Source organism: Mya arenaria, chromosome 17 (genome assembly GCF_026914265.1).
Source record: "Mya arenaria isolate MELC-2E11 chromosome 17, ASM2691426v1".
Lineage (NCBI taxonomy): Eukaryota > Metazoa > Mollusca > Bivalvia > Myida > Myidae > Mya > Mya arenaria.
In genome coordinates this window covers 20291312-20363400 of record NC_069138.1, presented here as the reverse complement: position 1 = coordinate 20363400, position 72089 = coordinate 20291312, and the positions used below count along the sequence as shown (strand labels likewise).

Here is a 72089-nt window from a genome sequence, read left to right as displayed (position 1 = left end):
CTGTTGCTGTGGTAGTTGGTAAGCTAGCTAGACTAAAAACCACAGTGCCATTACCAGACCACAGCGTTTCATGCCCGTAAAATTGCGTCCCGAGATCACAAGCCCCTGTGTGAGTATGGTATGCAAAGGCATGGCAGTCGGTATTAATTTCGCATCGACTCGAGCATGACAGTAAACTGGGAGAGGTGAGTTTTTCAAACAGAGTCGTATTAACTGATTCAATTAAAATGTAACTTCCGCCGAAACATGTTCCTAAAAGTGCAATGAAAACGCTGACAACGTATCTGTAGAAGCCCATGTCTGCAAATTAAACAACAATATGAAACTAAGACCTCAGACAGGTTCATCGAGCTTTTATGTGCGGTTTACTCCCCCCCCCCCCCCCTCATTTCAAGATCAGACGCTTTCGAAATTCAAAAACAAAGTGTGTTTGAATGGAACAAATATTAAACCCAATATCTTCCGGTTTGCGTCCAATAGGTGTCGAAAATATGATCGGTTATTAACAAAGCACATTCATGTGATGAACAAAAGGCTTAATGACCTTTAACTATTCGTTAACGTTTGTTTGAAGTTTCATAAATATAACTATTATTGTGAATATGAGAGACCACATTTGTAAAAGATACTTTAATCGTGTATGGATTGATACTTTAAATAATAGTCGCCATTAAAACTAATGTATCCGGATTTTGTTTTTGATACAAATGCACTCCAGTCAAATCGTCAATAAAATCACCAAACACTTCAAAAAATAGAAAAAGCATCACAATTGGCATACATGTGAGAAAAGACTAGGAAACATTCTAAGACCAAGAACCGTTTTGTAACTTTCATTATGGTTGACTTATAGTTATTGAATTATCAATTATTCAAATTTAAACTTTTATTGAAGCATATATTGACCCAATTTGTTTTATTTAGTTAACGGCATTTAACAAATTGATGCAGAAAAAGAGAACAATATACGTAATGTAAAAATATTGTTTCCATAGAAACGATAAGAAGGTCAAACCGGATCTAATTGGTGATAACATGGCAAAATTTCATCATGTGTTACAGCAGTATGATATAAACTAAATAATTGATATAAGTTTCTAAGAATTAACATTAACTTATACATTTACATTAAATTCTGTAAAAAGATTATGTAATAAGTATGCATTTATGTTTAGATACTATCTATAGTGATGGTGTTCAAAATGTGAATATGGAATGACTAAAAGTATGGCCGAACCCACAATCTATGTCGTAGGTGCCACCATACCGACAAAGAATAGTGCATAGAATTTCAGCCTGTAAAAGTCATGGTCAGAACGTTTCTCATTTAGAATTCTTTCAGTCCCATTCTAATGGAAAGTAAATCTGGGCACAACTTCAAAATTGAACAATTGCTTGTTGGTATGCTCCAGCAATGCTTCAGAAGAGGTTGGAATAGAATTAATTGATTAACCCTTTTGTGTGCAAAGTTAAAATCGAGCATCATATACCCCTGCTGCTGCTAAGTTGTTTGCATTTTTTGTAGAACTGAATCTAAAGATTGGGATGCAGGATTGAAGTTGCGGTGTGGCATCATCGAATATTCTAAATTTCCAAAGCATTTTTCTTACCTCTGCAATATGCAGATATCTTACTCACCTTAAAGGGACTATACACCAGATTGGCACCCAAAAGTTTTTTTCTGTAACGAATCTTAGGACAATTATTTAGTAAAATGATTTACTCTTTGATATCAAAATTATAAAAAAAATACCAAAATGAAAAAAATAAGACTATTTAAGCTATATACCTAACTTGGTAATATCACATGATAATATCGACGTATTATTACGCATAAGGAATGAATTCTACTGGGTAGACATACCTAGTAATCTTGTTTAATGGAAATATACGAAACAACTGCGAAAAATAAATTAATTGTAACCTATGTGGTACTTCAGTTAGTAAGTTTCAATGCATCGATACCAAGTTAATGTCAGATTTCGGCAAAAAAATTCGCGATTTCATCAAACGGAGTGCAGCCCCTTTAGGATTGGACAATACAATGAATATCTATATATCTTAGGTATTCACCATCACGAAAGGCTGCCCACAGTTCATCAACTCCAAAAATGAACATTGACATTTTGATCAGTCAAGCTATTGAATTGTACTGTTTTATCTCAACTCTCAAACATTAATCCCATTTACCTTGGATGTTCGGGTCTGGAAGGACCCTTCGTCTGACGCCTGACCCTCTATGCATCCGTACTGCAGATTTCAGATTATATGGATCATTAACATTCCAAACCACATCCACACCTTAGAGTTAAAAGCTTACGAGTTATATATAGGTTGACATTTCTGGAGTAATTTTGGAATGTTTGACCAACTTTGTCGGTTTGAACATGTTTACTATTAATGATTCGTCCATAACTATGGTGTTAACTGGAGGTTGTTCAAGGGTGACTTTTGAATGGATTTCTAGACAATGCACAAGGATAACCTTTTAACCAAATATGAGACAAAAAACTGTATAAGGTTGCAACGACCTTAGCATGTAACATACAGCTTTCAAAAGAGGAGAAAAACAGTATTTAAGAATTATTCTGCTGACTTCCATTCGATATGTATTTTGGAGTTTGTCTACTTTAAGACGGGACTTTTTTTGCTAAATGGTACCTCTAAGAGGTTTCAGTTTCCTTTCTAAACACTCAGCTAACGCAAACATTGTGTATTGATCCTTGCCCGCCTGCTCTATGATCTTCACATTTTCAATAATACTTGAATCTACGACAGTTCTACTATCTAAGACTAGAAGATCTCCCAAGGGGTTACTAAATGGGTTCCCAATGACCTCAATGACCTCAATCGTTCAATGCAAGAACATGAATCTTAATTCTTGTGTGCAAAGCTTTGTTGTTCACAGTGGCGAATATCAGGACCCTTTCTTTGCTCATGTTTCAACAAATTCGAGTAAGCATGAAATACATGCAAAGATCTGGCTACTCCAGGTCGTGTGGCGTTGTTGACTTTTGCGTACAACAAACTGATCTTATAAGTACGGACGAACACCGTCTTGGGTTCTATATACACCAAGATCCACTGGAATTCAATGAGCATACTGTGGATTGCCAAGAACGAAAATAACCAATGAACACCAGGCACAAAAGCTCCCTTATACAAAGCAAAAACATTTTTACAAGCAACATGGCAGTATTTTCAAGTCTCATCGTGATCGATCGAAACAGAAAAGAAACAAAATTTATTTTGAGATTGCCTGTTTTCAAATGTTCTATTACAAATATGTGGTTCATCTCTGGCAAGGAGTGTCCTATACATCAGACAGTACACGGCACATGATGTTACCTGATATGGTTGAACGAGTTGCCAACATATGATGGCTTAAGAAAGGAATTTGTATTACCAGCCTGTTCTAAAACGTATGTCAAACCATTGTGTTGCAACCAATTAACAAGGGTTATTAGGCCTGCAATTTCAATATGCAACCCACCAAACATTACAACAAAGCAGTGTTCTCTTTACATATAAGTCCAAGTCGACTGAATGTGTTATGCAATTGCATATTACAAATTCTCCATAATAGTATCAATTTATGTAGGGGAATATTTGTAAGGAAAACAATTGATTTGGTCATAAAAATAACAAACAAGGGGATTCTTATCAAGTTTTGTCATTCACGTGCTTGGTGGCCATTTCGGATTTTTCCTAATCAGTATAATTTGACTTAATGTCTTTTAACTATTACTTAAGTGTTATTTTCGTTGTGGGGACGGGTTGAGGCTATATGTGTTTTGGGTGGATATTATATTAGTCTTTTCGCTTTTTATCAAATATATTATTTCCTATCTTTGATACATTATTACACATTGTATTCATATTCATTCTGAAACTGTAATGACTTTCGACACAAAAAGCCATGATTCATGCACCTGTTTGTATGATTCTTGTACACTTGAACCAAGCGGTGGCCATCTTGGACACCGTCTTGGATAAAGAAAACACGGTCACATCAATTATGTCATAAGAGTGCCTAGACGTCCAAAAGTTTCTATTCAACGTCATACAGGGTGTCGACTTCGGCTGCCAGACTTTAATGATTTCGAAAGAACATGAAATATTCTATTCAAAGGAATGCAGATAAGCTTCAAATTAAACTGATAATTCTCCATTCCATTCGCTAATACATAAAACGTCGTTAGATCTATATCGTATAACCCGCCAAATTTAATGTCAATAAAGTGTGCTTCAAGGATTTTAAACAATAGTCTACAAAATCAATATAATTGTCTATATAAACATAGTTACTGGCATTGCGATTTTGCTCATATCTCTAAGAAAGGAGCTTTTTTGTTGGTCAATGGCAAATTAAAAAATCTAAATCGATGTTTTTTGTTTTTAAAACTACCATATGTTAAACACAGTCCAGAAAACTTGATAACATTTCAAATCCTTTATCGAAAATATATGAAACACACAATGAGTGTTGTTGTAGTTTTTTTTAAATCAAACAAAGGAAGGACAACTCGGTGCTAGACGACGTACGTCCCCAGGCGTAGTTTGACTTACTGTCCAAAATTTGTTTACACCCCGCCCTTAAACTGGGAGGCATTCCTATGTTCCAGTTGGTCCATGAGAAGGTCTCATTTGTCCCGTCTTGGAAAGGTTAATAAAGAATTTAAACAGAAGTATGTTTTAAAAAAATAAATAAAAAACTTCTTTATTTCAATATAATTTTGAAACATTTGCCACAATTCTACTAAACTTGTTCTAGAATTTGAAGAAAGATCAAGTTTGAAACATTTTAGCCAAATGTAATATCAATCTGGAGCTATTTAATAATGGACGATATTCGTATTTTAAGCGATAGTATACATATATATATATATATATATCAGGTTACATGGAGGGTGATAGCAGATAATCGTTACCCGAGAACTTTGATGTAATCCGAGGTGTAAGCCAATTATATCAAAGAACATAATTTTCAGCTATGATAATGAAGTGATAAAAAATTTCCGGCGTTATTATTAAGTCATATTATGATTTTTCCGATTTATTGAAATTTCTATTTTTAGTTTCTTAGCATGTATATGAGAGTTTAACATGGGCAGGTCACGTGAGGTATAATAATAACAGTTAGTTTCTAATAAAAACAATATTCATATAACATGTTATATTGCAATTGTAGACATTTAACAGTACCAGACAGAAATGCTACAGCGTCAGCAAATAAAATCATAATTTGTTTTATCATATCAGGTGAAAGCTGTGATCCGTGACTTGGTTATTAAAAAAACAACCCTTTTCGGAATTTGACGGCAATATTTCAATTCTTCAAATATTTCTAGTTTTTTCATCGGCTGATTTTGATGTTTATTTCAATATATGAGCACAATAGTAGCAGTATAAAGGGATCTGGACTTGAATGACCCTTGCCATTTCGCTGGATTATTAAAATTTCTCAGCAGAAAAAAACCAAAAACTTTTAAACAAAACACGTCCTTGTCTCACTGCTTCTTGACCTTTGTTTAACTCGTTAACAAAATTGATAAAAACACTTTAATGTTCGTTGTTTTTTAAAGATCATGCATGTGGTATCATATGAACGGGATATAAACACGGATTTTGTGTGTGCATTTATGTATTTCTATCCTGTATACAATACAATATTAAAGAACGACAAAGTTCTATGCAGAGTGGATAATTTTTATTCTAACATAAGACAAAAACAAAGCAACCTTAGTATTTCTAGTATAGGCATATGTTTTGTTTAGGACATGGTAAGTTCAAGAAAATGTTGGTTATATCAATAATTCACGTAGATACGTCTTATACACACAGTTGCGGTTAATTTACAGGTGAAGTGAAAACACTTCTTGTTTCTTTCTTAACGGAAGTCAACACTTTTTACAAAATCAATACTCTTCTCTATGAAACCACGGTAACTGCCATCTAGAAGTTGATTATATCTCTAAGAAAAGAGATATTTTATTTTGGTGTTTCACTAGTTATTCCAAATCGATGTCTTTATTTTAAAAAAGCAACATGTGAATAAGGTTTAACAAATAATAGCATATTTAATAATATTTGAAAGAAAACAAACATTGGTTGAAGAAAAAATGAACAAACAATGTAAAGTTCATTTTAAATCGAACAAAGAAAGAAGAGTGCGGTGCTACACGATATATTTCCCCAAGCGTAGTCACTTGTGCCGTCTAATATTTGCATACACCACATACTACCATAAGGCGGTTCACCCGTGTTCCAGTTGCTCCACTGGATTTCTTCATACGACCCATCTTAAAAAAGGAAAATTATATTTTAAATACAAATATGTAATGATCAATAACAAAAACATAAACACTAGGGATGTTCGATTTTCCTTCTATTCAAAAACGTTTAATGCAAATTGCAGGACATATTATTTAGTTTTTTTAGGATCTCGCAATTGCCAACATAACAAAATTATTTCTAAGCGTAAATACTGTATTGTCAATCAAATCTCCATGCAAAATGTTACAAAAATCTGAATGATTTATCCGACCATTTAAAATGCCAAATGAAATTCTCTACCAAAATAAACTTTGCAACATTTTTTAACATTCACGTTTTACTCAAACTTGTGCTATAATATAAAGCGAGATCAGGTTTAACACATTTTAGCCAATGATGACCTTTTTAAATGAAAACCTTCATTGATATTGCAAAATACCTTGGTCCCTAAATTTGTATTTAAATAGGCTAAATAGCCATGCTTTGTCAGTTTGGAATATTCGGCCAAACATCGCAATAATCATCAGACATCTCTCAAAGGCTATATTTTAGAAGCTCAACCGAGGCTCGCATACTTACACATTTTATTAATTCGTTGGATAAAACTGTGTATTAAATGACTACCCGATACAGATCCCATATATATGCAATATCTTTTTTTGTACAAAATGACAGTTTATAGTTGTCCAGTCGCGCTTTTTTTAACATTGACCTACAACACAATTACCGAGAACTGGATGTTTTAGGGAAATAAATAATCATTCAATTCTAAATTATCATAAAATCAAAGTCAACAGAACGATCCATTCGAATCCAGATTTCTGAAACCAATATTCTGTGGTAATCAAAATATGTGAATCACTCAACCTTTAAATTTCCAATACCATACTCCGCGCTCCCACACCTTCCCAGCGCTCCAGAACGGTCCTGAGAAACCAGACGCTTCAATTGCCTGTTTCAGTACCTCGTTTACAGTCGCATTTAGAATCACCGCGAGTCCATTAAAGTTGGTATTACAATATGCCTCTGCATCGTACCAGTTCATAAGTTGATTAACAACGATTAACGATACCTGCATAAAAAAAAAATCATATTAGCGGCTAAATAAATTAGATACCAAAACAAAGCAATCATGTTACAATAGTATAGTGTTTGTCATCGGTGGTGCAGCTTATGTGCGCTATTGGTGGTGCAACAAATGATTCCTGAAACAATAGTATATCGTTTGACATCGGTGATGCAGCAAAGGTTTGTTATCGTTGGTGCAGCAAAGAATTCTTACAACTGTAGTATAAAGTTTGACATCGGTGGTGCAGAATAGGACTTCTACAACAATATCATAACTTTTGATATCGATAATGCAGCAAACGATTTCTGCAGGAATAGTATTACGTCCGACATCGGTGATGCAGTAAAGTATTTCTGCAACAATATAATAAAATTTGACATCTGGGAGAGGTGAGTTTTTCAAACGAAGTCGTATTAACTGATTCAATTAAAAGGTAATTTTCTCCAAAGCAAGTTCCTAAAACAGCAATGTAAACGCTGACAACATAGCTGTAGAAGCACATGTTCGCAAATAAAACATGACAGGTTAATCGAGATTTTAAGTACGGTTTGGCCTTCCCCACTTTACCCAGTACAGGAATTAAGATCAAACGCGTTTAAAATAAAAAAGTGCTGTTTTAACGGAAACAATATTAAACACAATCTCTTCTGGTTGGCCTACAATAAGTGTCGTTAGATGATCGATAATAAACAAAGCGCATTCATGTGATGAACAAAAGGATAAAGGACCTTTAAACTGTTTTAAACGTTTGTTTGAAGTGTCATAACTTTGTTTTTATTCTTGTTCCTATGAGAAAAAACTTTTGTAGAAAATATTTCAATCGTGTATGGATTGATACTTCTTAAAATGGCACCCTTAAGACTAATGTATCCGGACTCTGTTTTCGATACAAATGAAGTCATGTCAAATCGACAATGAAGTCACCAAAACACTTGAAAAATGGGAAAAGCACCGAACTTGGCCCACATGAGAAAAAGGACATTGAAACATTTTAAGACCGAGATCCGTTTTGTAACTTTCATTATGACCGCCAAATATTTACGAACATTCCTATAAGTGTCATTATTTGAATTTTAACAATGTTTTAAATATATAATGACACAATTTGTTTTATACACTTAACGATTTTTAGCATATCGAATCAGAAAAATAAAAAAAGAGAACATTACAAGTTATTTAACGATATTGCTTCCATTGAAACGATAAAATAGTCAAACCCGATGAAATTGTTGACAACATGGCATAAGTATATCATGTCTTACAGCAGTAGGATATAAATATAATCATATATTGATTCTGGGAACCGGTTAATAATTACATTGTTTACACTGTCAACAATATAATTGATGAGAGTTTCCAAGAATTAATTAAAGAATTTCAAAATTTAATATTTTAACTTGTACACATACATTAAATTCTGTAAAGACATGTATGCATTATGCACTTATGTTTAGATTATCGACATTGATGTCCTACAAAATGCGAATAGGGAATGACTCAATTTTTGGCCCAACCGTCAATCCCGTTCGCAAGTGCCACAACACCGACAAAGAACAGTGCATAGTTTTTCAGCTTGATATATTTACATCTTCCATGGCAACCCTTTTCTGGGTAACATCTGCATTGAAGAAGTTTCATTTTGTCTGAAACATCTCATATTTGCTTTATGTGTCATCACTCTCGTTGTTTATAATTGAGTGTATGCATATGTGTGTATGGGCTGGAGGTCTTCATGCAATACATGCTAGATCTTGAACTTGGATAAGTTGCAGCTGCATGTCAAAGTGAAGATCAGAAACTTGCGTCGAGCAGAAAAAACGTTAAAATATTAGTTGATGACCACCTTAAAGCCGTACGCGTACGCCTTAAGATTGAAAAACTGATTTGTGTCAAGGCATTCGTTAATGACCTTTTAAGGCCGTAAGCGTACGCCTTAAGAATAAACAACTGATTTGGGTCAGGGCATTCGTTGATGACCACTTTAAGGCCGTAAGCGTACGCCTTAAAACTGAACAACTGATTTGTGTTAGGGCTAACAGTAAACAAAGGTTTCAGGAAAATTCGTTCTCGTGCGACAGACACCGAAAGAAATATATTCGAGTGAAATGTGAACAAAAGGCTTGTTTTTATATGTATCTTTTTCAAAAGCTAAACTGAGATTTTACTCGTAGTAATTAATTTAAAGTGTTTTGACAAATGTTCTATTTTGTCAAAGTGTTAGTTACGCTACTGAAAATTGATTTATTCTAGGCGTGTATTTACAAAATACTGTTCAAACGAATATCAGCAAGGCGTGTGGTCATATAAAAATAAAAAAGTAAAATTACTTAATCAAGTTTAACAAGGTTTTAAAAAAGCTCGTTGCCAAGCCAATTTGTGAGTGAGCAAAAACACTTATCATTTAACGCTGAGAGTTCACTTTAACTCCTTAACAAATAGATTAAAGTTGATATTTTGAATGTTTTGAACAATCGGGCCTGCAATATACTTTAGCGGCGATTAAACGTTACATTTAAAATCTTTCCTTTAAATTTACTGCTTTGGAAATAATTTTTTATGGAAATTATGAATACAACTTCCTCTCTTGAATCGTTATCTTAGTTCATCCTTTAACATCATTTCGGATGTTTCTTTACCTTCGTTATAATCGATGTCATAAATTGCAAAGCCATTATTGCACAGCAAACATTTATATTGACGTCTTTGGCAGATACAACAAAACTATCTGACGCTGATGGGATAAATGTTTGAGTTTAATGGTTTGTTTTGTCTGTGAAGTGTTCCTGCTCAAACAACGTTTCTTTCTGTAAAATAAAGTATCGATTCTGTTTCAATTTGTTATTCAACTCTCCCCTGGTTTAAATTTTAAATCGCCAACTAATTTTCCTTTATTTAGCGGCATTTATTTTTGACAACTTTGACTGAATGATAAGAAGTGTCAATGTCCTAATGTAAAATAACAACAATGAAATTTAAGATGATCAGTTATAATTCGATGTTTTTTATGATTATTTGAGTTGATCAAGGTCTGCCCGAGCCTAATGGTTTAATTATGGCTTGACCCCGCCTTGACGCCATCACACCTTCACTATAAGGCACAGTCAAATCCAGACACCAAAAGACTTGAAGAGTGTGTGTGTGTAAGCTTATTTATACTCGCATTCGGGCCTTGCCCATTCGGCGAGTGCTCCGTTAAGAGTGTTAGTCATTTTAGTTTTCTGGAGCATAGTGCACAGGCAGAATGTAATCCTGGTTGGAGCTACCCTGGTTCTTTAACGTGCACCAGTGTATACCACTGTCACACAAGACACCCATTTAACGTCCCTCCCACACGAGTTGTGGAACACGCGTCTACTGAGGCACGGCTGCCAATCACGTGACTTTTGTTGTGATAAAGTAGAAAACCGACTATCTGCAAAGTTGATGAACGCCGGTAAGTTTTCATGAGGGCTTAAGCTAGTTTGTATAGCCATAACCTCACACTAGTTCGAACATTTATGTAATAGATTCAGCTTCGCCTCGGACAAAATTGTTGTTCGTCCTAGCGAAACGGCTTCTTACGTATGTAAGGAAAGAAAGTGGGTGGGTGGATGGATGGATGGATGGATGGATGGATGGATGGATGGATGGCATAAATAAATACAGATATTTATAGATAAATAGAAATATTTTTCAGAAAGATAAACATTAGATTATTGTCATGGCCTTTATAAATACAATGTATCGGCTAGTGGGATTACTCGAAATTCTCGTGCACGGTCCGCTTACAACCGTAAGAAGACACATTTTCAATAGCCCTGCTGGGGGTATAGTCATATAACAATAATTATTAAAATATTAGCTACGTCGGACTAGTAAAAACAATCAAAGTGGGGCACAACTAACGCATTTAATGGTATAGCTCCTTTTTAAGTGACTTATTAACAAGAGGTGTCATATATTGACTGTAAAAGTATATTAAACAAACATCTCAAACTGCACTGCATACAAATTTAATTATGAAATAAAAGTGTTAGATTTTGATTGCAGATTTTTATGGGACACAGCCCACGTATTTAATGTTATAAATCCTTTATTGTGACTTATTTACAAGAGGTCTCATACGTAGATTGCAAAGGTTTATTTAATAAACATCTAAAACTGCACTCTAAGCAAATACTATAATAAATAGAATTTTTAGATTTTGATTACATATTTTTATTTTGAACATTTATTTGGGGCACAATCCGCAAGTTTTTTGACACTGGTCCTTCATGTCTTCAGAAGCACAGACGAATGAGGCAAAATCAGCGCACCCTACCATTGTATCCTCACACTTCGTCGGCTTTGGCTCTGTAAAAACATGAAAATAAAATCAAATGCAGATCATAGTTGGTAACATCTTTATGATTACGTAATACTAAGTCATTTAGATTTTGCTTAATGTCTTAGATTTTAACTTAAATTCAATTGATGGATAATCTAAAAATGACGTCGAGTCAGTAAACTTGGTAATCAACAATTCTTAGCGTTGAACCGTGGTTTGTATTGAATATGGATCTCATTGGCTGAATATAAGTGTTGCACTATTAACCTTAACTATAGATGGTGTCGTTATAAACTGTAACTGATACGTCAAAAATCTGCATTCAAACATGCCTTAATGCAGTGTTTTTAATCAACCTAAAGCTACCCTACAGCCTTAATTTTATGCTCTTATTACAAAATAATTTAACAAAAAAAAAGATAAAGCAAGATATAATAAGATTCGGTGTTATTGTTTTTAGGAAAACAAGAACATAGTTCACAGTGAGCAATATGCCCGACAATAAACACCTCACAAACCAATAACGTAAACACAGCAAGCAATATGCCCGGCAATAAACACCTCACAAACCAATAACCTTAACAGAGTGAGCAATATGTCCGACAATAAACACCTCACAAACCAATAACGTTGACAAAGTGAGCAATAAGCCCGACAATAAACATCACACAAACAAAACACCTTGACACAGTGAGAAATATGCAGGACAATGAACACCTCACAAACCAATAACATTGACACAGTAAGCAATATGCCGGACAATGAACACCTCAAAAACCAATAACCTTGACACAGTAAGCAATATGCCCGACAATGAACACCTCACAAACCAATAACCTTGACACAGGGAGCAATAAGCTCGACAATGAACACCTCTCAAACCAATAACCGTGACACAGTGAGCAATATGCCCGACAATGAACACCTCACAAACCAATAACCTTGACACAGTCAGCAATATGCCCGAAAATGAACACCTCACAAACCAATAACCTTGACACAGTGAGCAATATGCACGACAATGAACACCTCACAAACCAATAACCTTGACACAGGGAGCAATATGCCAGACAATGAACACCCCACAAACCAATAACCTTGACACAGTGAGCAACATGCCCGACAATAAACACCATACAAATCAAAAACCTTGACACAGTGAGCAATATGCCCGACAAATAACACCACACAAAGCAATAACCTTGACACAGTAAGCAATATGCCCGACAATAAACACCACAAACATCAATAACCTTGACACAGTGAGCAATATACCCGACATTAAACACCACACAAATCAATAACATTGACACAGTAAGCAATATGCCCGACAATGAACACCTCACAAACCAATAACCTTGACACAGTAAGGAATATGCACGACAATGAACACCTCACAAACCAATAACCTTGACACAGTAAGCAATTTGCCCCACAATGAACACCTCACAAACCAATAACCTTGACACAGGAATCAATATGCCGACAATGAACACCTCACAAAAAATAATATTGACACAGTAAGCAATATGCCCGAAAATGAACACCTCACAAATCATTAACCTTGACACAGTAAGCAATATGCCCGACAATGAACCACTCACAATCCAATAACCTTGACACAGGGAATAATATGCACGGCAATGAACACCTCACAAACCAATAACCTTGACACAGTGAGCAATATGCCCGACAATGAACACTTCACAAACCAATAACATTGACACAGTGAGCAATATGCCCGACAATGAACACCTCACAAACCAATAACCTTGACACAGGGAGCAATATGCACGACAATGAACACCTCACAAACCAATAACCTTGACACAGTGAGCAATATGCCCGACAATGAACACCTCACAAACCAATAACGTTGTACAGTAAGCAATATGCCCGACAATAAACACTTCACAAATCAATAATGTTGACACGGTATGCAATATGTCCGACAATAAACACCACACTAATCAATAACGTGACACAGTGAGCAATATCTCCGACAAAAAAAACACCACACAAACCAATAACATGGACACAGTGTGCAATTATCCAAACAATGAATACTACACAAAACAGTAACCTTGACACAGTGATCAATCTGTCCGACAAAAACATCACAAAACCAGTAACCTTGACAAAGTGAGCAATATGTCCGACAAGAAACACCACACAAACCAGAACCTTGACACAGGCAGCAATTTGCCCAACAATAAACAATACACAAACCAGTACCTTGACACAAGCAGCAATTTGCCCGACAAAAAACAGGACACAGACTAATTATCTAGACGAGGTTAGCAATATGCCCGACAATAAACACCACACAAACCAGAAATCTTGACACAGTTAGCAATATGCCCGACAATAAACACCACACTAACCAGTACCTTGACACAGGGAGCAATATGCCCGACAATAAACACCACACAATGCAGTAACCTTGACACAGTGAATAATATGCCCGATAATAAACACCACACAAACCAAAAACCTTGACACAGTGAGCAATATGCCCGACATTAAACACCACACAAACCAGTATCCTTGAAAGAGTAAGCAATATGTACAACAACAAATATCACGCAAACCCGTAACCTTCACAGTGTGAGCAATATGTACGACAACAAACATCACAAAAATCAGGAAACTTAGCACATTGAGCAATATGCCCGACAATAAACACCACAAAAACCCGAAAATTTGACACGGTGTGCAATATGTCCGAAAATAAACACCACACAAACCAGTTACCTTGATATAGTGAGCAATATGCCCGACAATAAACACCACACACACCAATAAACTTGACACAGTGAGCAATATACCCGACAATAAACAACACAAATCAATAACCTAAAAACAGTGAGTAATATATCCGACAATAAACAACATACAAACCAAATACCTTGACACAGGGAGCAGTATGTCTGACAATAAACACCACAGAAATCAATAACCTTGACACAGAAAACAATTTGTCCGACAAAAATACAAAACAAACCAGTAACCTTGACACAGTAAGCAGTATGTATGACAATTAACACCACACAAACCAATAAACTTGACATAGTGAACAATATGTCCCACTAAAAACACCACAAAAACCAATAAACTTGGCACAGTGAGCAATATGCCCGACAATAAAAAAACACACAACTCAATAACCTAGACACAGTAAGCAATATGCCCGACAATAAACACCACACTAACCAGTACCTTGACACAGGGAGCAATATGCCCGACAATAAACACCACACAATGCAGTAACCTTGACACATTGAATAATATGCCCGACAATAAACACCACACAAACCAAAAACCTTGACACAGTGAGCAATATGCCCGACATTAAACACCACACAAACCAGTAACCTTGAAAGAGTGAGCAATATGTACAACAACAAACATCACACAAACCCGTAACCTTCACAGTGTGAGCAATATGTACGACAACAAACATCACAAAAATCAGGAACCTTGACACATTGAGCAATATGCCCGACAATAAACACCACAAAAACCCGAAAACTTGACACGGTGTGCAATATGTCCGAAAATAAACACCACACCAACCAGTTACCTTGACATAGTGAGCAATATGCCCGACAATAAACACCACATACACCAATAAACTTGACACAGTGAGAAATATGCCCGACAATAAACAACACACAAACCAATAAACTTGACACAGGGAGCAATAAAAAACACAAATCAATAACCTAAAAACAGTGAGCAATCTATCCGACAATAAACACCATACAAACCAATTACCTTGACACAGGGAGCAGTATGTCTGACAATAAACACCACAGAAATCAATAACCTTGACACAGAAAGCAATTTGCCCGACAAAAAATACAAAACAAACCAGTAACCTTGACACAGTAAGCAGTATGTATGACAATTAACACCACACAAACCAATAAACTTGACATAGTGAACAATATGCCCCACTATAAACACCACACAAACCAATAAACTTGGCACAGTGAGCAATATGCTCGACAATAAAAAAAAAACACAACTCAAAAACCTAGACACAGTAAGCAATATGCCCGACAATAAACATCACACAAACCAATTACCTTGACACAGAGAGCAGTGTGTCTGACAATAAACACCACACAAACCAATAACCTTGAACGAGTGAACAGTATGCCCGATAATGAACACCACACAAACCAATAACCTTGACACAGTAAGCAATATGCCCGACAATAAACACCTCACAAACCAATAACCTTGACACAGTGAGCAACATGTCCGACAATAAACACCACACAAATCAATAACCTTGACATAGTGAGCAATATGCCCGACAAATAACACCACATAAAGCAATAACCTTGACACAGTGAGCAATATGCCCGACAATAAACACCACACGAATCAATAACCTTGACACAGTGAGCAATATGCCCGACAATAAACACCACACAAATCAATAACCTTGACACAGTGAGCAATATGCCCGACAAATAACACCACACAAATCAATAACCTTGACACAGTGAGCAATATGCCCGACAATAAACACCACACAATCAATAACCTTGACACAGTGAGCAATATGCCCGACAATAAACACCACACGAATCAATAACCTTGACACAGTGAGCAATATGCCCGACAGTCCGTCCACATGTTCTCCGCTTTATCTGGGTCTTTACAGTCATCAAGTGGGAAAAACTCGCAACTGGCGTAACTATTTCCGCACGATGTCTCTGAAAAATAATTATCATACAAATTATTTTATTTTTAATAAATTAGGAGTAAACACGGTATGTGTTTAAATGCAAATTATGCTTGAGTCCGTTTCCTACGTTACAGTACTTTAGTTTCCGAATTGAAACAAACTTCCATCTACATCAGTCTGACATTCTCCTTTTTTTGAAAACGGACGGTGGAGGCAGTGAAAAGTTTTACTGATCTGCGTCCTAAATCATCACTTGAGAAATTATCGAGTAATGCTTAAAACGAGCTTAATTCTTGTGAAATATTTATAATTGTTTTCGGAAAAGTTTTTTGTAGCTCAATAAATGTAATATCGCGTGATATAGACTGGTACTAATATTTTGACAAAAATTTCCGTTAGCAAATTCACTGCAATCAATGCAGATCGAGTAAGTTGAGCCGTAGAGCCTTCGGGCGACACACGTATGTACAGTTCTAAACAATGTTATGTACATAAATTGAGGAACATTTACGATGCCTTGGTTATCACCATTACCATCATCGAACAAGCTCCGAGTTGGGATCGAGCCCAGGAGCCTCTTATTGAATGTGCGATACCCTAACCACTCGGCCATCGCCACCGAAACTACTTATCAATAGTTAAAAACAAAATAAAGAAAACTTTACTTGGATCCTCTGTGACCGTAGCAACAGTAGTCGTTGTTGGCGTTGTTGGTGTTGTTGGTCTTGGTTCTGAAATATATAAAATACATTTATCAATAGTTAATGGAAACTACAGGAACTATCCCAGTAGACGAAACAAAAGAAGAAAACCCTGTTTAAAGCCTTAAGTGTACCGAACGAGGGACAAACAATGCACAAATAGAGCACACATTCTCAAATATCACACAAAAATACCAACATAACAAGAACGAAAATAAAAATATTGTCCTGGTATTTGGTGTACGTAAATCATTTGGCGAGGATAAAACACAATAATCTTATTGTATTAAATATCAAAAAGCTTGAAATCTTCACACCAGGGTAGTTTAATTACCTTTATTCTGGTTTTAAAAACCTGTTATAAACCTGTTTTTACAAACAATCTGGAACTAACTTTAAAAATTTGTTGACATATCTGATGAATACTACATTTAAGTTATCTATATCTGATCAATCGTCACAATGAGGGTTATTAGTGCATTTATACGTGTATGGCATACCCCAGTTCAAGTGTTTCACCTCACCTAAGCACAGATTACAATATCCTTTACAATTGTCCCACATGTCACCCATAGTATCCGGTTTGTGGCAGTCTTCTAATGGATATAGCGAGCAATCCGAGTAACTGTTTCCGCAAGAGGATCCTATGAAAGAAAGCGCTTGTACGGTTTCTGTATTTTATACATTTTGCAAAGCAACGTAATTGTTTATCAAATCTCAACAAGATGGCTTCATTGATATATTCGGACATAAATAGTTTCACTAATGGAATGATATTGTCAAAATCTAGACTATCATTATTCCGATACAACCAATTCACCATTATTATGCACCAGTCAACTGTAACCACGTCCCCCCCCCCCCCCCTCCAGGCTCGGGGAGGAGCGGGGACTTTGACTGTCGGTCCAGCCCATCCAAGGTAAAATCTCAGTCCTACGGGGACAAACTGCTGGTAAAATCCCCGTCAAATGCTCCCGTACCCCGAAAGCAAAACCACCGCATTCATTCGGCACTGCGGGCCATTTGGGAGGTAATACCTGGTTGGGGGCGTGGTTACAATTGACTGATGCATTAGCATAAGATGAACGTATTGTTTAAGCGTTTTTCACATACTAGGGTCGGTAGTCGTAGTTGTAGTGGTTGTGGTTGTGGTTGTCGTTAGCGTAGGATGCGGTTCTGAAAAAAATAAGCAGAAAACAAATAAATTTACTGTTCGTATTACAATCAGAGAAACAATGAGCATTTATTTTCATCCGCGCAAGGTACGACAGATGCTATGGAAAATCATATTTTGCTTTATGCTTTATTGGATAGCATAGTATTTTAAGTATAATGACTTATTTAAGGAAATTCAGCTATATCATTTGACTAATAAAGTATTTGTAGCATATAAAATGTTAATTTAGGAGAGGCAAAACACGTTTGTTCTCATCGGATTACCTAGGCACAGGAAGCAGTGACCTCGGCAGTTCTCCCACATTAAGATTTCAGTTTGATAGTGGTGACAATCCTCTTGAGTGTAGAGCGAACAGTTCGTGAACACGTTGATGCATGCTGCTCCTAGTAACAGAAGAAAAACAATGTTAAATATATAAAAGTATTTAGAATACAACCTGCGGTTACCAGAGGCAAATCAAGGAATTGACGTTAGAGGGGACGTAACTAAAGGGCGCAACCTTTTGACAGCCGCCCCTCCATCAGAACCGAACGTATATGGCATAAATTGTTTGCAAAGGGATTCGCGGGTACTCCCTTAAGACAAGTTTAACGATTTGTAGTCGGAAAAGGTATATTATGAGTGCATTCAATAACTTTTTCTCTCCTACATTGATATAAAAGTGAATTTGGACGATATTAGAGGGGGCGCGCGCTGGGTGAGCCCCCTTCTAAAACCGCTAGTGTTTACAGCCAAGACTTAAGTACAAGGCTTAAGCATTACGAATTCTAACGTTTGTGGCATTTTAAAGGTCTGCCAACTCCCACTTATCCGAGACATAATCCCTGCGTCAGATTTCGCGATGACAATGTAGCGCGAAATGAACCGCGACTTGCACAAATATGCGTATGTCGTGGGTATGTATTTCAAGAATTTCAATTTCCAGATATACGATGTGGATGTTAATAACGCACAATAGACGCATTTTCTGTGGCAATAATACGTGAACATTAGAAAAGTGATCAATGTTCAAAACAAAATAATCCAGACATAATTGAGAAGGACGCTTTGAGGCCAAGTTATCTCGCCTTCGACGTGTGTATAGGGTTTATACTTAACGCTCCTGTTTTATGAAAAGCATATCTGAGATGATCCAAAACCTGATGATTCCAACAATTACTGTAAGACACACGTTTGGTTGAAGGGGCGAACCAAGGCATACTCCGGTACACCAAGGCGTACAATTATATTATCTTATTTCTTGGATTTTTTCTTGGATATTTTCAAATCTTTAGTTTAAATTCTGTGTAAGTTCTCTTTAAAATTCAATACATTTTTTTCACTATGTTTAAAAAATGTTTACTTAGATGCTTATGAACAAGGCCCCTGGTTATCGGACTTTTGTTTGATACTTAGAACCGAGCAAAGAAGCGATAAAAGTAAAAATGCGTTTTGTTGTCATTTAATAATAATTTCATAACGTAAACTTATGTGTTTTGAACCGTGACAATTTCACATATTTAGAGTCAATTAAAGGTGTGTGTGAAGTTGGCTCAGCCATCGGCAATCGACAATCGACATTCGATATTATATAGCAAATCTTCAATGTCGAGCTGCAATGTCAAGCTGGACAGAATTCTAGCTCGACATTCGATATTATATAGCAAATCTCAAATGTCAAGTTGCAATGTCGAGCTGGACGGAATTCTAGCTCGATATTCGATATTATATAGCAAATCTTCAATGTCGAGCTGCAATGTCGAGCTGGACAGAATTCTAGCTCGACATTCGATATTATATAGCAAATCTTCAATGTCGAGCTGCAATGTCGAGCTGGAGAGAATTCTAGCTCGACATTCGATATTATATAGGAAATATTCAATATCGTGATGAATTGTCGAGCTGGACGGAATTCTAGCTCGACATTCGATATTATATAGCACATCTTCAATGTCGACCTGGAACGTCGAGCTGGACGGAATTCTAGCTCGACATTCGATATTATATAGCAGATATTTAATGTCGACCTGGAACGTCGAGCTGGACGGAATTCTAGCTCGACATTCAATATAATATAGCAAATCTTCAATGTCGAGCTGCAATGTCGAGCTGGACGGAATTCTAGCTCGACATCCGATATTATATAGCAAATATTCAATGTCGAGCTGCAATGTCGAGCAGGACAGAATTCTAGCTCGACATTCGATATTATATAGCAAATATTCAATGTCGAGCTGCAATGTCGAGCTGGAGAGAATGCTCATGTTCCATAGCAACTGAATGGTAATGGTGCCCGGCACATGCATAAATTTATCCGTGCAACTTAAGTCCCATAGATCCAACAAACTAGCCTTATTAACATAGTATGTTGGCGTTATCTATGCTATGATAAGCAGATTGTGAAACTGCATCACATTGACATTGCCTGTGTGGTAATCTATTTTTGGTAAAAAGGCACGGACTCACACCTTTACACTCATTGCCTCTTAGTATTCAACTATATGTCACGAGCTCTAGAAGTTATATGTAAGGAGTTCTGTAGTTGAAGTTTAATCAAACTACCAAGGCACCTGAATTACACAATATATGTTCACATATATTTAAATGTAATGCCTATTAACAATATGTTATCTTATGTTTATTGCAGACTAAAGAGATACTTTTCTTTTACATTTCTACTAAATGCCATCATGAGTATTTTATTCACACTTACATTTACAATCCTGTTTACACGCCGTTTTCGAGGCAAATTTGTTCCAAGGAAAGTAAATCTGCGCTATTAAGCATGGCATTTTACCTATCCTTATTTAACTTATCATACAGAGAGGAAGACGATTCTTTCAGTGGATATAGTTTTTTAGAATTTGCTTGATTAAAATGTGTAAGTGTTTTAATCATGTGTTTAAAGACTGAATCACTAAAAAGATGATTGCCAAGAACAATAAATAGTGAATTAACATATTTAGTTCTAGGTACGCGCGCAGAGATATAATTTTAAAATCGCTGCGATAAATCCGATGTCTACGGCATTAGTTTGGTGTGGTGTTAGAACAGTTTGAAGACGGGTGCATGTAAGAACATGTGTCATCAAGATACGGCTATTGATCACACTAACATTCCCCTTAAGATGCACTCTCACTCCCTAATAAAATTAACCACAATTAATACATTTTTAATATACCAAAGAGGATGAATACATGTTGAAAACAATGGTTCTCATGAAGGATACCGTGTTTAATTTGAAAGAAAGTTGCAGAAATCACGTTATTTCTATCTTATAAGACAATAGAAGATCGAAGTCAATCTTTTAGCATTCACCAATCATTTAATATTTTGACGTTTTCAGCTATTAAATACACTGTCACAATCTTGTTATCATTAATTTAAAGTTTCAATAAATGCATTGTTTAGTAAGTAGTAAAAGGTTTATCTCTCAAAATCTATGTTTGTTATGCATTCGTATGTATTGATTTCGAATTAGAGTGTGACTTTAACATACCTGCATAGTTTATGGCATTGTACCTTAATAAAGGCATCCTTGGCCACATATTATGAAACACAGTTTTCTTTGAGATTATAGTATGATAAAATGGTTATTATACATACTTGGATCAACAGTAGTGGTAGTGGTAGGTTCGGTTGTCGTTGTCGTAGTAGGCATTGTTGTAGTCGTTGTTGTCGGTGTAGTTGTAGTGGTGGAGGTAGTGGTGGTTGTAGTAGTAGGAATGGTTGTTCTTGTTGTAGTTGTTGTCGGTGTAGTCCTAGTTGTTGAGGAAGCTGTGGTTGTGGTTGTAGGAATGTTTTTTGTCGTTGTTGGTTGAGTTGTAGTTGTTGTTGGAACACTCGTGGTTTTGGTTGGTGTTGGTGTTGTTGTTGCTTTAGTTGTGGTTGTTGTTGGAACTGTCGTGGTTTTCGTTGTTGTCGGTGCTGTTGTTGTAGTAGTAGCGTTTGTGGTAGAAGTCGTTGCTGGGGCTGGTGAACTTGTTATTGTCTGAGTAGTTGTGCTTGTTGCCGCGATTGTTGTAGTAGCTACAAAAACGATTATGATAAAGACAATTAACGTATCATCACATATCGATTCATTGACAATACACAGTTTTTAACCAGAGTTATAATTTTTGCAGGGCGCAAAACTTCACTTTGCTATCTATATATGTACCAAGTTTCAACCAATTGCTTCAAGTCGTTTTTATTTTGACGAAGCGGTGACATAGTTTAAATTATAGCACAAGAACAAGGGAAGATGACTTTGCAATCAAGTAACCCAGTGTTATGATGTTTTGCAAGACGCACACATTCACATCAGTATATTAAATGTACCAAGTTTCAATCAATTCCTTCGAGTAGTTCTGCTCCTAACAAAATCTGGCTAAATAAAAGAAGAACAAGGTAAAAAAAGGTAAATACAGTTTGTCTCCCTTTCAATCTGTCGAAAAGGAGAAATAATGAGGAGTTCTTCGTGTAAACTATATCCTCGAAAGATGACTCTTCGGAAACACAAATTATATCCAAGTTTAAAAACAAAGGATTCAATTTAATCCTAACATATGAGGTGCATTCATTACATAGTGCAATTTTAGTTAAAGTTCAGAAAATATAATATTATTTTTATTTGATCCTAACATACGAGATGCATTATACAGTAGAGTGCAATTTTGGTTATAGTTCAGAAAATAGATCGATTTTTATTTGATCCTAACATACGAGATGCATTATACAGTAGAATGCAATTTTGGTTATAGTTCAGAAAATAGATCGATTTTTATTTGATCCTAACATATGAGATGCATTATACAGTAGAATGCAATTTTGGTTATAGTTCAGAGAATAGATCAATTTTTATTTGATCCTAACATATGAGATGCAGTATACAGTAGAATGCAATTTTGGTTATAGTTCAGAAAATAGATCGATTTTATTTTATCCTAACATACGAGATGCATTTTACAGTAGAATGCAATTTTGGTTATAGTTCAGAAAATAGATCAATTTTTATTTGATCCTAACATACGAGATGCAGTATACAGTAGAATGCAATTTTGGTTATAGTTCAGAAAATATAATAATATTTTTATTTGATCCTCACATACGAGATGCATTATACAGTAGAATGCAATTTTGGTTATAGTTCAGAAAATATAATAATATTTTTATTTGATCCTAACATACGAGATGCATTATACAGTAGAATGCAATTTTGGTTATAGTTCAGAAAATAGATCGATTTTTATTTTATCCTAAACTACGAAGGTCGTTCATTATAAGAATGCAAATTTGGTAATAGTAAAAATATATCAACGTTTGGGTATATTCAAGCAGATAAAGATACATAACGCACTCCTCTAAATATACTCTTATATTTTTTGTATTGTACCAGAACGTGATTTATGGAACACTATTAAAGATTCTGTTAGATCCTAAAACACCAGAACAGGTGGAATTGGGTATTTTTGAATAGGAATTCGTAGAATTTAAGTAGACATATATATATTGAAATGCTTATGACAGTTGCATTGTATTTTGAACGCCCCTCGTGTGATAAAGTGTAAGGGTCAATTATTCGGCATTTTTAGGACAGGTGGAATTATGTATGCTTGCAGCACATGACATGGTAGCGTTGATTTGTGGATTTAGATATCAAACTGGTATTTAACTCCTAAATGAACAAACACTAGTTAAAGAATAAAGCTGCTTGTATGAAAACGAGTTTTCTATGCAAAATTGTTGTTTATCGAGTAAACCTTATTTAAAAACAACAACAACATTAAACAACATGCTTACCATTTGTTCATATAGATCATTTATACCAAAATTTTAATTCGTGTGTAACATAATGCTATATAAAACATGGCATTTAGGTTTTAAACATATATCTATTATATAATATTGAATACATGTCAATGCCTAATCTAAAACGTGTACATACACAAACTAAATATACACGTGCAAGTACCAAAAGCAAAGTTTCCGTTTACGTACATTTGATTATATTTCTTATACTAGCACTATAGTTGTTCTGCTATAAATAATACTTATGTCCTTGAAGAACCGCTAGCCTTCCAAAACATGTTGAGAAGTTTAAAATAATATAAAGCCAGGTTATTTACATACAAGTATCATTCACGCCAAATATTTCTTTAATTAATTTTCTAAAAAACACAACGACTAATATAAGGTTTCTAATATGAGCTGCATGTGTTTATTAATCATGATTCATTAAGTTATATTTAATTTTCTCCTACCCCAGATAAGTAGACCCCAGCATTTGTCCGTTCTTGAAATCCTTATCTTGACAACAGGCAAAGATAAAAAGTAGCCGAATGGAACTATTGTTTTTCAATACATACAAAATAGTTACAGCGAAAAAATTCATTTTTACTTGAATTTTGTTTATGTGAGGTGGGACAAAAGGCATCTAACATGGCTGCTCGGGTAAGATAGATTCATTTCAACCCTCGATAAGGATGTTTTGCAAAGACTCGGTAAAACTCGCCTCCGAGAAAAAAAAAACTACGCTCGGGTTGAACCTATCTTACACCCGCACCCATGGAAGATAATTATAATCCCGAAGGACTAGAAACACATACCATTAACATCGCACAAGTCACAAAACTCTGCACAATGTATGGAGGACCATTCCTTGAACTCCTCGTTGCAAATGTACTCCCTGCCGTACGTGTCACAGTCTGGGTCCACGTTTTCGCAAATAGGGTCTGTGTATTTGAAGTATCAGTAGTCAGTATTATGCAACATCAATAACATAACATTAGTGAAGTAGGTACAACGGGCCGGTGTTCTCGAAAAAAAACACCTTTTTTTATTTAAAATATTGATGAAGTGATTTCTTAAGTTTTATTTTTAAATTCAAGATGGCAGCCAATATGGCCGCCAAAAAGTGAAAATTACCCGATTTTTTAAAAGATGCACCTCACTTAAAATTACAAGCATCATTGGAAATGATATTTTTCTGGGTCCAAAAATATGAAACTTCAGATATCATTTATTAACAAATATTATTTAAATTCATGCAGAAAACAAAATGGTGTTCTTCAGTGGGGGCACGGGACCCCCTTGCCCAGTCGTTGAATTAAATTGAAAATAATCATCTTGACAAACGATGTTAAGTTGGTCCTATTTAAACTTGATTAAGTTAATCATTTTAAACGAAAAAGATACCTCGTTTTGGTTTACTTATAATCCCGAAAATGATGAAACATAACTCACAGTGAATGTCAAAATTACCTTTGCAAAATCCACAGTATTTGCGACAGTGTATCATTGACCATGGACTAAACTCTTCAACACAAATGTAATTGTGGCCATAGGTATAACAGTCATTGTCTATGTCTTCACATACTTCTTCTGTTGTTGCTGTTGTTGATGATGTTGCTACTTTTGTTGTTGTTGTTGTTGTTATTGTTGTTGTTTCTGTAAATTTCAGTGTAGGGTTACATATATAATTAATACAGAACTTTCATAATGTTTAACAAAATGTTTCATTCTACAGTAACCGAAGATGCGAATCTGCTTATCCACTCACCCCTCAAACATTTAATTGTCCGTATGTTTACTAATTTGTTTTTAACGTAAACATATATTGGGCACGGCACCGTGATAAATGGCTTTCACAAACAATAAAACAATCAATGTCTGCTGTCCTTTGTCCTGTTCTGTGTGCTGTCCTGTATGTTTACTTGTTAAGAAAACGGCTGGTAAGCATAATACACGGGTTTATTGAAATGATAAATGAAGAATTGTGTAAGTGTTTTATAGGAATCGATTATTCCAAACACACTATCAACAGTCAAATGACGAGAAATGAAGAATCAGTCAACCGGACATAGCTGTCTCTCAGGGTTCTACATTGGGCCGATTGTTCAGAACTTTGTTAAAATTAATAACGTTGTCAACGTTATCGTTGTTAACTTTCAAATATGTTCTGCTCTGGAATCAATGGATACATTTTAGTCTGCTGTATTTCTAAAAGGATTTGATAAAACTGGTCCTGCTGTACTTATAAAATTTTAGTTATCCCCAAGTTTTCGTTTAAAAGTTAACAGCGATGTCGTTAATCAGGTTGTTAACTTTAAAAAAGTACAGAAAAACGGCTCGTTTTCAACACCGCCTTGCTAGGGCCTACTAAGCGATACGTATCATTTAACTAAGTAATGAATATCATTTAGAATATTATCGGATAGCCAATGTTTAAAGAATAACAATATTGATGCACTACGGAAGACGGCAATCCCATCTAAAACACTTTAACAAAAAACATAACCAAGAGTTGACTCTTTCAGTGGAAGAGTGTGAAGTTTCTAGGTAATGACAAAAATATCATGTTAGGCGACTATAAATAATTTGCTAGATTTTCATTCCCGCCCACCCATTCTTTTTCCGCTGCCCTTAAATTGTATTGGACTCGAATAAAAATGTTGAAGTGGGGTCTCTATTTCAAATAAAAATGTTGAAGTGGGGTCTCTATTTCAAATAAAAATGTTGAAGTGGGGTCTCTATTTCAAATAAAAATGTTGAAGTGGGGTCTGTATTTCAAATAAAAATGTTGAAGTGGGGTCTGTATTTGCGTATCAGTCCGGTAGTGTCCGAGCACGGCTTTTATTCATACCTATGGTGTCGTTGTATAACATTCACCTATGAAACAGCAGACTTATTACGAGCATGTTCGTGGTACGTCTAGAAACACATGTATATCTTCGCTTGGTTTCCAGACTGTTCTAAGTGTGTTTTGGGTTCAAAGAGAGAAATTTATCTCTCTGCATGGTATTGTCTTTTCAAGCTCTATCGTCTAGTTTGACTTAGAACAGTCAGGTGGTCAAATTAAAAGAATTATTCAATATTACATTATATTCCAACTCAAAATCTCTCGCTCTCATAACTTGTCATTTCTTTAGCAAATCCAAAATGCTTATAACCTAAACCAGGTTGGAACACTTGACAGACACAGCTAAAAACATAAATGTATGTACGATATCACATACATATACCGTTCTATCTCAATTATAACAGTATGAAAGCATTGATCTTAACAATAAAGTTACATTTTTGGTCATTTTCGTTTATTTTTAAAAGAAAATATTTAAAAAAAATCAATAAATGCATCATCGACATATTGCATTTTAAAGGCTCTGTAAAGATTTGGTGAGTTTACAAACAAAAAAGTTATAACAACTTTAAACTTTAAACTCAATTTTCTGAAAACACTAACAGATGCTGTTAGAACAGAATGAACCCAACGTAGTTACGTAAGCAATAAGAAAGAACATGAACTCATACTCAACGGTGTGATAGTCATATAAGAAAAAAATGAAAATAAATGTCATCCTGCACCAATTTAATAGTAATTTCTATTAATGAACGTATTCACCTTCGCACACGCCACAAAACTTGCGACAGTGAATTTTGGCCCAATCTTTGTAGTCTCCGGTACAGAGAAATGCGAAATTGTACGTTTCACAATCACCGTCAGTGTTTTCACATTTAGCAGCTGGTGTAGTAGAGAGTTCAGCTAAGGATACGAACATTATTAGGACATGTATATACAGTCAAAACTAGTTGGCTCGAACACGCTTGGCTCGAAATCTTCAATGGCTCGAAATAGATGTAAAGGACCGATTTCTATATACTGAAGTTAAGCACTCCCGCTTGGCTCGAATTTTCCGAGGCTCGAGGTGTTTTACGCCGATCCCTTGGAGTTCCAGCCAACGGGGTTCGACACTACGTCAAAATGATGGAAATGATTAATACAGCTGATGGCAGTATAGAGTTACTTACTGATACACATATCTCAAAGCCATCTTAATAGTACGAGCAAGCATGGAATATACTCAGGAGCATGTATGTCCAGTTTAATGACAAAACACATTATAGTATGTTGACCTTAAAACCACTTCAAAAGTGTTATGTACAGTAGAACCCCGTTCGCTCGAAATGAAAGGGACCGGCGAAAATACCTCATTTATGAGCATGTCACATTTAATCAACTTATAAGTACTAAATTTTAACTAATTATCCATACCTTCAGATCATTAACAAACCACAAAGATATAACATTTGGAAACAAATTAAAATCATGTACAAAATTAACCCTAATTTTAAAAAACATTTTACATTCGGTAAACTTATACAAACTTAATCAAAAATGTATGTACAATTTATATCAATGTGGTTTATTAATAAACCAGCACTATATACATAAATACAGTGGCAACATTTGGAAGCCTTGATAAATGCACAGTTCCAGACTGCTGTCGAACGAAGCTATGAGCAAAATTGTGTAAAGCAATCAAACAATGACCCTGTGCCATCCCACGTTAGTTTCTGGATACTTATAATATGAATGTAAATATAAGAACTGGCCATACCTGGGGGAGCTGACACTGTAGAAGTAATAGCTGGTGTGGTCATTCTTGTTGTTTGTGTTTCTGAAAAGCAAACACCAAACTATCACATTTTTGTTAAGCATTTCGAGGACATTTCACTGGTGGTCTTTCCATTGGCTTATTTCTGTGTTAATTTTAACGTGATTCAACATTCATCATATCAACAGATACAGACTTAAAGACTGGACGTATTTATTACTTCATTTCGATAACAAATGTGTAAAACCTGGCATTCATTGCACTAAACACTCTTACTAAATAATAATTAAGGGCAATTTTCATACGAACTATGGATTATCATGAAAAAAGAAATACTGCAATCGCATCCTTGAACCGACTGAATGTGTATATAATGGTCGGGAATACCTATAACATATTGTCAAGAATCACCATGTCATTTTGTAAAGAATCCCTATGTAATATTGTCAAGAATCCTTATGACATATTGTTAATAATCCCTATGACATTTTGACAAGAATCCCTGTGTCATATTGTGAAGAATCCCTATGTCAAATTGTCCAGAATCCCTATGACATATTGTGAAGAACCCCTATGTCATATGGTCAAGAATCCCTATGTCATATTGTGAGGAATCCCTTTGTCATTTTGTCAAGAATCCCTATGTCATATTGTGAGAAATCCCTATGTCATATTGTCAGGAATACCTATGTCATATTTTAAAGAATCCCTTTGGCATATTGTAAAGAATCCCTATGTAATATTGTAAAGAATCCCTATGTAATATTGTAAAGAACCTCTAATACATATTGTTAATAATCCCTATGACGTATTGTGAAGAATCCCTTTGTCATATTGTCAAGAATCCGTTTGACATATTGTGAGAAATCCCTATGTTATATTGTCCAGAATCCCTATGTCATATTGTGAGGAATCCCTTTGTCATATTGTCAGGAATACCTATGACATATTGTGAAGAATCCCTATGTCATATTGACAAGAAAACCTATGTCATATTGTCAGTAATCTCTATGAAATATTCTCAGGAATCTCTATGACATATTGTCAAGAATCCTTATGCCACATTGAGAAGAATCCCTATGAGATATTGTCAAGAATACCTATGAAGTATTGTCTTAAATCTCTATGACTTATTGTTAAGATACCCTATCTAATATTGTCAAGAATCCCTATGTCATATTGTCAAGAATCCCTATGTCGAATTGTCAAGAACCCCTATAATATATTGTCAAGAATACCTTGTCACATTGTGAAGACTCCCTATGTCTCATAGTCAATAACCCCTATGTCACATGTGAAGAATCCCTATGTCATACTGTCAAGAATCTCTATGACATATTTTAATTCCTATGACTTTGGCAAAAATCCCAACGTCATATTGTCTAGAATCGCTATGACACGTTCTCATGAATCTTTATGACATATTGTCAAGAATCCCTATGTCATATTGTCAATCATCCCTATGTCATAATGTGAAGAATCCCTACGACATATTGTAATTCCTATGTCATATTGTCAACACTACCTATGACATATTTCTAGGAATACCTATGACATATTGTCAAGAATTTCTATGTCATATTGTTAGGAATCTCTATAACATATTGTCAAGAATTTCTATGTCATATTGTCAATTATTCCTATGTCATATTTTCACTTATCTATATGACATATTGTAATAACTCTGTCATATTGTCAAGAATACCTGTGATACATTGTCAGGAATACCTATGTCAAAGTGTCAAGAACCAATATGTCATATTGTCAAGAATCCTTTTGACATATTGTCAAGAATCTCTAAGACATTTTGTTATTCCTATGTCATATTGTCAAGAATCCCTGTGTCATAGTGTCACTAATCTATATGACATATTGTAATAACTCTGTCATATTGTCAAGAATACCTATGTCATGGTGTCACTAATCTATATGACATATTGTAATTACTCTGTCATATTGTCAAGAATCCCTGTGTCATAGTGTCACTAATCTATATGACATATTGTAATTACTCTGTCATATTGTCAAGAATCCCTGTGTCATAGTGTCACTAATCTATATGACATATTGTAATTACTCTGTCATATTGTCAAGAATACCTATGTCATGGTGTCACTAATCTATTTGACATATTGTAATTACTCTGTCATATTGTCAAGAATCCCTGTGTCATAGTGTCACTAATCTATATGACATATTGTAATTACTCTGTCATATTGTCAAGAATCCCTGTGTCATAGTGTCACTAATCTATATGACATATTGTAATAACTCTGTCATATTGTCAAGAATCCCTGTGTCATAGTGTCACTAATCTATATGACATATTGTAATTACTCTGTCATATTGTCAAGAATCCCTGTGTCATAGTGTCACTAATCTATATGACATACTGTAATTACTCTGTCATATTGTCAAGAATACCTATGTCATGGTGTCACTAATCTATATGACATATTGTAATTACTCTGTCATATTGTCAAGAATCCCAGTGTCATAGTGTCACTAATCTATATGACATACTGTAATTACTCTGTCATATTGTCAAGCATCCCTGTGTCATAGTGTCACTAACTTATATGACATACTGTAATTACTCTGTCATATTGTCAAGAATACCTGTGTCATAGTGTCACTAATATATATGACATATTGTAATTACTCTGTCATATTGTCAAGAATCCCTGTGTCATAGTGTCACTAATCTATATGACATACTGTAATTACTTTGTCATATTGTCAAGAATCCCTGTGTCATAGTGTCACTATTCTATATGACATATTGTAATTACTCTGTCATATTGTCAAAAATACCTATGTCATGATGTCACTAATCTATATGACATATTGTAATTACTCTGTCATATTGTCAAGAATACCTATGTCATATTGTCAAGAATACCTGTGTCATATTGTCACTAATCTATATGACATATTGTAATTACTCTGTCATATTGTCAAGAATCCCTGTGTCATAGTGTCACTAATCTATATGACATATTGTAAGTACTCTGTCATATTGTCAAGAATCCCTGTGTCATAGTGTCACTAATCTATATGACATACTGTAATAACTCTGTCATATTGTCAAGAATACCTGTGATATTTTGTCAGGAATACCTATGTCACAGTGTCAAGAACCACTATGTCATATTGTCAAGAATCCTTTTGTCATATTGTCAAGAATCTCTAATACATATTGTAATTCCTATGTCATATTGTCAAGAACCCCTGTGTCATATTTTAAAGAATCCCTATGTCATTTTGTAAAGAATCCCTATGACATTTTGTGAAGAATCCCTTTGACATATTGTCAAGAATCCTTCATGAAGTCAAAAGTAAATGTCAAAATATGAAGCAAATTGAGCTTTACCTGCGGTTGGGCAAAAGTTACAATACTTCGCACAATGTATGGACGACCAGGGTCTATATTCCTCAGTACAGATGTACTCAAATGGATAATCAGCACAGTCGGTATCCTTGTTTTCACACGGTTGTACACCTTAGGGGTTGAACAAAAAACACATATATTATTAGAATTAAACTATTCCGCTTATTTAGAATAAACTCTAGCTTCATATTAACATTAATAAATGTTTGAGGGGTGTAAGTTATTTCAAGGGGTTTGGGCTTATAATACACTGTATAGACATCGAGTGAAGCGATGTCCAAATCATAATTTATTGATCTTATATTTATTTCATTCTCTGGCCCTAATTTCTCCAATGTCATTAAGCCTAACGAACTTACTTCATTATGTCAATTTTCTACTTAATCTTGACTTTACTAAATAAAAAATAGTTTATCGTGATAATCCATGGAGATGTTTCGAGAAATTGGGGTCTGTTTAATCTTTGATGGAAAAATATCTTCAAATCAGATTAACGATTTATTTGTTGTCACTCCACAGCAGGCAAAACAGTGTCTTAAGCTCATTTGTAAGGCAAGCATTTTTTCTCTAAACAAAATGGTAACGAATTCCATGCTATATGATAATAAATAAATTATTTGATATTGACCCTGTTATTTGACGATACGACTGTCCTGTGGACAAATAACAGGGCCAATGTCAAATCACTTATTTATTGACAATTTCATTAAATAACTTCATGCACTTAAAGGATTCAAAGTTTAAACACTAAATTTATTATAAAAATGTTAACGTTTTAATACTGACTTTAAAATAAAATGGCTGCCGTTTTCGAATTTCCAGCTGCGAATCTATATCATTTTTGGCCTTGTTTAATTATAAGCCAATCAAATTCTTTAAAATGCGGGCTTTACATCTATATCAATTTTCGACACGGGCCGCTAACTAATATAGATATTGGCACTGTTATAGAGGAGGCCTTTGCGTTATTGGTCTAGGCAAATGCTGTGTTAAAGGGCTAACAATTAATAGGTTTTTAATAAAACAAAGTAAAATCCTCTGGAAAGATATATGGAAATGGTAATATATACTGAACAAGAACAAGCATCGGCCCATGTTTAGACGTACTGAAAAAGAACATGCAGCCATCGTACAAATACAAACCAGTTGAACGTACCTGTACAGAATCCGCAATATTTCCTACAGTGTATCTTCGACCAAAGTGCGTATCCTCCTTGACAGATATAATCAAACCCATAATCCGCGCAGTCACTGTCTTTGTCCTCGCATACTTCCGAATTGGCTGACATTTGTTGGCGAAAATACTTATATATAATATATTAACTATTTCTTCAAAGGAATATTACCTCGTCTGGTATTCAATATTGGTCTTAATTGGATCTAAGAACGATGTAGCTAATCGGATTACTGGTTATTTAGAACCGGTCAAATAGAGTGAATGAAGTCATTGATGTTTGACCATAAGTTTAAATTAAGTTATATATTGAATATAATCCCTCATCTTTTTTCGATTTGGCTTTGAATCTATGTAAATCTACAATATTTCACTATCTAATTATTGAAATATCTTAATATAACATAATATATAAATATATCAATATCTTGATTTAAAAGTGAAACAATATTTTAATATCAATTTATAGAATTATATGTTAATTTAACAAGCTGATAGGTTTATCATATTAAGTAAAATAAATATCTATTTATTTCATAATGTACTTATAGACTCCATATGTTATAACTTGACGCTAGGTTTTACATTTGACACCTTTAAACACGAAAAAACACTAGATATGATTAATTGGAACATTAACATTTATTGCAAAAAACATATATTATCTTTTTTTTCTAAGTAATTTGCAAACGAAAACTATACACCACGGTTTCTAGCAATCAACCCCTATCTCTGGTGTTCCGGTTACATGTAAAATGACAAAATGTTAGGCACCATTTGACCATACAAATTCCTGTTGCTATGATTTAAGCTCGTGGATTCGTATGTTGTGAGAACTAATGTAATAACTTTCCATCTTATATCACGTATATTCTTAAATTGGTGATTTAAAGAAACAACAGTTGGATATGCAAATATGCCTAGCATTTTCTCAGAATTAACAATATACTTGCTTGCTTATATTCTTTAGAATTGTAAAAACCGCATTAAGCTTACAAGTAGTCGCTGATGGCGTTGTTGTTTTCACTGAGGTTGTTACTGTTGTAGGTGTTGTTGCTGTTGTCGACGATTGCGTTGTAGTAGACGTAACTGTTCAGACAAAACAAACAATATGGTTTGCATATACACTGTGTTAACGGGTGACAAGATTAGATACTTAAAAAAAACTCAAAACCATGGTATAATGGTATAACCAAATATGTCGAGAGTAAAGTTGTTTAACAATGTAGATTTAGCTTTTTATATTTATTACACATGAATGTCCGGGGCCGTGGCAATAAAGAATTTTAATCGTAAATTCAATTATCCCTAATCTCTATTAACATCACAAATGGCAAAACATCGATTTTTCAATAAATCGATTTTTCAATACATCGATTTTTCAATAAATCGATTTTTCAATACATCGATTTTTCAATAATTATTTATTAAATAATTAAATAATTATTCGATTTATGTATTTCCTAAACTTCATTTTCATTATCATAGTTTGCTGAAGTTCAGCTCGCACAAATTTAAAGCAAAATAATGAACGATATCACTTATTCATTCCAATTAAGGATTAAAATCTACCAAGATCTTTATTGAAATGACCCTCAGTACGTTACGAATTCGTGTAAGAAAAATATTTGTTGAGCTCAAAGCTTTCATAATATGCTAATAAATGTAACCCATGATTTATCCATAACCAGTGAATATTGTATATCACGTTTATAAAAAGAAATGCTGAAAATAAATGTATCATCACGGAAACTTACCCTTTGAACATAAGTTACAATACTTGGCACAGTTGAGCTCTGCCCAGGGTAGATATTCCCCCTGACAGACGTAATCGACCCCGTAGTCCGCACAGTCCTGGACCTTATCAACACATCCGGACTCTGTTGAAATATAATTGTTATTTTATATTACAGTTTTAGCTCTATTGAGAAGGCAGCTGACAGCTGATGTGAATCACTTTTAGTTTTATTTCCTTAATAGAAATCAGTACTAGGCTGGTAATCAATATTGGTCTTAATTTGATCTAAGAACGATGTAGCTAATAAGATCACTGACCACTAGAGGAATTGAATTCAATAATGTATGACCATGAGATATACTTAAGTTGTATATTGACTACCACCCCTGGTGCCCTGATGTGTGTCTCGTCCGAGACATATATAGTCAGAACAACAGTCTAGTTCCAAGTAGATATATTCAGAACAACTGTCTCGTCCCATGCAGATACATATATTGTCAGGACAGCTGTCTCGTACCACGCATATATTGTCAGGACAGCTGTCTCGTACCACGCATATATTGTCAGGACAACTGTCTCGGACCACGCATATATAGTCAGAACAGCTGTCTCGTACCACGCATATATAGTCAGAACAGCTGTCTCGTACCACGCATATATAGTCAGAACACCTGTCTCGTACCACGCATATATTGTCAGGACAACGGTCTCGTACCACGCATATATTGTCAGAACAGCTGTCTCGTACCACGCATATATAGTCAGAACAGCTGTCTCGTACCACGCATATATAGTCAGAACAGCTGTCTGGTACCACGCATATATAGTCAGAACAGCTGCTGTCTCGTACCACGCATATATAGTCAGAACACCTGTCTCGTACCATGCAGATATAGTCAGAACACCTGTCTCGTACCATGCAAATATAGTCAGAACAGCTGTCTCGTACCATGCAGATATAGTCAGAACAGCTGTCTCGTACCACGCATATATTGTCAGGACAGCTGTCTCGTACCACGCATATATTGTCAGAACAGCTGTCTCGTACCACGCATATATTGTCAGGACAGCTGTCTCGTCTCACGCATATATTGTCAGAACAGCTGTCTCGTACTACGCATATATTGTCAGGACAGCTGTCTCGTACCACGCATATATTGTCGGGACAACTGTCTCGTCTCACGCATATATTGTCAGAACAGCTGTCTCGTACCACGCATATATTGTCGGGACAACTGTCTCGTACCACGCATATATTGGGGACAACTGTCTCGTCCCACGCATATATTGTCAGGACAGCTGTCTCGTCCCACGCATATACTGTCAGGACAGCTGTCTCGTCCCACGCATATATTGTCAGTAGAGCTGTCTCGTCCCACGCAGATATAGTCAGAACAGCTGTCTCGTACCACGCATATATTGTCAAGACAACTGTCTCGTACCACGCATATATTGTCAGGACAGCTGTCTCGTACCACGCATATATTGTCAGGACAGCTGTCTCGTCCCATGCATATATTGTCAGGACAACTGTCTCGTACCACGCATATATTGTCAGGACAACTGTCTCGTACCACGCATATATTGTCATGACAACTGTCTCGTACCATGCAGATATAATCAGAACAGCTGTCTCGTACTATGCAGATATAGTCAGAACAGCTGTCTCGTACCATGCAGATATAGTCAGAACAGCTGTCTCGTACCACGCAGATATAGTCAGAACACCTGTCTCGTACCACGCAGATGTAGTCAGAACACCTGTCTCGTACCACGCAGATATAGTCAGAACAGCTGTCTGGTACCATGCAGATATAGTCAGAACACCTGTCTCGTACCATGCAGATATAGTCAGAACAGCTGTCTCGTACCATGCAGATATAGTCAGAACACCTGTCTCGTACTATGCAGATATAGTCAGAACAGCTGTCTCGTACCATGCAGATATAGTCAGAACAGCTGTCTCGTACCATGCAGATATAGGCAGAACACTTGTCTCGTACCATGCAGATATAGTCAGAACACTTGATACACACAAATAACATAACAATCATAAAACAAGATCAAATAAAATATACCTGAGCATATTCCACAAAACTTCCTACAATGTATGGCTGACCAGGCGACATATTCCCCTACACAGATATAGTCTGAACCATAGGTGGCACAGTCGGAGTCCAGATCCTCACATACCTCTTGAGCTACTGTTGTAGAACCTATAATATCCACATGTTTCAAATCAAACACTTTAATTGTATGAATACATCTTGTAAAGAAATATTTCGGGAGCACAGAAAAAACTTATGCCATGAAAAAAGCAGATTGATTAAGTGTGTTCATTGACTGTATTGATAGGTAAAACTCTTTACACTCCCCGTTTTACCAGTGTCCTGCTTATGCGGTGTGGTTTGAAAATCACTTACTTACAAAGTTCGTAGATGACTGAGTATTTGATGCCTAGTACATACAACTCCAATCGTCATTATGTAAATTTTATTTTGTAGATTGGACAGTGGTTAAGTTTAACTTAGTTACGAATCTGTCTCCAGAAAGTTACCTTTACATACACTTGTTGTTTTTTTCCAGAGATGCGAATAAGCACCAGAGCATGTATTTATTCTATGCTTTTTGTTAATATATCCTGTCATTTTAATTTGACATTTTCCACCATCTTACATTTTTTGGTTCCCGTATTGCTTAATATAGGTAGCGTATCTTTTTCTCTTCCAGTTTAAAACTATCTGAAATGACGTCATATTATGCTTATCACGAGACTCTTACGTAAACACCATTTTTTTCATAAAAGAAACAGAAAAGATGTTGAATTTCGGCGTTATAATTTATATTTCTAAGTTTACTTCACTCATGATCATAGTACATGTTTCTAGACGAGTGCAATTTTTAAAAATACAGTCGAACCCCGATTAGCTCGAATTCATCGTTGGCTCGAACTGGGTGTGAAGTACCAGTTTCTTTGTACTTAAGCTAAGCATTTCCGCTTGGCTCGAATTTTCCGAGGCTGGTGATATGTTCGCCGGTCCCTTGGAGTTCGAGCCAACGGGGTTTGACTGTATTGCTTTTTGTTTTGTTTTCACTCGGTGAAATAGATTTCGGTCGCAATATATTAAAAAAATAAATGTCAAAGATCCATTACATTTGCCTACATTTTAATAATGTCCATAGCTGATATTTTGTTACATATTTGGTGTAAATATATCCTTTGAATTTTGTAACTGTGAGATTCGTACATCGAATAGTCAGACGAGAGTTGTTGATTTATTTTATATTAAAGCTGCACTATCACAGATTGACAGTTTTGATTTTTTCTTCTTTCTTTTATTTTTTTTGTCTCAGAATCAGCACATTTTAGCATCAGTGCCTTCAATTCAATCATAAAATATAACTCACAATAGAACATATCTCAATTGTTTCGCAAAACTTTCATTTTTCTTAGTAACGCTTTTAGCCACAAAACGTTAATTTTCAAACCTAAATATGAAAAATGCGATATGCTCCTTTTGTCAGCAATCTAATATGGCTGGTTTCCAGACATCAACGCAAAAATTGGCTCATTCCAAGAGAAAAGATAAAAAGTAAATCTGTGAGAGTGGAGCTTTAAGGAAGGTACGTGATGTTGTACATTCTTTAGTTTACCTCATTTTTATTTAGTTCATTACAAGAGTATAGGCGTACGCAAATACTTCAACAATAGTAATACAATAACAAATAGTAACAAATAGCGAACACGTTTTATGTTTTAAAAATGCTAATCATTAAAATCTTATTTCAGGTCATCTAACTGACTTAGACTCCAAACTTATTGGCTGACACATTGTAAACGCAAAATCTGAAACAGGGACTGTGTATCGGATGATTGTCAGTAGGCGGGCCTTTAAAACACCCGCGAAAGATGACATTTTTAATGATTAAGTGTAATTCTTACTGAATGCCTATCTGCAATACCATTGGCTGGGAATGTATGTTGTATTCTAAATTACATACGGTCAACTGTTAAGAACTTTCTTAAAGTTGTCAACGTCATCAACGACATTATCGTTATTTTCTAAACATGAACTATTTGAATCAGTCCAGAACAGCTGAAACAGATTTCTAATAGTTTGTTAAAATACCGCAGGTCATAGGTGTATCCATTCAACTTCTAGAGAATTAATGATTTGAAAGTTAACAACAATGAGGTTAACAACAATGAGTTTAACAACAATGAGGTTAACAACAATGAGGTTAACAACAATGAGGTTAACAACGTTGTGAACTTTGACAATGTCCTGAACAATCTACCCATTGTGTTGTAGTTTCATTTTAAGTTGTAGATTCATATCACTATATGCGTTATAAGGCATAGGCAATATATATGTTGTGTATGTTAATAAAAATTGGGAAAACGTTATAAGTTAAGGGGTTAGTAGGTGACCCGATATGGGATATACGGGGCAAAGGAAACTGTAATTTTTATCATACTTATTAATATGGTTCCCTGCGCCCCATATAACCCATATCGGGTCACCTACTAACCCCTTAATGTATATTTAACGTCGACAACCTGTTTACATGTATAACTGTTTCATTTATTCATCGGAATATTCATCGGAATCGGTAAATAAACGCCATATTGGTAGTATGAAAATTTGTTGACCCAATATGGAAAAATATGGGTCACCGCGTGACCAGTCCTGGACCAATGGCGTCGCGTCATTTATGTTGGAGGCGTGATATATGTAAATGCAGTAAAAATCCGCAATGTCGAAGTCGTTGGGACCTCTGGAAGTTCTTCGAGATAACGAACATTCGATATAACCAAAATACAAAAAGAAATGAATAACTTAACCGAAAATAATCTAAAACAAGTTCGACATAACCAGGACATCGAGAAAACAGAGTTCGAATGTAGTATGCTGTATTTACTTTTCATGGTAGGTTTAATCTTAAGTAGAATGTAACTAGAAATGTACTTACATAAGATTAATATCCAAGGTAAAATAGGTATCAGCGACATATAGCTAGTCATATTAATGCATAATAATTCAATCTCCAGCTTAACAGAATTCCATTTTCTTTTGGGAGCATTTCATCTTATCACTAATAGATATAGTTCACAATAGTTCCGCAATATATGACCGTCCTTAGGTGACGTCTGCGAACAAGACGATTACAAAGTTGTTCCTTATATAGCCTGAGTCTCTTTATGCTAGTATATAATTCAACAAAACCATTGTTGTGTTTCATGTTTATATCTTTCAGAAAAACAACAACATGTAATTGATAATGTAGGGGGCTTAACCTAGATTCACGCTCGTGAAATGTACTTGACACAAATTCCGTTTCAACTTCTTGTGAGCCGTGCTAATAAGCTCAGCTTGGCTTTCGGGTGACCGACTCAGCTCTGATATTAAGCAGACAAATATAAAGTCCGTACCTATTCCAACCATGTATTGAAAACAATTTTTAAGTTCTAGCAGTTTTATTGCATCTGGTGAAACATCACTCGAACATTGTACAATTTGTTCATAGAATTATATTATGTATTTATACCAAACTACTCATTAAGGGTCACTTTGTTTCTGCTTGTGCGCACGTTCCGTAAAAATACCGTGTACTAGTATATATAATATAATGCATTTATTATATTAATCATGAAGTTATTTCTGTAGTACAACGTGATTTCAATATTGTTCTGGTAATGGCAATCTGCGCGAGATAACACACACAAGTCACCTTACTTTCTCAATACAGTTGTCTGTCCTGGATATCTTCAATACATGTCTGTTCTGTTAATGATGTAGGCCTTTATCAATTTTATAAAAATTGAACGTTTGTAAAGTAACTTATAAATGCTTAATTTATACAAGGCCACATAAGTTATATGCTTACTGGGTTATTATTATATCAAGCAGTTCTATATATTGTTACAATCGTTATTACTTCAGTTCAAACTCAGCTTTATCACTTGATCGAACGTAACGTGGTTCTGCTCTAAACAAATGCTTGAATCAGACACCCTGCCTACGAAAATCGTGGTGCTTTAATACTCGCACAGCAACCTTAGATTGACGAAACGCTACTGCCATGAAAAATGGGGGCAATGCCAACCAAAACGTTGGAAGTGTCAACCAAAATGATGGCAGTGACAGCAAAGTGAATAGCACTCATGTGACCGCCACAAAAAAGATCGTTTAAAGAAATTAATGGCAGTCATCTTAAAAAAAATATGCAACTGATAGAAAGAAAGGCTCTGAACATAGCCCTAGGTTTTGGATTGTAAACATAAACAAATCAAAAGGATGAGTCACCTTATACATGGCTGCTCTTGACCTTAAAACAGCGGAAGTTGCTCAAACTAACAAAATGGCTGACATTGTGCGAGTAAAGAAAGATTACGATCAATAATGCAACAAATATGGATATAACGTCGCCCCAGCGGTGAGGAAACCAAATGCATTTTAACAACAACAGTATCGAAATAAGCTAGTATTAGACGTTTAAAATCTTAAAGCATGCATATGTTGAAAAAGTTCACTTAATGCTTACAATTACCGGGTGGGGTAAACTTTATTTAAGTGCACTTTTGACAAATGCAAATCCAGAGTCAGTTCATGATATTTTTCCCTCTCCGAATGTCAACATGTGGAATCAATGGAATCGGGTTAGTGTTGAATTAGATCAAATCTAACATAAGCGTTTAATACATTTATACTTTTCAGGAATGTATTAAACGCTTGTAAATAACAAAAACAATTTTAACCTTAAATGAATGTCTCTTGTGTCCAAAGATCTTGGCACAACATTTTTAAATTCAAAACATAAATAAAACACTCATGAGAAGTCATCATTGTCAAGCTTATTATTTTATTTAATATTGTTTCAATACATCTTTGAATCCAAGTCAAAACATTTGGTGAAAGTAAGCACTAATCAAATCATGTAATTAATGGTCAATCAAATTTTGTATATGTTTCTTGCTTATAACTCATAAGCACGTGTGTATCTGATTAACAGTCTCAGAATCTTTTAAACAACCCCAAACATCACAAGCATGGTCGTAAAGACGACCATTGCCGGAACTGGTGTTTTCATAGCAGTAGGCGATGCATTTCGGACTGAGTAAGCTGTATCGTGGGCCGCTCGACGCATCATAACTGGATCTGTAACAAAATTGGGTATCTTCTAGTCTAAGGAAGCGTTCCGAATAACATAACGATATATAGGAATGAATTATAAAACTGTAAAATCATGGATTGTCAACTGTTTGCTATTCTTTGGATGTTTTGTTCACTGACGGTATTGTTGGAGAAAAGGTTGACTGTTCACGTTTACCAAGAATTTCAGAGAAAAAAAGAAAACAATTACGTTGTGAACATGTTCCATCCTTATGCGTAATACAGTGTGAAAGGTCTCAAAATTTCACCATGATTTTACAGTTTCAAAAAGTCCATGTAAGCACAGCGTTGGTTAAATATCCAGCTAGGCTAAATAATGCTGGTTAGAGTAAAAATAAATGTGCACTACCTCTAGATATACAAAAGGTGTCGGTCTCAGATCCGTAAATGAGTTTACATGAAACAAAATCAGCGTAACAATCACATAGGTTTGACCATGGTCACGATAGCCTTTAATAAATAAGAGTCAAGATCAGAAAAAAATATATTTATATAATAAAAGTATCACTCTGGTAGCTCAGTGTATTATTTTATCAATCCAAGTGTATATTTAAGAACACTATAGAATCTGTAATTATATTTACATTTATATTTATACACGATTTACATGACAATAAATAAAGGTCCTTTTAAATTCAAAGACACTTTAAAATAATCGAGAAAATCCAAAGGAATTATATATATGTACTAGAAAACACGTATAGGAACGTTATAAATCAGCCATATATGAAATGCACTTCCAGTTTGAGCAACATTACATTTCGTGGTTATTGTTCCCAAAAATAATCTTTTTACTTGTTCCCAATGCACAAGTCAATAGTTACCACGGCCCCCAGGTCCGGGGTATACCTGGGATAGCGGGGGAAATGGGCCGTATGTTTACCTTCCAGGTGGCCCCGCAGTGCCGGGTGAATGCGGTGGTTTTGTTTTTGCGCCGAAAATATCGGGGAATAGGTCTTACCTAGGATGTCTCCGGAGTACGGGGGTTTTGGCGGGATTTTACCAGCAGTTTGTCGCCGCAGGGCTGGGATTTTACCCGTGATCGACTGAACCGAAAGTCAAAGTCCCCGCTTTTCCCCGGACCTTGGCGGGGGGGGCGTGGTTACAATTGACTAGTGCATAAACTATCAGTACATTACTGTTGTTCTTACTTAATTTCCTTCTAATGAAAAGCCTATTTGCTATTTGCCTATTTAGCTATAAGCTTTGGGACAAGAACCAAGAATATTTTGCTTTGATTTACGCATTCGTAACTCCGCGGCCATTTTTATCGAAAACAACCTGGAATGTATGCCGGTACATCAGTTGAAGTAGTTCGTATTTTTTTTAATTATATCATTAATTAAATTTAGTGTTTTAGAATGAATGTATTGATCTTAGTTCAAATCGGTTGCCAGTGAAGTGTATTATTGCAAACAAAATTAAGATCCACAAGAGTTAAATCATTAAGTTCAACTGCTAAATTAAATTACAAAGCGTTCTAATACTTAAACATGACAAATTATGGGTATGTTTACCGTCCAAATACATCCGAAATTGTTTTCGATAAAATGACCGAGTAGTTCCGAATGTGACTTGCGCTGTTTCCGTTATAGCCGTTAAAATGGAGCCGATAATAGAAACATAACTCACTGTTGTCTTGCCCGCAGTAGCCACAGAATTTCGGACACGTTATTTTCGCCCAGGCTCCATACTCAGCACTGCAGGCGACGGCTTTGCCATACAGGGAGCAATCTTCAAGGTCTTCACATGTGGTATTGGTAGGGGGTGCAGCTGAATGAAAACATGACGAGTTAGTGAACGGTTACATAGCGAGACAAATCATGCTTTAAGTGAACCGCCTCCGTTGCCGAGTGGCTAAGGCGTCGGACTACGGAGCGGGAGGTCCGCTGTTTGAGCCCCACACGTGGCTTGTCCGTATTTGAGACCGTTTGTTAAACGATGAGCTTGTTAAATAATAGGTTACCGACTGCTTTCCTGTTAGGTGCCCGGCATATAGGATAGGAATGTAGAGCAACGATTATCATATATCAAGATGTTTCAAGTGTCCAGCAGAATGGTCCTTAATTGAGAGGGGTGACACTTTTATAAAACAACTATTTAAGTTAACTCTGATTAACGTTTGGAGAAGAATCGCGTCTATTTTTGGAGGGGTTTAAAACAAGCAGTACGCTTCTTTGATTGCTTCCAAGTATTTCGTTGTACTCTCATAATTTCCAGTTAAAGCTCCGTCTGAAGGGGTTTACAGATATAGACAGTTTTTAACATGTTACATATACTCATTGGAGCAACAGTATTATTCTTAGTGGTAAGAATTGTTGACCAAAAACAAGCTCAAGTGATCATCTATGAATAGTTAAAAAATACAAACATATATAACCTAATATTGTTCTGGAATTGAAATTCAGTCGAACCCCGTTTGCTCGAACTGTCTTGGCTGATGTTTTTCGTTGCCTCGAACTAGATGTTTATAAGATCGATTCTATTCTGTTAAATGTTAGCATTACCGCTTGGCTCGAATTTATTTAGGATCGAAGTGGTTTTGCCGGTCCCTGGGAATTCGAGCAAACGGGGTTCGACTGTATGCTTAACAACATTGATGAATGTAAAAGTGCCCCCCCCCCCCCCCTTAACCGTTTATTGTACACAACCACTGTGTATTGATCTTAATCTAATTGCCTAATTGTCTTATCAGCTGAATATCCTGCTGTGCAGATTTAAAGGTTTTATTACAGAAATGGAGCCTAAATGGTTCTAAGCCAATAAACAAACTAACAGGAAATTGGCCCCTAGTGTGACATCAGTGCAATTAGCAGGAGATGTACAGCAGGGGATTGTCATGTCAAACATTCCTTAAACTAGGCCTTTAAGATACTAGAAATGATTCGTACAAACCCCACTTCTTAGGTTCGAACCCGTGTAAAATAAAGGTGGTATAAATGTTCGTATTTCACCCAAAATGTTATTGGTTCGATCCCCATCATTAGGTCTTTCTCATAGACTCTCTAAAACGGACATCAGCACTGCTTTCTACCCAGAAAATGGACTTGATATGGAACCGAACAACACTAGTGTAACCCTAACTATTGCAAGATCAAATCCTACATCCACACTCACTACAATAGCCACAGAATTTCGGACATGTTGTCCTCGCCCACTCCTCATACTGCGCACTGCAGGCGTAGTCGTGGCCATAGACGGAGCAGTCTTCAAGGTCTTCACACGTTGGCGTCAATACTGGTGTGGTAGTTGCAGCGGCTACAATTGAAGGTGTAAATACAAGGACGGATTAAAATAGTATCATGTTTCTTGTGTTCTGATCTGACACGCCATTTTACGTGACATGTGCACCACTCAACATTACAAACTCCACACAGTGGTAACTTCCATTTTATTAATGACTAAAATCACATTATAGCATTAAAGTTTTTGAAGTTTGTTTTATTTCAAATATGTTTTGATTTTTAGATATAAAGCATGGAGTATTCTTAAGATTTAAACTAACTAGTATGGCTATGAGATACAGTTTTTAAAAAGGCCAAAACGAATAGCGTCGGGAGTTTCATATCCTTTATGTGACAGAACGGCAATAACGAAATAAGGGTAAGGTTCCAAAATTCAGTTCGTACGGGAGATCGTAAAAAACTGATTCGCCTTAGTACTTGACAAATGTCACTTCGACAAGACAAACGTACTGCAGTAGCCGCAAAACTTCCTACAGTTGACTTTTGCCCAGCTATAGAAATTTCCTGTGCATGCGTAGTCGTAACCGTAGACAGCACAATCTTCCAGGTCCTCGCAAGTAGGTTCCGGTGGTGGAGTCGTAGTCGTTGGTTCTGTAGTGGTGGTCGTAGTTGGTGGTGCTACAAATATACAAATTTGCTGTTCGTAGTTGGTGGTATACAAATGCATGAATTTCGTGGTCGTAGTGAGTGGTATACAAATACATGAATTCCGTGGTCGTAGTTGGTGGTAAACAAATGCATGATTTTGGTGGTCGTAGTTGGTGGTATACAAATGCATGAATTTGGTGGTCGTAGTTGGTTGTATAAAAATGCATAAATTTGGTGGTCGTAGTTGGTGGTATACAAATACATGAATTTGGTGGTCGTAGTTGGTGGTATACAAATGCATGAATTTCATGGTCGTAGTTGGTGGTATAAAAATGCATAAATTTGGTGGTCGTAGTTGGTGGTATACAAATGCATGAATTTGGTGGTCGTAGTTGGTGGTATAAAAATGCATAAATTTGGTGGTCGTAGAGGGTTGTATACACATACAATACATATAGTCCGGAATTGACATAACTGGGTTTTCCCATGCCGGTACAAATAAAAGGTGAATTTCGAGCTATTGAAATTCATGTAACAGTCCAATGACTCTATTGTATCCAAAGCAACTTGTGTATATTACAACAGTTTAATTTTGTTTGTACCGGAGGACCGGGCTACAACTATTGTTCATGCATCTGGTGTTCGTAGTTGGTGGTATACAAATACAATAATCTGGTGGTCGTAGTTGGTGGTATACAAATACAAAAATCTGGTGGTCGTAGTAGGTGGTATACAAATACATTAAAGTGGCGGTTGTAGTTGGTGGTATACAAATACACGAATAAGGTGGTTGTAGTTGGTGGTATACAAATACAAAAATCTGGTGGTCGTAGTAGGTTGTATACAAATACACTAAAGTGGCGTTTATATGGTGGTTGTAATTGGTGGTATACAAATACACTAAATTGGTGGTTGTAGTTGGTGGTATACAAATACACGAATATGGTGGTTGTAGTTGGTGGTATACAAATACACTAAAGTGGCGGTTGTAGTTGGTGGTATACAAATACACGAATATGGTGGTTGTAGTTGGTGGTATACAAATACACTAAAGTGGCGGTTGTAGTTGGTGGTATACAAATACACGAATATGGTGGTTGTAGTTGGTGGTATACAAATACACTAAAGTGGCGGTTGTAGTTGGTGGTATACAAATACACTAAAGTGGTGGTCGTAGTTGGTGGTATACAAATACACTAAAGTGGCGGTTGTAGTTGGTGGTATACAAATACACTAAATTGGTGGTTGTAGTTGGTGGTATACAAATACACGAATATGGTGGTTGTAGTTGGTGGTATACAAATACACGAATATGGTGGTTGTAGTTGGTGGTATACAAATACACTAAAGTGCTGGTTGTAGTTGGTGGTATACAAATACACTAAAGTGGTGGTTGTAGTTGGTGGTATACAAATACACGAATATGGTGGTTGTAGTTGGTGGTATACAAATACACTAAAGTGGTGGTCGTAGTTGGTGGTATACAAATACACTAAAGTGGTGGTTGTAGTTGGTGGTATACAAATACACTAAAGTGGTGGTCGTAGTTGGTGGTATACAAATACACGAATATGGTGGTCGTAGTTGGTGGTATACAAATACACTAAAGTGGTGGTCGTAGTTGGTGATATACAAATACACTAAAGTGGTGGTTGTAGTTGGTGGTATACAAATACACGAATATGGTGGTTGTAGTTGGTGGTTTACAAATACACTAAAGTGGTGGTTGTAGTTGGTGGTATACAAATACACTAAAGTGGTGGTTGTAGTTGGTGGTATACAAATACACTAAGGTGGTGGTTGTAGTTGGTGGTATACAAATACACTAAAGTGGTGGTTGTAGTTGGTGGTATACAAATACACGAATATGGTGGTTGTAGTTGGTGGTATACAAATACACTAAAGTGGTTGTTGTAGTTGGTGGTATACAAATACACGAATATGGTGGTTGTAGTTTGTGGTATACAAATACACTAAAGTGGTGGTTGTAGTTGGTGGTATACAAATACACTAAAGTGGTGGTTGTAGTTGGTGGTATACAAATACACGAATATGGTGGTTGTAGTTGGTGGTATACAAATACACTAAAGTGGTGGTTGTAGTTGGTGGTATACAAATACACGAATATGGTGGTTGTAGTTGGTGGTATACAAATACACTAAAGTGGCGGTTGTAGTTGGTGGTATACAAATACACGAATATGGTGGTTGTAGTTGGTGGTATACAAATACACTAAAGTGGCGGTTGTAGTTGGTGGTATACAAATACACGAATATGGTGGTTGTAGTTGGTGGTATACAAATACACTAAAGTGGCGGTTGTAGTTGGTGGTATACAAATACACTAAAGTGGCGGTTGTAGTTGGTGGTATACAAATACACGAATATGGTGGTTGTAGTTGGTGGTATACAAATACACTAAAATGGCGGTCGTAGTTGGTGGTATACAAATACACTAAAGTGGTGGTCGTAGTTGGTGGTATACAAATACACGAATATGGTGGTTGTAGTTGATGGTATACAAATACACTAAAGTGGTGGTCGTAGTTGGTGGTATACAAATACACTAAAGTGGTGGTCGTAGTTGGTGGTATACAAATACACTAAAGTGGTGGTCGTAGTTTGTGGTATACAAATACACTAAAGTGGCGGTTGTAGTTGGTGGTATACAAATACACGAATATGGTGGTTGTAGTTGGTGGTATACAAATACACTAAAGTGGCGGTTGTAGTTGGTGGTATACAAATACACGAATATGGTGGTCGTAGTTGGTGGTATACAAATACACTAAAGTGGCGGTTGTAGTTGGTGGTATACAAATACACGAATATGGTGGTTGTAGTTGGTGGTATACAAATACACTAAAGTGGTGGTTGTAGTTGGTGGTATACAAATACACTAAAGTGGCGGTTGTAGTTGGTGGTATACAAATACACGAATATGGTGGTTGTAGTTGGTGGTATACAAATACACTAAAGTGGCGGTCGTAGTTGGTGGTATACAAATACACTAAAGTGGCGGTCGTAGTTGGTGGTATACAAATACACGAATATGGTGGTTGTAGTTGATGGTATACAAATACACTAAAGTGGTGGTCGTAGTTGGTGGTATACAAATACACTAAAGTGATGGTAGTAGTTGGTGGTATACAAATACACTAAAGTGGTGGTCGTAGTTTGTGGTATACAAATACACTAAAGTGGCGGTTGTAGTTGGTGGTATACAAATACACTAAAGTGGTGGTCGTAGTTGGTGGTATACAAATACACTAAAGTGGTGGTCGTAGTTGGTGGTATACAAATACACTAAAGTGGTGGTCGTAGTTTGTGGTATACAAATACACTAAAGTGGCGGTTGTAGTTGGTGGTATACAAATACACGAATATGGTGGTTGTAGTTGGTGGTATACAAGTACATGAATGTGGTGGTCGTAGTTGTTGGTGGTGCAAAGAACATAAAAGTCGTAGTCGTCGTTGGTGGTTCTATAAAACACATTAAATTGATGGTAGTAGTTGGTGGTACTACAAATACATGAATTTTATGGTTGGTTGTTTGAGTAATCGCACAGTTTTAAATTAAGTTTGTGTAGAACCAAATTAACAATGAAGATTTAGTCCGAATAAGAAGGAAAGATAAGAAGTCGGATGAAAATCTCGTAACCGCAGAAGGGGATTCTCTGTGGTAGAGTGGTAAAGTTGTTGCCATAGTTGATGCGATGATGGCAAACTATTATTACTATTACTAGTATTGGTATTTACTGGCATATTTTACAAACACTTTTAGATACTGACAACTTTTGATCGAAACCGGTAAAACAATGTACAAATAGTCAAACTTAGAAGAGAAATAGAAACACAAGTCTACTTAGCAAGGTCGCTTCCGCAGGAGAACATTGTTGAGGTTTGGTATACTAACTAGTTCTGCGCGTTACGTAACATTCTATCGCATGTCATGCCTTGGAAAAGGTTTTGGTTATTAGATCACTGGTTTTAACATTAAGACTACAAACATCATCGTGCGTATGGGCCTTTACCATATTACTCGATATGCAGGCACCTGGCGATATTCATGCACCTGCCAATATGCAGGCACCTTGCGATATGCAGGCACCTGCCAATATGCAGGCACCTTGCAATATGCAGGCACCTGGCGATATGCTGGCACCTTGCAATATGCAAGCACTTTGTGATATGCAGACACCTGGCAATATGCAAAATGCAGGCACCTGGCGATATGCAGGCACCTGGCGATATGCAGGCACTTGGTGATATGCAGAAACCTGGCAATATGCAATATGCAGGCACCTGGCGATATGCAATATGCTGGCACCTGGCGATATACAGGCACCTGGGGATATTTAGGCACAAGACGATTTGCAGACACATTACGATCATTGGAAACAACATCTAAAGATATATGATCGAACTAGAAGTGGCTTACCGGTCGATATCCAAGTGTTGTTGACGCCAAATATTGGACACCGGTATTTATCTGAGTGCATCGAAGGTGGGGCTGCAATATAAAATACTTCTTCATTCATTCAGTGCTTTGATTTATTGCGTCTTTAAAAACACCCTTCCTACACTGCCCATTGCTTTTTTTTCAAGTATATTATTATTAAATTATGATACATTTAAACAGAATTTATCGATTTGCTTCCGTTCTGCATAATTTACATAAATATAGAGTAAAATGAATTTGCCTTGTATCATACAGTGTTGGACAAAGTATAGGTAAGTATATCCCTATATTGTTAGCTGATTTAACCTTTGCAGATCGTTTAAAGTGTGAAAATCCCTATATTGTTAGCTGATTTAACCTTTGCAGATCGTTTAAAGTGTGAAAATCCCTATATTGTTAGCTGATTTAACCTTTGCAGATCGTTTAAAGTGTGAAAATCCCTATATTGTTAGCTGATTTAACCTTTGCAGATCGTTTAAAGTGTGAAAATCCCTATATTGTTAGCTGATTTAACCTTTGCAGATCGTTTAAAGTGTGAAACACAATTGCTTTCCTTGTTGAAAAATATGGGTAGTGTTTCATTTCAAATATTCAGGAAATAAAACTGCATTTCTTTAAGATTTTTTTCCTCAAATTGGCTAATATTTGTGTTTCCGAAGTTCAAAAATCTCGTCTATGTGATAAAGGAATAAAAGTAGTAAAACAATGCACATTGTGGCGAATCCGTGTTCTAGTGGTTACACACTTGACTGTTATTCTAGGGATCTAAGCTTCATTTCTTTGCCAAAGCAACAAAATATATACAACGTCATCTGGGACGATAAATGGGCGTCCTGTGTGACAGTGTAATAGACTGGTGTACGTTAAGAACCAAGGTAACTCTTACCAGAGTTACATTCTGTCTTTGCACTGTGTTCCAAATATCTAAATTGACTAACAATATTCTCTGAGCACTCGCCGAATGGACATTGCCCAAGGGCGAGTATAAATAAAATCAAAACCAACTGAAATAAATACTTGTACCTTTCAAAAGCGGTAGGTGTCCATTACACATATGGTGGTGACAGCACTCGGCATACACTGGGTGATAACTCCTCTTACTTCTGTGCAGCAGGTCTTGTAAACTTCTATCAGATGATTCTACCTGGATTTCTCGTTTCTTTCGACCTTGGCCATGTATTGTCTCAAGTATTTTACACATCTACAAATATTCAAAATTATTTTGATAAAGGCGCACATTAAAGGTTAATACAATTTTAATTTCAATGCATTATCATGTTAAAATAAACTCATTTGACTTAAATATTCAAAAAAAAAAATGTATATGATTTCTTTACAGATAAAAATCTCGGGAATTCGTGGCCGCGTAACTATAAATAAAATCATATAAAAGCTAATATATATATTTTTTTTTTTTGGCATCAACCTTTTTTCTGTGCCTTTAAATATGGGTTATGTCAGAGTGTCCTTTGTTTATGATTTTTGTAGTCTTATTACAAGTAAAGCTTGACAAAAACTATGTCTACAATGTTTTTATCCATTTGCTTTTTTTCATGGACCAAATGGCATTGCGATCATGCCGTGTTTAACTGACTGAGTGTAGCTTCCGCTAGGTTGATTTGCAAACAGTACCGTAGTTGTTTTGTTATAAGTAGCTTATGCTTCAGATCAATATCTTAAAGAATAAATGTACAACTTGTCTACTGATCAGTGTAAAAATCCGAACGGCATTATTGACGCATAAGGAACGTTTTACAACAAACTTTGAGTGATAATGTCTGCCGGAAAATTGTCCTAGTATAATGTCTCAACGGTATATAAATTCTTAAAGTGATACTCTTATTCAAAATCAATACATACACATGTATAACAAACAGAAATTTTGACTGATTACCCTTTAACTTCGTACTTAATAATGCATTTATGGAAAATATTAGCTACTGATAATAAGATTGTAACCGTGAAATTGATAACAGAAAACGCAAATATATTAAATGATTGGTGAATGCTAAAAGATTTATTGCGGTCTACTATAGTCTCATAAGGTAGACATACCGTGTTTTATGATCATCTCTTTCAAATTAAACTCGGTATCGTTCAAAAGAACAATTGTTTTTGACATTAATTCATCTTTTATTAATATTGAAACAATATTATTAATTGCGGTAAATCTTATTTGGGAGTGCGTCTTTAAGGTCATTTTCTTTAGATATTGACTATTGACGGGACTTTTGAATCTGGTAAGATAATTTTGGATTTGACAGACTTGTTTTCCTTAATAAAGCAATAATATTAAAACAATATTATTAATTGTGGTAAATCTGATTTTGGAGTAATATATTATCATAATATGTTCCATTGTAACATCCACCTTATATGGCTTACCTGGTTGCTATGGCAACCGACGTTGTATTCAGTGTCCCCATTGAATTGCAGCATCTCATAAAAACAGGTCTGAAAAAAACAATGTTTAATTATGAGTTGACTTGAAATGTGTGCGTAGAACACAGATGCCCCCACTTCCAACCTTCACCACAATGGTAAGGGCCATAATTGATAAAATTGCATCAAAATTACCAGTTGCTTAACGATAGAACAAGGCATAAAAGGACTATAGAACCAAATCAACAAAATTTATGTATCTTTTATGCTTATGTTCGGAGTTCTTTGGTATTTTTATTTATTTTTCAAAATACTTTTGCTACCCCTGGGACGCCCCTCACGCAAAGTTTTAACAGCCGATGATTATGCTGTATATTATATTTCCGGCCCGTGGAAAAATAGTTCTCATTTTTTTTATAGTTTATTATTAACTCGTATTTTATTCCAAAAAATACGAACATTAAAAAATGAACTTTTATTATTGCATCTATGTCCCAAATAAAAACAGATAATGCACAGAAGTATTTTCAAAATGCACCAGTGAAATATAAACCCCCACCCCTGGCATGGAGGTATACCGAGGATAGTGGGGAAAATGGGCCGTGCTTTCAACTTCCGTGTGGCCCCGAACTGCCGCGTGAATGCATTGGTTGTGTTTTCGCGCCGAAAATAGCGGGGAATTGACCTTACCAAGGATGTCTCCGGGGTGCGGGGGCATTTGGCGGGGTTTTTACCAGCCAGCAATTGGCGGGGATTTTACCAGCAGTTTGTCCAGCAGTGCGGGGATTTTACCTGGGATTGGCTGGACTTGTAATCAAAGTCCCCGCTATTCTCCGGACCTGGGGGAGGGGGCGTGATTACAATTGACTGGTTCATAATACGTGACCAAAATTATATTGGTCATTATTGACTGAATGAAAATTCGGGAAGGTCGAACGTGTAAATAAAACAAATGTGAATACTCATTGGCTTAAAAACAGCTATCCAAAACAGTATCCAAGTTTTAGAGTTTGTGTTTATGATACATTGGTTTTCAGTCACAAATCACTGTCAGAGATCAGTGTGACAATTTTTCAGACGGGTTAGGTTAAAGCTGCACTCTCACGGATTGAACGTTTTGACCACTTTTTTTGTCTTGGAACGAGCCAATTTTTGCAAAAATCCCTGGAAACCTGTTATATAAGACTGCTGACCAAAAAGTAGATCGCAGATATTTACATTTTAGTTTAACAACTCATGTTTTATGCATTTTTCTTAAACGGTTAGTAACGGTTCTGATCTGAGGTGACCCATATTCACAAATGTTTAAGACAACATGTAGACAACAATTAATTAATTTTTATGACCGTGGAATTCTTTCTCCTAAGATTTGACCTTGTGACCTAGATTTTGACCGGGGATGACGCAATTAAAAAGCATTCAAGATATAATGCAGACAAATAATCTGGCCAAGTTTCATAAAGATTTGACAAGAATTGTTGAATTTATTACGTGAAAAGAAATTCCTAAGATGTGACCTAGTGACCTAGAATTTGACCCGGGATGACCCATATTAAAAAATATGCAAGATATAATACAGACAAGTATTCAGACCATGTTTCATCAAGATTTGATAAAAAAATGTTGAATTTATTACCGTGAAATATTTCTTCTCAAGATTTGACCTAGTGACCTAGTTTTTTGACCTGAGATGACGCATATTCATATATATTTAAGATAACATGCCGACAAATAGTCTGAACAAGTTTGATTACCGGCTAAAAACAGTGCTTCTATTGTTCTTTATAAACATAAAGCCTTGAACTACATGTTTATTAAAACAGTCAATAATTTTTATTCGTTATGTGTAAGATGTGTATGCTAAACAAAGTCTAGGATTTCATATGATACATATGTATTGTGTAAAAAGACTTATTTAAAATTATATTCAAACAATATAAGTACATTTTTACTGAAAGTATACAATACATAATTCGTACATGATCTGGCTCGCAGTTAATGGCGTTAGTACAGTGGTGTGGATGGCTCACGTGGTTACAGTAAAAACAACGTTGTCCCGGGAGGTGTGTGACGTCATCTGAAAATAATGACGTCATCACTATGCTGGTTGTTTTTAGAGGATATCTATATAAATCAAGAGGCACACTTTGTTTATTATTTTTACCCATTATGATTGTCACTCAGAAAAAAAACTGTAAGTATTTTGAAATATGTAATAGCTTAGTGTCAAATGAACGCGACTTGCAATAGTCATTTCAACTAACTATTGGAGATAATATACTTGTATTTGTAATGTATAAAGTTGAGGCAAGGTCATTAGAAAAAGATCGAAAATAATATTGCCACATAATGATATATTGACATCAGTGTTTTCTGTATGAATAGTCTCCACGTTTAATGTTCTGTACACAATAACAACTGTCACGTATTTCTTCCCTTAGCTACAACACAGCTTATGACCGTTCTCATTCATCAGTAGTTTGGTAATAATAAATCTAACGGTGAACAAGAATGCTTTAAACCAGGTATAAATATATACATATATTATACCTTACATAAATGTGTCCCTTCTTTGTTTATATAAAGTTGGGCGGTCCGTAAATCAATGTATTTTAATAAAATCCAGTTTTTATGACGTCAGCGGTCCATATCATGTTTTTGGCCGGTCCGGACCTCGCCAAAATATAATATGGACCGCTGGCGTCACATAGTATGGACCGCTGACGTCATAAAACTGGTGTGTGCTGCTTGCAAATTTCACAACGACATATTTCCGCAAGTAAACTTTATTAGATTTGTTCAATAAAACACAATAAAGGCGCTTTTAAAATTATTAATTGGTAAAAAGGTATTCGATATAATATAAGAAATATAACACAACACTTCGGGCCATATGGCATTATAAGGACCGGCCAGTCAGCCCCCGAAGGTGACTGGACCCATATACACCTTCGATGACTGACTGGCGGTCCTTTTAATATCATATGACCCTCAGTGGTGTGTAATATTTCTTAAATATGCAACCACAAAGTGTGTTTTCTGATCAGTCTCAATAAGAACGTGCAATCTAGTTTATTTTTCTTCGAAAATACCCTCTGATGTATATGGACGGTTAACAATGTATTGATTCCTTACATTTAACTATACTGCAAGTAGAAAGCGTAGTAATTTCAATTCATCAGTTAAGCCTAAGGACATTACTTTTCGAAATCGTTTGGAATATGCAATAATACACTTTACTGGGTATCAATTTGAATTTAGAAATGCAAGTTACAATATAATTGATTTCACTTTTTATGATAAGTTTTACAAACTACTTTTACTAATGCATCCGAGGCTGTTTTCAATGGACAATGGCCGTGGTGTTCCGATTGTGCATGCCTGCGTTTCACACTCGTACCTATCATGTTACAGTTGTTTGTGCAAACAGGATTGGGAATTACTGAACGTGTATTGCGTTCTTCAAAATTGGCGACAAGGAAAGTTAGTTTGAGTTGCGAATACTTTAATCATTAAACAAATGTTTGCATAAAATTGTTATACAGACGATGTATTTACTTTTGTTTGAGTAAATATTTGGATGTTTGTCAAAAAAAGACCCACACAAACACGACAAACATGTTTTACTCATTCCTATTTTATAATACACAACATTTTATTGGTCGTGAAGTGGATGATTAAGCGGGGCTTGAAATCAGCGGGAATTTGATAAATAAACTTTTTGTTATCTATGTGGGGATATAATAACAACCAGTATAACACCGTGTGAAAGCTAATATTCCCGGCCTGGGCGCATGTAAGTTTGGTTTGTGGTCACTAAGCCGGGGACAAGTGGGTTTCCACCAGGTACTCCTGTTTCCCCCCCACAACAAAAGACCACACGCTCGCCGAACATCGTGCCAACGAGAGTGATTAATATGATGTTGTAATGATTTGTTTCACAATCATTGTAAGTTCAAACTAATAGATCCACGTGAAATTAATGAACGAAACATTTAAAAATCCTCAATTGTCAGTGGCATTCACAAAAATTCAAACATCAAAATAGACATAACGTAAACAAACTTACATTTATCCGGACAACCATACATATTACAGAATTCCCCATCACAACAATGGTGACATGTAATGTCACGTGTAAGAAAATCAGGCGTTGTCAACTCTGTGACGTCACGTCTTTGAAGCCTTCGCAAGACGTCACGGCGTTCACGTGTTCCCCCTACTTCATTGAAACAGCCAATTCCATCGCAGTGCTGAAAAATAGAAAGATATTTTACTCCAACGTCCTTAGACTAAAGTGCAAGTTCATAAATAATTTCTCATTCCTTTCAAATACTCAAAGCTGCACTCTCACAGATATACCGTTTTTCGCAATATTTTTTTTTTGTTTAGTCTTGGAAAAAGAGAGAAAAAAATGTGTAAATATCTGCAAACCAATGATAAAGGATTGCTGCCAAAGATCAGATCGCAGAGTTTCATACTTCCGTTCGAAAAGTTATGTTTTGTGGCTTAAACCGGTACTAACGGTTTAAGAAAAATGCATAAAACATCAATTTTTGAACTTAAATATACAAATCAATCTGCGATTTATTTTTTGTCAGCAGTCTTATATAACTGATTTCCATGCATTTTCGCAAGAATGGCTCATTTCAAGACAAAACATAAACAAGTTGTCAAAACGTTCATTCTGTGAGAATGCAGCTTTAAAGATAAGTAACAAAATTGGCCAGTGAATTTCTATGAATATAAACATAGAAACGGACACATTGACTACTGTTATAATTTATGTGCGTTCATTCGTTTACGATGTAAAGGGGATTTCCTTTAAAGAAAGGGTGCACATGGACAATTTGAACCGGTACGTCGAATATTTTAGTGATCCGGCGTCATAAACATATATTTTTTAATTTGTTCTCGAAATATTATATAGGATAGGGGCGGGAGGATTGTTGAAGACTATTTAGAATAGAGTCATCATTCTCATGCATTCTGAACGAAATCATTAAAGTGGAATTACAACAAACCTGAATCAGTAAATACGTTGGTCTTATATACACCCGATTACTTGTATTTCTGGAGGCAATGCGAGTTGTTTTGTAAATCAATGATTTGTACCCCGTAATGCACCAGTCAATTGTAACCACGGCCCCCAGGTCCGGGGATTAGTGGGGACTTTGACATTCGGTCCAGCCAACCCCGGCTAAAATCCCCGCCATGCGGGGAAGAACAGATGGTAAAATCCCCGCCAAATGCCCCCCACACCCCAGGGACCCTGGGTAAGGCCCATTCCCCGCTGTATTTAAAGCGAAGACAAAACCACCGCATAACGTGTTATGTCTTGTCTGAAACGTTAATACCATTCACATACAAATTGAACATGTATCACCTCACAGTGTCTGGATATATATTTTCAAGTCTATGTAAACCTCCAGGAAACAATATCATTACTGTCAATCAAATGCTTTGCATAATTACGTATCTGATCAAAATATAAGTTCAATATGATACAGTCTAGTCATCTGTGTAACTATCAGGTCATACATGCATGATATGGAAACACTATAAATAAAGAAGAGCCAATAATTTCCAGTGTTAACTATTTGAAGAGTATTCCTCAATTATAAATCGTGGAACGAAATTATTTATAGATTATAACTACAAGGACAAGTCAATAAAGTCGAACCCCGTTGGCTCGAACGCGCTTGGCTCAATTTTCTCGTTGGTTCAAACTGGATGTTAAGGACCGACTTTATTTTCTACTAAATATAAGCATTCCCGCTTGGCTCGAATTACCGCTTGGCTCGAATTACCGAGGCTCGAGGTTTTTTCGCCCGTCTCTTAGAGTTCGAGCCAACGGGGTTCGACTGTATAACAAATTGCGTCACAGACAAAGCACAAATATATCTGTAGATGTTGGCGTTACCTCTTTTAGGCGGCAGCCAGCATTCACAACTGTCTCTCCGCCAATATCTGTCTCCTCCTCCACATAACACACTTCCGTGGCCTTGTTACATACAGCCACTCCAGAACAGTCGGCAATATGGTTCGCCTTATGGCACTGGGCACATTTGAACACCTCGTGGGGTGGGGGTATGTCTGAAATGTGATATGATATGATAAAAATTTGTACCATTCTGGAGGGTGTATTCTTTGTTTCGCATTTACAGAACAGAACAGAGCAGAACATAACACACATTTGTTTCATCGTGTAACATTATATATAAACAGTTGTTGCATGGGCATTTGTGTAACAGTCAAAACTGTGGAGGGGATGACATCTATTCTGTTGAAAGGCCGAAAGGACAACAGTTTAGATATTATAATTTTGCATGTGGTTACGAAGACCCTGGCCATTGAACAATTCTTAATAAATTGTCTGTTCTGTTTTAATCCGTTAATTTGATTGTTTATCATCATTTACGTCGCCACCATAAAATGACGTCATAATATATTTTGATTATATAAGTTATAACTCCAAACTCAACACAGCAGTTACTTCCCTTTGCAATACAGCAATCACTGTCATAACACAAATCACGTGATCATCATAAAAATCAAGCCATTCAACAATTTACAAAGGACATTGTTTCTATCTTCTTAAATCGTAAAATTATGAAATTTTAATCGCATACAAACGCTTACACAAACGTAAATAACCGAAATCCAAAGATGGTGACTCTTCAAGGGAAATTACTGCGTAGGAGATTGATATAACTAGGGTTATAACATTATGGACGTGACGTCATGAATGGATAGTGTTGTAATTGTATGTGCTTTTTCTATATAATGCGTTAAAAATTGATATTTCACTGTTTCAGCCAGTGAAAATATCAATTTGATAGTTTTCACTGTTGTTAAATTTTAGCCCATTTTCGGTTCTCGTCAGAGCACATAAGGCTGGGACACAATTTTAACGACGTCATTTCCGAAATGACGTTACGTGCGCATACATATTGGCGCATTTTTCTCGAAATGTTATTAAACATATTTTATACGTATAGTGCTAAACAACAGACCTGCTAGGTACAGCTGAACAGATGAAGCTATCCACAGCAAACCTACAAAAGAAGGTGCCGACATAAATACATTGCATAATAGGTCATTACGACACATACATAAGAAATAGTACACACCACTGAGGGCCTCTTTGCATAATAGTGACCGACCAATCAGACATACCGAAGACAACGGCTGGTGTCCATTCATTTTGTATTGGCTATCTGGAATGTCACGGTCCGAAGAGGCCTGCACTATTTTGTATATCAAACCACACTTTATAGTGATAATTTAAAGAGTTTTTTTATTCACGGAAAGTTATCTTATTCTGTAAAATACTCATGTTTATTATAGACGACAGTCTTGCTTAGACTGATGAGAAGTGTCGTTTCGAGTCTACCTAACCGTTACAAACAACTAATCTTAATTCAGCTTTATACAGAAAAGTGACCGGTCACTATTTTTTGTTGGTTTAAACAATATTAATTTCATTAATATTTGTTTAGATAAAGTACAAACAACTAAAGCATACTGGATAGCAAAGGGTTAACTGTGGTTGTAATGAACGAAAGTAAAAAGTGGCATATACACAATACAAAATTATCACGAAATAACTGAGAAGAAAGCTTGTAAGCTTAAACTATGCATCGCTTCTGTCACTCAAAGTGCTTGTAATGGTGTAAATGTTGTTATTATTTGTAAAATAGTTTTACATATTGTTATGTGATCAATACGTAATGTGTATGATAAATGTATGGATTAGTGGTAAATATATTGGGAGTGTGGAAACAGACTGAGATGGAGAAACGGACAGAAACAGGGAGATGCGGAGGGCATGGACAGGTCAGGTCATTCGTAAAATCAAGTTTATTCCAATATATATATATTAGGGAGATCAAAAGTGTGGCTTATATGGTGTGAACGTGGTTGAATATCGTTCAGTATGTCAGGTCCGTGGCTTTTTTGGTTCAAACAGTAGTAGCTGAAGTGACAAATGTCGGATAACAGATAGTTTTGTCTTTGAGCATAATATAGGGGACAAGTGGAGAAGAAATGGTAGGTGTCCTCAATCTCTCCACATCTGCAATAATGGCTATTGTAAATATGTTAGAAAACACATGTTCATTAAGATTACTACAGTGCATCCGCAGCCTTGCATGAGTGACACTCAATTTGCTTTTTCACTTCTAGCGATTTGCGATCTAGTACGCATTTAAAATATCTCATGGGATAAAAACGTTCCCAGGCCTTTGTTTCGACGGACTGCCATGAGCAGCTTCAATAAAATGTAGTAAGTGTGCTGCCAAAATGTGTGTGAGTTGTTATTTCCGCTATTTGAACATTATATATAGGGGAATGTGCCTGTCTGCTTGTTTTACGAGAGATGAGAATTGATTCGGTTGTCGCTGGGTTAATTTATACAAGCCCACACATAGATCTTTTCTATTTCACCATTCAGTTGCTCAGCATAGGGTCATCGACAATGATATATAGATTAGTAAAATTTAGTATCATATCCAAAAAGACATGGATGATTTTATTTCACGAACGATATCATTTATATATGAAAGGAATAGTAAGGGTTCAAGCACTGAACCTTGCGGAACTCAATTTCAGACATAAAACCAACGCATTATTTTCTTTCACTGCGATAATAAGTTTGCCATAATAATAGGAAACCGGTGTGCCACTTTCTCGAAGCTTGCAATTAAGACATGCATGCCATACGCGATCAAATGCTTTCGATATGTCAAGGAATACTGCTCTTACTTCTTCATTTTCATCTAAAGCACGGTAGAACGATTGGCTTTACTTACAAAACAGAATATTGGACGGTAATTACCGACATATTTGGTATCTGACCTTTTACAAATAGCAAAGAAATGAGCTAGTTTCCACTGTTTGAGTATTTTACAGGAACGAAAAGAGTATTTTAAAAGGTCCCTTAAGGACTCTGCGAGTTCAGTTACTTATTCCTTTAAAACATAGCTGTTTACATAGTCCCTCCCTGTTTTCTTGACAGTTTTCAAAAACTTTACATCAATAACATTTTGACGGGAAATATCAGAGGCATGCAAAGTTGGAACTTCAGGAATAGTTGGGAGAGGAATGTTAGGTACAGTTAGAAGAGTCTGTGATTTTAGAAGTTATTCAGAGGAGTTGACATGTCATTGTCACGGTGCAATCGTAGATTGGAGTGGGAGGTGCTTGGATACCGACGTTGGACTAGTAGAGTTTATAATGTTTTTAAATGTCATTTGAGGAGAATGTATTTTCCCCCAGTTTCGAAGAAAGTTTTTTATAATGTGTTTGTTTGACAGTTCTATGTTTTTTATTGTTCATTTACTTCAAAATCACATATATGACAGATATGTAAGCTTTAATACTGCCAGTGACACATCAACGTTGGTCAGTTTTATATCTCTTCCAAAGGGAGTTTGACAGGAATAAAATTTCAACTCAGAAGATTCAATAACAGGAGTAAGACATGTTTCAGTGAAGTCTTAGATATCAAAGCTACGTAAAGGTGAAATATATGCATATTGTAATGCACTATGCTTTTGTTATCATCATCACTTCACAATATGAAATTGGAATTGGATAATCAGGAAAATCACCAGAAAGGAATGAAACAATAGACAACCAAAATATAAAATGAAAAAGAGTTAAAGGCTTAACACATTTTGCCTGAGTTTGACAATAGCAGAACAAATCGTACCTCATTCGATATGTGTCTATTTAAAAGACATTACAATCATATTATGCCAAGATTAAACAGCTTTATGAATGAGAGTATCTTCATACTAACTGACCTGTACCACGGCAAAATAAGGAAAAAGGAAGAGAAAGAAGGAAGAACAGATGTATGTGGGAAGTACTTGAGTAACATAACAAGTTCTTTTAAATGGGAAGTTCCCTTAAAAAGATACGGTTTGTGTATTTTTTGTGATAAGGAAGGTAAACTACATGTTGAAAATTATACTGTTTAAAGACCCACTGTCAGTTATGTAAGTGAAGAATAAGAAGAATTATGTAAAGCATCATAAATGTATATATTTGTGTTATATATTTAGTATATGAAGCCAGGATCTTGATAAACATTTCATACTTTACTATTTTGTGTCAAGAATTAAGAAAAAATACATCATCCCTGAGGTTCAAAGGACATTGTAAGGACCGGCCAGTGAGCTCCCGAAAATGTTTATAGACCGAGGCGTGCAGCCGTGGTCCATTGACTTCCGGTGCCTGACTGGCCAATCCTTATAATGCCATATGACCCGAAGAGGTGTGTTTTATATCTTAGGTTATACACATATTTTATATTACCATAACCAGATTCTTTTTATTGAACGTCTAATCATGACTACTTGCGACAATTCTTCGCCGTTGTTAAAACCGTAAAGCCGCACTCAACCGTTTAATGGCGACAGCGGTGCATAAAATTTGAAAATATTTTGATACCTTAAACGTATTATTGAGAATGTGTTCACATTGTACTGTGCACAGCTGAACATTATAATTGGATTGAAACAGTCGAATAAATGATGACTGCAAAATATGATGTTTTGTTTTTGAAACGAATATCATTCCGCTTAATTTCTCAAATGTTCTTCATTTTGCATAAACGATTAACCACTTCTCATAAACGATACATTCTTAAGTCGTCTTTCGTTTGTTGTATTTTTAAACATCATTCTCAAGAGGTCATATTATTTACATTAGGGCATTATTCTTATCATGGCTGTCCTAAATATAGGATAGTACTTAATGGCATAGTATAAACACCTGAACGAAATACTCCTATCGTAAAAAAAACTCACAAAACTTTTATTACGACCATGTTTGAATATTTCAGAATTTTACTGAAGCAACAATATTAACGTTTGTATGTTTACAATCAGAACATAACTAAACATACCAATCCAACATGTCGAGCCTTTCATTTTAGATCGCTTTCACTAAATCCACTTTCAATTTCAGAATAGTTGTTTCCCCGCTGATGTACTGGCAATGTTATATATACCAGATAAGAACAGTGTCAACCAGAGGTAACATTTTTTCCTCCTTCCGCGCTATCATAGAAACGTAACATTGCGCATGTGGTCACTGAGATGTCAATGTAGCTACGATTTAATATATGGAGGAAAATGGACGACACATAGTTTTAAATAACTAATGAGTCATTAAACTAATCGGGTTTTTTTTCTGATCAATGAAGATAAAAATGAAATGAAATATGTATTTACTTTCTCATTTACAGAAGAAATGCATTTAAATACACACAGAACATGAGTCACTCGGAAAGTAAGCAAGTTAGAACAATAAAATAAATGAATTAAACTTAAAGGGACTATACACCAGATTGGCACCAAAATTATTATTTTTTGTAACGAATCTCTGGAAAATTATTTAATAAAATGTTTTACCCTTTGATATCATAATTGTAAAAAAATACCAAAATGTAAAAAAAAATCGAGTCGGAGACCGGGTTCGAACCGGTGTCGCCAAAATTGCAGCCCAGTGTTGCATCCAATGTGCTCACTTGGAATATTTAAGCTATAAACCGAACTTGGTAATATCACGTAATAACATCGACTAGCCAATCACGCATAAGGAACGAATTCTACTAGGTAGACATACCTAGTAATCATTTTTAATGGGAAAATACGAAAAAACTGCGAAAAACTAATTAATTGTAAACTATGTGGTACTTCAGTTGGTAAGTTCCAATGCATTGTACACACCAATACCAAGTTTATGTCAGTTTTCGACAATTTTCTCTTTTTTTTCGCGGGAGTACAACCCCTTTAACACTGACGGTATAAATAGATTTATTTTGTTTTATATGATCTTGAGTTTTTATACTGATACAAAGCAGCATAAATACAGACAAGTTTCGAGAAAAAAAAATGTTGGAATTTGGAGTTCCACAATTGCTTGATATCAACTTCAAAGCTGAACACTCACGGATTAAACTTTAAAACTGAACACTCACGGATTAAACTTTAAAGCTGAAGACTCACGGATTAAAATTTAAAGCTGAACACTCACATATTAAACTTTAAAGCTGAACACTCACAGATTAAACTTTAAAGCTGAACACTCACATATTAAACTTTAAAGCTGAACACTCACGGATTAAACTTTAAAGCTGCACACTCACGGATTAAACTTTAAAGCTGCACACTCACAGATTAAACTTTAAAGCTGCACACTCACAGATTAAACTTTAAAGCTGCACACTCACAGATTAAACTTTAAAGCTGCACACTCACGGATTAAACTTTAAAGCTGCACACTCACGGATTAAACTTTAAAGCTGCACACTCACGGATTAAACTTTAAAGCTGCACACTCACGGATTAAACTTTAAAGCTGCACACTCACGGATTAAACTTTAAAGCTGAACACTCACGGATTAAACTTTAAAGTTGCACACTCACGGATTAAACTTTAAAGCTGCACACTCACGGATTAAACTTTAAAGCTGCACACTCACGGATTAAACTTTAAAGCTGCACACTCACGGATTAAACGTTAAAGCTGCACACTCACGGATTAAACTTTAAAGCTGCACACTCACAGATTAAACTTTAAAGCTGCACACTCACGGATTAAACTTTAAAGCTGCACACTCAAGACAAAAAATAAAAAGTTGTTAAAATGGTTAATCTGTGAGAGTGCAGCCTTAAAGTGACACTCTTATTCAAATTCACTGCTTACACATGTATAACAAAAATACAGTTTGAGTGATAAACCTTAAACTACTGACTAATTATGCATTGATGGAAAATGATAATTAATGATTACAAGATTGTAACCGTGAATTTAATTACAGAAAACGCAAAAATATTAACAGATTGGTGAATGCTGAAAGATTTACTGTGATATACTATATTCACAAGGTAGATATAGCGTGTTTTATGTTAATTTCTTTCAAATTAAACTCGGTATAGTTAATAAGAACCATTGGTGTGACATTTATTCATCCGTTTTGGAATATTAAAACAATATCATTAACTGTGGTAAATCTCATTTGGGAGTGCATCTTTAAGCTCATTTTCTTGAGATATTGACGGGCTTTTTGGATTCGAAAGACTTGTTTTCCTTAATAAAGCGCAATTTACATATCAGGATATGCTTACCAACTTGACTGTCTACACAAACGCTGTATAATAAATACATGGTAAACCAGATTTATCATTTTCTAAATCTGTCCTCTCTTTCAAGGTTTTTTTATCAGATAAGCAGTTATGTTAAATCGCCTATTTAAATTTGCATTTCCTCTCTTATCTTGTTCGAATGCATTAAGGTATCTTAAATAAACACACAAAAACTATGCGCGCCTGATAGATTAATATAATATTGGACATTTTATAAATTGCGAGATGCTGACTCAAGTATCAATATCAGATTCTATTTGTGTTAAGTCAACGTAAATAGAAAATATATTGCTAAAACTTGGATAGCCAGATTAGACCTCAACCCGAAAACATCTCAATTTGTAGCTATATTTGGAGCACTGTAAACCATATAGATTACGGCGCTGTAACGCATATAGTTTACGGCGCTGTAACGCATATAGTTTATGGCGCTGTAACGCATATAGTTTATGGCGCTGTAACGCATATAGTTTACGGCGCTGTAACGCTTATAGCTTACCGCGAACTGTATTTGCGAAACTGTAATGCATACAGCTTACGGTAAGCTATATTCGGGGCACTGAAATCATAAAGCTTATTGTTAGATATATTCAGGGCACTGTAATCATAAAGCTTATTGTTAGATATATTCGAGGCACTGTTATCATAAAGTTTATTGTTATATATATTCGGGGCACTGTAATGCATATAGCATAAGGTGAGCTATTTTCGGGACATAACATTCTGTACTCTGTTATGCATTAAGCTTACAGTGAACTGTATTCGGGACACTGTCATGCATTAAGCTTACAGTGAGCTATATTCGGGACACTGCCATGCATTTAGCTTACAGGGAGCTATATTCGGGACACTGTCATGCATTAAGCTTACAGGGAGCTGTATTCGGGACACTGCCATGCATTTAGCTTACAGGGAACTGTATTCTGGACACTGTCATGCATTTAGCTTACAGTGAGCTGTATTTGGGACACTACCATGCATTTAGCTTACAGTGAGCTGTATTCGGGACACTGTCATGATTAAGCTTACAGTGAGCTGTATTCGGGACACTGTCATGCATTAAGCTTACAGTGAGCTGTATTCGGGACACTGTCATGCATTAAGCTTACAGTGAGCTGTATTCGGGACACTGTCATGCATTAAGCTTAAAGGGAGCTGTATTCGGGACACTGTCATGCATTTAGCTTACAGGGAGCTGTATTCGGGACACTGTCATGCATTAAGCTTACAGGGAGCTGTATTCGGGACACTGTCATGCATTAAGCTTACAGTGAGCTGTATTCGGGACACTGTCATGCATTTAGCTTAAAGTGAGCTATATTCGGGTCATTGTACTGAATTCAGCTTAAGGTGAGCTATATTCGGGATACTGTTATGCATTTAGCTTACAGTGAGCTATATTCGGGACACTGTCATGCATTTAGCTTACAGTGAGCTATATTCGGGACACTGTCATGCATTTAGCTTAAAGTGAGCTAAGCTAACATCGGGACACCGTCATGCATTTAGCTTACAGTGAGCTATATTCGGGGCACTTTATGCATTTAGCTTACATTGAGCTATATTCGTGCCACTGTCATGCATTTAGCTTACAGTGAGCTACATTCGGTACACTGTCATGCATTATGCATACAGTGAGCTATATTCGGCGCAATGAAATGCAATAAGTTTACGGTGAGCTATATTCGGGGCACTGTTATGCATTTAATTTTCTGTGAGCAGCATTCGGTACACTGTTATGCATTAAGCTTACGGTGTGCTTTATTCGGGACACTGTTATGCAATTAGCTTACGATGAACTGCATTTTTGCCACTGTTATGCATTTAGCTTACGACGAACTGTATTTTTTACACTATAACACATATAGCTTACGGTGAAAAATATGTGGCTACTGTAATACATATAGCGGACGGTGAGCTATATTCGGGGATTTGTAATGCATTTAGCTTACGGTGAGCTATATTCGGGACACTGTAACGCATACAACTTACGGTGAACAATATTTTGGCTACTGTTAAGCACACGGCATACGGTGACTTGTATTCGCGACACTGCAATACATTTTACTTATGGTTAGCTATATTCACGACCCTGTTATGTATGAAGTTTACGTTAAGCTGTATTTGGGACACTGTTATGCATTTAGCTTAAAGTGAGCTAGATTCGAGACACTGTTGTGTATGAAGCTTACGTTGTGCTGCATTCGGGACACTGTTATGCATTTAGCCTAAAGTGAGCTAGATTCGGGACACATTTATGCATTTAGCTTAAAGTGAGCTGTATTCGGGACACTGTTATGCATTTAGCTTAAAGTGAGCTAGATTCGGGACACTGTTATGCATTTTATGCATTTAGCTTAAAGCGAGATGTATTCGGGACACTGCTATGCATTTTATGCATTTAGCTTAAAGTGAGCTGTATTCGGGACACTGTTATGCATTTAGCTTAAAGTGAGCTAGATTCGGGACACTGTTATGCATTTTATGCATTTAGCTTAAAGTGAGATGTATTCGGGACACTGCTATGCATTTTATGCATTTAGCTTAAAGTGAGCTGTATTCGGGACACTGTTATGCATTTTATGCATTTAGCTTAAAGTGAGCTGTATTCGGGACCCTGCTATGCACTTTATGCAATTAGCTTAAAGTGAGCTGTATTCGGGACACTGTTATGCATTTTATGCATTTAACTTAAAGTGAGCTGTATTCGGGACACTGTTATGCATTTTATGCATTTAGCTTAAAGTGAGCTGTATTCGGGACACTGTTATGCATTTTATGCATTTAGCTTAAAGTGAGCTGTATTCGGGACACTGCTATGCATTTAGCTTAAAGTGAGTTGTATTCTGGACACAGTAACGCATAAAGCTTATGCTTATAGGTGAACAACATGTGAGCCACTGTAATGCACTTAGGCTACGGTGAGATACATTCGCTACACTGTTATGCATTTGAATTAAAGTGAGCTATTTTCAGAGCACTGTTATGTATGAAGCTTACGATGAGCTTTATTCGGGAAACTGTTATGCGTTTAGCTTACGTAGAGTTATATTCAGGACACAGTTACGCATACAGCTTACGGTGAATAATACGTAGGCCACTGTTATGCATTGATTTGCAACTTATAGCTCAAAATATGCTCATCAACATCAGTAAATGTTTTGCAACTCACAGGTCAAAATATGCAGTTTTGTGCATCATCAATTGTTGCAGTAGCTCGTCAAGCTACAAATGGGTTTCATATCTGTACAACAAAGGGATGGAGGGCTCGAACCACTGAACCCCGGATTATTAGCTCGAAGCCTCTTTGTCGTCTAGACAATCTTGAGGCAAATAATAATTATTAAACTCTGGTTCAATAGAAACATGGGCAACTTCGCATTTTACACCGGCTGCTGTTATTTATTTTTTCATGAATACAAATGTAACTAGCAATTAAAACTATTTAAATGAGCGTTTAAATATTCAGATTTTTTAGGACAAAACTAGGGCAGCCGAACAACACATGCCAAGATATTTCATATTCAAGCAAAACATTTACGTAGGCGTTATGAAACTTATTCATGATATATTAATCATGTTAATAACCCCTTATCTCAAACACTCGTAGCAACGTTTTGATGATGAAGGATGCTACTTCGCAATGAAAAATCTCCGACATTTACAGAAACGGATAACGCTTGTATTTTGTTTGACTTCAGCATATCGTGTTGACAAATACCTATTTTCACATTCCTGGCTAATCATCTCATTTATAAACAATTATTTTTTGCGCATTCTTATTTCCCTTGCTAGTCGTAGGGGAAATTCCCTCCTTGCTTAGTAAAGAAGGAAATCCCCATTTAACTTCCTACATCAGTAATGTCTGCGGCTTTTGCGAGATTGTTTTGCTGCACTCCACATAAGAAGCCAAGCAGACAATTGTGGTTACGTGTACACGTAACCAAAACCACCTCTGCTCGACGTACAAATGCAGCACAGACGGTGCTATTGTTTAATTCCGATGCTGTAATATAAGCTCGGATGTTAAATAATATATGGTAAAAAATATGAAATTACCTCAGACTGGCACTTTTTCTTCATTTTTGTTTTAATCAAAATATACACATAACTCCAAACACCAGAAGACGGAAACTCGCCTTAATTGAACGGTAGCATCGTAGGTGCTGACGCTGTTCTTCGAATAGGAGTGAAAACACGCAGTTAATATTTGACATTAAGGCTAAAATAACAAGAGCTGTCAGAGAAACAGCGTGCTCGACCATTTCCTAGCTTTTAGCCAGGATTACTTAATCGAATGATAAAAATGCAAGATAATTATCTGATGTGACTAGTTTAGTATGTTAGATGGTTCGGATCCCTTGTATAAAGCTTCAATGCAATATAATAATGATTTGCTGAGAAGATTTTGACTTATGCACGCTTGCATGCTAAACCAGAATTTCTAAGTGACATAAAAAGGCCATTTAATTGCAAAAAGAGTGATCTTACTTGCTGAATTAAGTAGTTTGGATAGCTTGGGACATATATCTAACGTTACAATGCAATACATGATGTATTTGCTGAGATATTGGCATCAATGTGTTTACGTTACAAATCATCACCATAATGTCTTAGTCAAGACATAAAGGGTCATAATCTGCCTTTTATGCAAAAGACAGTAATTTAACTGATTTTATTAAGTAAAATGGATTATTTTGCTTATCTAAATTATCAAAATTGTCAACAACAGAATATACTTTTTATATTAAACAGTGTCTTTGAGGAACACATATTCAGTGTGTGCATACCACGTGATAAATTGCGTCATAAATGCTACGTCGGAAGGCAATATTTTGCATCGATTGAAGACCTAAAACAATGATAACTTTTCATTTTCTTTATCATTTTAAATGAAACATAGCGCAGTCTATGCAGCTTACGGAGCTCCGCCTTCGGTCTTTTACCAAATTTTGATTGAGAGTTTAGTTTCTTAAAACACTTCCACAAACCTTTTCACAATACGGCCGTCTGACGGAGCACGGTCAAAACATTGTTTGGGAAACAGGTTTGCCGAAGTGTGTGATGAAACTAATCACCTTATCAAACTCCGGTTATAAAACAAAGGTGGGGCTCTTTAAGCTGCATAGACTGGCCTTTGTTTCATTTAAAATGGTGAAGTAAGCGAAAAGTTATCTTTATTTTAAGCAAAATATTGCCTTCCGAAGTAGCATACTAGTATATGACGTAATTTATCACGTGGTATACATACACTGATAGTGGACAAAGAAGAACAACATGAATGTCTCATTCACTTCACAGCCAAAAGGACAGAGTTGCTGGTTTCAGGTAATGCTTCATAACGCCCAGCAAGTCCAATGCGTGCAACGCTACATCAGAACTCAGCTATTGCAGATCTATTGGTAAATGTCATTAACATTTTACAGCACTGCCCAACATAGTTATAAGTCTTAATTAAAATGTATGTCCGTATCTTACTTCTGTCTGAGCCATTTATACTAGATACATGTTTATTACTATTTTTCCACTGACTGGTATGAGTATTAAACAGAATTTGTGATAAACCATTATAAATCATACGTTTTCTGGAAAAGGCAGTTGTACATGATAGTCATGTAGGGACATCAATTTACCTTTTGTTACAAAAATCTAGTTCTTACACCTTTGGCCACTTTTGCTACATGAGCTCTTGTAACTTAAACATATATACTAATAAACACCGCCCATTTCACCTTGGGCTGCTGCAGTTGGTGTTTCCTAGCCAGTGCCCATATCATTCCTTTATTGTGAACATCATTAATGCAAGACAAATATTTCGTTTCTTATATTAAAGCGTCATATGTATTTATTGGGACAACAAAAGAATTGTATAACTTATAAATTGTAATCACATCAAAGAGGAGGCCCCCGTCATTTTTGAATCGTGCAATGAGAAGAACAATTCTGACCTTTGAACAGAATTAGTCCGAAAAGGTACAATGTTACTAAACGTTAAAGCCATACAGCTGGTTTTGCACCAGCCATTTAAACAATACCCTAAGCTGCAGGTAATTTTTATTATCAGCAGAAAGTAGAATACAAGCCGTTTCATTTACTTTTTCAACACATTTTTGATTTGTTGTAATAGTATAGGCGCTGCTTCCACTATTCCCGATTTTTATCTGTTGCCGGTGCCACGACCTCGACTAT

At 35.8% G+C, this 72089-nt stretch overlaps 1 protein-coding gene and 1 long non-coding RNA gene across 2 annotated transcripts; both read right to left on the bottom strand.

Annotated features, from left to right (window-relative positions):
- Positions 1-11450: 11450 nt before the first annotated feature.
- Positions 11451-17086, bottom strand: LOC128223056 (uncharacterized). The gene is made up of 3 exons (XR_008259280.1): positions 17019-17086; positions 16262-16381; positions 11451-11677 (listed from the first exon to the last, which is right to left on the bottom strand). It is a non-coding gene; the product is annotated as an uncharacterized LOC128223056 (long non-coding RNA).
- A 1073-nt stretch (positions 17087-18159) lies between these two features.
- Positions 18160-63827, bottom strand: LOC128223260 (uncharacterized). The gene is made up of 24 exons (XM_052932550.1): positions 63656-63827; positions 59757-59798; positions 58664-58836; positions 56810-56993; positions 54720-54817; positions 52744-52812; positions 51382-51559; positions 50338-50409; positions 45760-45927; positions 45182-45322; positions 43697-43837; positions 41918-42049; positions 36968-37105; positions 34909-35031; positions 34148-34240; positions 33134-33259; positions 31960-32088; positions 28590-28649; positions 27593-27733; positions 25453-25638; positions 24798-24923; positions 21817-22239; positions 18495-18614; positions 18160-18230 (listed from the first exon to the last, which is right to left on the bottom strand). The coding sequence occupies exons 1-24, from the start codon at positions 63678-63680 to the stop codon at positions 18160-18162; spliced, it is 3159 nt and encodes a 1052-aa protein (XP_052788510.1). The 5' UTR covers positions 63681-63827.
- Positions 63828-72089: the final 8262 nt, after the last annotated feature.

Coding starts and splice junctions, on each gene's coding strand:
- LOC128223260 (XM_052932550.1), bottom strand. CDS start 63,680: ATGAAAGGCTCGACATGTTGGATTG. Junction 22,240..24,797: donor TGACTTGTGCGATGTTAATG/GTATGTGTTTCT, acceptor TCGTTTTTGTAG/CTACTACAACAATCGCGGCA. Junction 18,615..21,816: donor TACCACTACTGTTGATCCAA/GTATGTATAATA, acceptor TTCTGTTACTAG/GAGCAGCATGCATCAACGTG.